Raw genomic sequence first — 72089 nt, 5'->3', positions numbered from 1 at the left:
ACATAGATCAGTGGAACAGAATAGAGAACCCAGAAATGGGCCTTCAACTCTATCATCAACTAATAATCAACAAAGCAGGAAAGACAATCCATTGGAAAAAGGACAGTCTCTTCAATAAATGGTGCTGGGAAAATTAGACAGTCACATACAGAAGAATGAAACTAAACAATTCTCTTACACCATACACAAAGAGACACTCAAAATGGATGAAAGATCTAAACGCGAAACAAGAATCCATCAAAATCCTAGAGGAGAACACAGCAGCTTCTTGCAATATACCTCTATGAAGGCAAGGGAAACAAAAGCAAAAATATTTGAAAATGGCCTATCAGATATTTTCAAATGACCTATATGATAAAGGGCTAGTATCCAAGATCTATAAAGAACTTATTAAACTGAACAGCAAAGAAACAAACAATCCAATAATGAAATGGGCAAAAGACATGAACAGAAATTTTATAGAGGAAGGCATACACATGTCCAACAAGCACATGAGAAAATGCTCTGCATCACTGGCCATCAGGGAAATACAAATCAAAACCACAAGGAGATACCACCTCACACCAGTGAGAATGAGGAAAACTAACAAGACGGGAAGCCACCAATGTTGGAGAGGATGCGGAGAAAGGGGAACACTCTTGCACTGTTAGTGGGAATGTGAACTGGTGCAGCCACTCTGGAAAACTGTGTGGAAGTTCCTCAGGGAGTTAAAAATGGAGCTACCCTATGACCCAGCATTTGCTCTACTCGGGATTTACCCCAAAGATACAGATGCACTGAAAGACTGAGACACCTGCACCTCAATGCCAAGCTGTGTCCATTGAAAGATGTGGATAAAGAAGATGTGGTATATGCATACAATGGAATATTACTCAGCCATTATAAATGACAAATACCCACTATTTGCTTCATGTGGATGGAACTTGAGGGTATTATCCTGAGTGAAGTAAGTCAATTGAAGAACAACAAACACTATATGGGCTTCACTCATACGGAGAATATAAAAAGTACTGAAAGGGTTTAATTAAAGGGTAAAGGCTAGAAAATGAGTGGGAAATATCAGTGAGGGTAACGGAACATGAGAGACACTTAACTGTGAAAAAGAAAAAGGGGTAGTGGAAGGGTAGGTTGGCGGGGGATGGGTTGACTGGATGACCAGTGGGTATTATACTATATGTTGGCAAATTGAACTCCAATAAAAATATATGCAAAAAATAAAATAAAATAATAAATTACAATAAAATAATAATAAATAAAATAAAATCTGAATCAAAAAATAAAAATCAAAAATCAAAAATCAAAAAATAAAAATATATGTCTGATATAGAAAAATTACTGCATATATTTAATTCTAGGTATTTAATGGCATCTGATCTCACATTTAAGTCCTTTTTTTTAATTTTTATTTATTTATGATAGTCACAGAGAGAGAGAGAGAGAGAGGCAGAGACATAGGCAGAGGGAGAAGCAGGCTCCATGCACCGGGAGCCCGATGTGGGATTCGATCCCGGGTCTCCAGGATCGCGCCCTGGGCCAAAAGCAGGCGCCAAACCGCTGCGCCACCCAGGGATCCCCTCACATTTAAGTCCTTAATCCATTTTGAGCTAATTTTTTTCTTTATTTTTTAAAATCTTAATACCAGTATAGTTAACATATAGTGAGGCATTACTTTCAAATGTAGAATACAATAATTCTACAATTTCTTACACCACTCAGTGCTCATTATGAAAAGTGCACTCCTCAATCCCCATGACCTATTTAACCCGTCCCTCCACCAGACTCCCCTCTAGTAACCATCAGTTTGTTCCCTATAGTTAAGAGTCTATTTCTTAGGATGCCTGGGTGGCTCAGTGGTTGAGCATCTATCTTTGTTTTTTTTTTTTGTTTTGTTTTTTGTTTTTTAATTTTTATTTATTCATGATAGGCACACAGTGAGAGAGAGAGAGGCAGAGACACAGGCAGAGGGAGAAGCAGGCTCCATGCACCGGGAGCCCGACGTGGGATTCGATCCCGGGTCTCCAGGATCGCGCCCTGGGCCAAAGGCAGGCGCCAAACCGCTGCGCCACCCAGGGATCCCGAGCATCTATCTTTGGCTCAGGGCATGATCCTGGGGTTCTGAGATCAAGTCCTGCATCTCCCAGCCCCCTTCTCCCTCTGCCTATGTCTCTGCCTTTCTCTCTGTCTCTCATAAATAAATAAATAAATTAATTAATTAATTAATAGAATCTTTAAAAAAAAAGAAAAGTCTGTTTCATGTTCTGCTTCCCTCTTACCTCTTTTTTTCTCCCTTTGTTCATTAATTCCAAATATGGGTGAAATCACATGATATCTGTCTTACTCTGACTTATTCCATTTAGCATAATACATTCTAGCTCCATCTATATTGTTGCAAATAACCAGATTTTATTCTTTTTATGCCTGAGTTATATATACACACATATATATATATATATATATATATATATATATATATATATATATATATATACATATCTCCTTTATTGACTCATTGGTCATTGGGCATGGGCTATTTCCATAATTTGGATATTTTAGTTAATGCTGCTAAAAACATCAGTGTGCATGTATCACTTTAAATTAGTATTTTAAATTCTTAGAATAAATACCTAGTAGTGAAATTCTTATTTTGTAAGGTACTACTATTTTAACGTTTTGAGAAGCCTCCATGCTGATTTCCAGAGAGACTCACCAGGTTGCACTCCAACCAACATTGCAAATGGGATCACCTTTCTCCACATTCTTGCCAATACCTGTCTCTTGTGTTGTTGATTTTAGTCTTTCTGACAGGTGTGAGTTGATATCTCACTGTAGTATTTTTGTATTTCCCTGATGTAGAGTGATGTTGAGCATCTTTTCATGTGCCTGTTGGCTATCTGTATGTATTCTTTGAAAACATGTCTTCTTCCCATTTTGATTGGATTATTTGTTTTGAGAGTGTAGAGTTTAATAAGTTCTTTATGTATTTTGGATACTAACTCTTTATTTAATAGGTCATTTATAAATATCTTCTCCCATTATATAACCCATTTTGAATTTATTTTTGTATGGTATAAGACAGTGGTCCAATTTCATTCTTTTGTATGTTTATATACAGTTTTCAAACACCATTTGTTGAAGAGACTATCTTTTTTCCTTTTTTAAGATTTTATTTATTCATTCATGAGAGACACAGAGAAAGAGAGGCAGAGACACAGGCAGAGGGAGAAGCAGGCAGCATGCAGGGAGCATGACATGGGACTTGATCCCAGGTCTCCAGGATCACACCCTGGGCTGAAGGTGATGCTAAATCGCTGAGTCACCGGAGCTGCCCAGACTGTTTTTTTTCATGGATATTTCTTTCCTGTTTTGTCTAAGTAGTGGGGTTCATTCTGGGTTTTCTCTTCTGTTTGATTGACCTATATGCCTATATTTGTTTCCAATATATATATATATATATATATATATATGAGACCCCAAAAAAAGAACAAAGGATCTACCAAAAAATTTTAAAAATTAAAATGTAATTGTATGTCCTTATTTACCAATATTTACTCTACCTGTAGATAGCTTGAATTATCCAATCCAAAGACATAGAGTGAATGGGACACCTGGGTGGCTCAGCGGTTGAGCATCTGCCTTTGGCCCAGGGAATAACCCTAGGATCCTGGATAGAGTCTTGCATCAGGCTCTCTGGAGGGAGCCTGCTTCTCCCTCTGCATATGTCTCTGCCTCTCTCTGTGTCTTTCATGAATAAATAAGTAAAATCTTAAAACAAACAACAAACAAACAAACAAAGACATAGAGCACTTGATGGGATGAGCACTGGGTGTTATACTATATGTTGGCAAATTGAACTCCAATAAAAAATAAAAAAAATAAAGATCTATGGAGGTGAGATACCAAAAAAAAAAAAAAAAAAGACAAAGAGTGATTGGATAAAACAAGACCCAGGTAAATGTTGCCTATAATAGACTCACTTTGTGGCCACTCAGGCTGAACATGAAGAAATGGGGGGGGGGGAGGGTTAAGAAAAAAGGAAGTCAAAAGATAACAGAGGAAGCTATTCTTATATAAGTCAAAATAGGTTTCAGGTCAAAAGCTGTAACGAAAGACAAATCTATTACATAATGATAGAGAAATATTTATCAATGTAACATTACAAGTATAAATATACATAAAAACATGATAGCTGGAGATTTCTCAACAGAAACTAGGCAAGACAGAAGATAATGTCATCATATATTCAATGTGTAGAATGAGAAAAATCTGCATCAATAATACTCTATCCAGCAAGGCTATTATTCAGAATAAAAGAAGCAATAAAGAGTTTAGTTTGTCAGACAAACAAAGACATAAACACATTGTTCATTCAGAAAACAACAGATTTTGGTGAGGATGCATAGAATGGGGAATTCTCTTCACTGATGGTGGGAATGCGAACTAGTGCAGCCACGCTGAAAAATAGTGTTGAGTTTCCTCAAAAAGTTAAAAGTGGAGCAACCCAGAATCCAGCAATTGCCCTACTAGGCATTTATCCAAAGCATACAAAAATAGTGATTCAAAGGGGCGCATGCATCCCAATGTTTATAGCAGCAATGTCCACAATAACCAAAATATAAAATGAGCTGAGATGTCCATCATAGATAAATGGATAAAGAAGATGTGAAGAGGAATGCCTGAGTGGCTTAGCAGTTGAGCATCTGCCTTCAGCTCAGGATGTGAACCCAGAGTCCCACATTGGGTTTCCTGCAAGGAGCCTGCTTCTCCCCTTGCCTATATCTCTGCCTCTCTCACTCTTAAAGATTTTTTATTTATTTATTCATGAGAGAAACAGAGAAAGAGAGAGAGAGAGAGAGATACAGAGGCACAGGCAGAGGGAGAAGCAGGCTCCATGCAGGAAGCCCGAGGTGGGACTCCATCCCGGGTCTTCAGGATCACACCCTGGGCTGAAAGCAGCGTTAAACCTATGAGACACCCGGGATGCCCATGACTTTGGTCTTGTAATTTGCAATGACATGAATGGAACTAGAAGGTATTATGCTAAAGGAAGTAGGTCAGTCAGAGAAAGACAAATACCATATGATTTCACTCACACGTGGAATGTAAGAAACAAAATAGATGAATTTAAAGGAAAGGAAGGAAAAATAAAATAAGATAAAAAACATCTCTGGTTTTATCAAGAGGCAAAGATATAAGAGATGCTTAACTCTAGGAAACAAACTGAGGGTTGATGAGGGAGGATGAAGGGGTAATTGAGTGATGGACATTAAGAAGGGCATTTGATGTAATGAGCACTAAATGTTGTACACAACTGATGAATCACTAAATTCTACCACTGAAACTAATAATACAGTATATGTTGACTAAATTGAATTTAAACAAAAAAATTTAAAAATTTAAAGGAGTTTGTGACCACTAAACCATCCCTGAAAGAAATATCTAAGGTGATACTTAATTGCAAAGAAGACACAAACCAGGAAAGGATCAGAAAAAATCTCCAGAAACAATGACAATACATATATTAAATGGAAATAAATGCACATCTATCAATAATTACTTTGAATGTGAATGGACTAAATACTCCAGTAAAAAGCCATACTGGGTGGCTCAGCAGTTGATTCAGAATGTAAAAAACAAAACAAAACAAAAACAAAAACAAAAAGCAAGATCCATCAATATGCTGCTTACAAGATACCCATTATACATTAGGACACATGCATATTGAAAAGTAGGACATGGAATATTTATTATGCAAATAGATGTCAAAAGAAAGCTGGTGTAGCAACAGTTATATCAAACAAAATAGAATTCAGGACTAAGATTGTAAAGGAGAAGAGAAGGGCATTATATAATCATAAAAGGGACAATCCATCAATAGTATCTAACAATTGTAAATATACAGTGAACCAGGAAGCACCCAAAATATAAACCAATAACAAATAAAAATGAACTCTTTCATAATAACACAATAATAGTAGGGGAATTTAACACCCACCCATCTTACACCAATGGACAGATCATTTAAACTGGGAAAAAAAAAGGCTTTGAATGACACACTGGACCAGATGGACCTAACAGATATATTCAGAATATTCCATCCTAAAAGAGTGGAATGCACATTTTTTTCAAGTGCACATGGAACATTCTCTAAAATAGATCACATACTAGGTCATAAATCAGTCCTCAATAAATACAAAACGACTTAAATCATACAATGTGTCTATTCCGACCACTGCACTATTAAACTAGATTTCAACCAAAAAAAATTTGGAGCAATCACAAATAAATGGAAGTTAAACATGCTACTAAAACATTGAATGGGCCAGTGAGGAAATCAAAGAAGAAATAAAAATTACATGGAAACAAATGAAAATGAAAATACAACAGCCCAAACACTTTAGCATGCAGTAAAATCAGTCCTAAGAGGGAAGTGTATAGCAATACAGGTCTTCTCCAAGAAGGAAGAAAAACCCAAATAAACAACCTAATCTTATACCTAAAGGAGCAGGAAAAAGAATACCATATGAAATTTAAAGCCAGGAAAATTAAGGAAATGATAAAGATGAGAACAGAAATAAATGATAGGAACTAAACAAAACAAAGCAAAACAAAGAATAGAACATATTACTGAAACCAGGACATTCATCTTTCAAAAAATTTGAAAAATTGCTAAGTGTCCAACCAAACTTATCAGAAAGAAGAATGGGCCAAATAAATAAAATCACAAAAGAGAGAAGAGAAACAACAAACACCAAGACTTATCATACTAATGGATATCAAAAGAAAGCTAGTTTAGCAATATGCATATCAGAAAAACTAGATTTTTAGCCAAAGAATGTAATAAGAGGTGATGAATAATACTATATCATAATAAAAGGGTCTATTTAACAAGAAGATTTAAAAATTATAACTATTCATCCTCCTAAAATGGGAGCAACCAATTATATAAACCAATTGATGAGAAAATTAAGGAAACACACTTTAACACCCCACCATTGCAATGGACAACCCTTCCAAGCAGAATATCAAAAAGGAAACAAGGGCTTTGAATGACACACTGGACCAGATGGACTTCACAGATTTATTCAGAGCTTTCCATCCTAAAGCAATAGAATACACATTCTTCTCAACTGCACATGGAACATTCTTCACAATAGATCACATACTGAGTCACAAATCAGGTCTCAACCAGTACCAAAAGACTGAGATTATGTCATTCATATTTTCATTCCTCAATATTTTGAAACTTGAACTCAGTCACAAGAGGAAATTTGAAAAGGACACAAATACACACAGGTTAAAGAGCATCCTACTAAAGAATGAATAGGCAATCCAAGAAATTACAGAAGAATTTAAAAATACATGGAAAAAATGAAAATGAAAATATAACAGTTCAGAAAGTTTGGGATGCCTAAAAGTAGTCCTAAGAGGGAACTATATAGCAATAGGCCTATAGGCCTTTCTTAAGAAACAAGAAAACTCTGAAATACACAGATGAAGTTTACACATAAAGGAACTGGAAAAAGAATAGTAAATAAAGCCTAAATCCAATAGGAGAAAAGAAATAATAAAGAATTAGAGCAGAAAGCAATGGAATAGAAATTAAAAACAACAATAGAACAGATCAACAAAGCTAGGAGCTGCTTCTTTCAAAGACTTAATACGATCAATAAACCCTAGCTGGCCTTATCAAAAAGAAAAAAGACCAAAATAAATAAAGTCATAAATGAAAGAGGAGTGATCATAACCAATACTGAAGAAATACAATTATAAAAGAATGTTTTGAGCAATTATATACCAAATACTTAAGCAATTTGGAAGAGATTGATGCATTCCTAGAAACTTGTAAACTACCAAAACTGAAACAAAAAGAAATAGAAAACTTGAACAGACCATAACCAGCAAGGAAATTGAAGCAGTAATCACAATCTTCCAGCAAACCACAGCCAAGGGCCAGATGGGCTACGAGTGGAATTCTACCTAACATTTAAGAAGAATTAATACCTATACTTCTGAAGCTGTCTCAAAAAAATGATAATGGATCAAAAAAAGCACCCTTTCTTGATAAAAACTCTCTGCAGTGTAGGGACAGAGGGAAATCTCGGTGTCAAATATGCCATGTACAAAAAACACACAAGGAATATCATCCTCAATGGAAAAAAACTGTGAGCTTTTCTGCTAAGGTCAGGAACATGACGGGGATATGCACTCTCACCACTGTTGTTCAACATACTACTGGATGTCCTAGCCTCAGCAATCAGGCAACAAAAATAAATAAAAGGCATCTAAATGAGAAAAGAAGAAGTCAAATTTTCACTCCTTGCAGATGACATGATACTGTATGTTGAAAATCCAAAAAACTCTTCCCCAAAATTGTCCCAACTCATACAGGAATTCAGCAGTGACAGGATATAAAATAGAGCCATGGAAGTCTTTTCCATTTCTATGAGACAGAAGACAGAGAAATCAAGAAATCAACCCCATTTACAATTTAACCAAAATCTGTAAAATACCTAGGAATAAACCTAACCAAAGAGGTAATATATCTGCACTCTGAAAACTATAAAACACTTACAAAAGAAATTGAGGAAAAACATTCCACACTCATGGATTGGAAGAACAAATATTCATAAAATGTCTATGCTGCCCAAAGCAATATACACATTCAATGCAATCCTATCAAAGTACCATCAAGATCATTCACAGAGCTGGAACAAACAATCCTAAAATTTGTATGGGACCAGAAAAGTTGCCAAATAGCATAGAGGGAGAAAAACAATGAGAGACTCTTAACTCCGAGCAACAAACTGAAGGCTGCTGGGGGTGAGATACTTAGAGAGATAGGTACTTGGGTGATGAGCATTAAGGAGGGTGCATGATGTGATGAGCACTGAGTGTTATATGCAACTAGTGAATTATTGAACACTACATCTGAAACTATTGATATACTATATGTTGGCTAATTGAACTTAAATTAAAAAAACACAACAATTTCTATAAGGAACTTGTCAAACTCAACACCCCAAAAAAAACAAAGAATCCAGTCAAGATATGGGCAGAATACATGAACAGACATTTCTCCAAAGTAGACATAAAGATGATCATCAGACACATGGAAAAATACTCAACATCACTTATCATCAGGGAAATACAAATCAAAACCACAATGAGATATCACCTCACACGTTTCAGAATAGCTACAATTAAAATTACAAGAAATAAAAGGTGTTGGCCAGGATGTGGAGAAAGGGGAACCCTCCTGTACTGTGAGTGGGGATGCAAACTGGTGCAGCCACTCTGGAAAAAGTATGTAGGTCCCTTAAAAAGTTAAAAATAGAGATACCCTATGATCCAGCAATTGCACAACTAGATATTTACCCAAAGGATACAAAAATACAAATTTAAAGATTCATATGCCCCGCAGTGTTTGTAGCAGCATTATCAACAATAGCCAAACTTTAGAAAGAGCCCATATGTCTATGACTGAAGAATGGATAAAGATATGAATATATATATGATATAGATATTCTGTATGATATGTTAATATAAAAATATGAATAAATATATATATTTCAAAGAGAATGAAGTCTTGTTATTTGCAAGGACATGGATGGAGCTAGAGTGTGTTATAAGTGAAATAAGTTAGAGAAAGACAAATGCCATAAGATTTCACTTATATGTGGAATTTAAAAACAAATAGAAGTTCATATGGAAGGGGAAAAATAGGACAGAGGGCAACAAACCTTAAGGGACACTTAAAGATAGGAAACAATCTAAAGGCTGTTTTATGGAGGCTGGTGGGGAATGGGCTAGATGGATGGTGGTTATTAGAGGGCATTTGTTATGACGAGCGCTGTGTGTTGTATGTAAATGATTAATCACTGAATTCTACTCTTGAAATCAATTTTGCCATGTATATTAACTAACTAGAATTTAAGTTTAAAATTTGAAACTAAAAATAGAATAAAATACGTGGTCTTTAACATAATCAATTAAAACATTGATTACACAATAAAAATTACAATTTTATTTTATTTTTGTAATTAAGAAATTACAAAAATTTCTGAAAGAAATTAAGAAAGACATAGTGAAATAAAACATCCTTTTCATGGATTGCTAGACTTATTCTTAAGATGGTGATACCAACCAAAGTAATCTGCAAATTCAATGCTATCTCTATCAAAATGTTAATGCATTTTTTAGAAATAGGAGACCCACTCTAAAATTCTCATGAAATCTCAAGTGATCCCACATAGACTAAACAATATCAAAAAGGAACAAATCAGGAAAACCCACACTTCCTGATTTCAAACTTACTACATAGCTACTTCAATAAATAACAGTTTGATACTGACATAAAATCAGGTACATAAGCCAATAGAATGGAATGGAAAGCCTAGAAATAAACTCTTATATATTTAGTAAAATTATTTTTCAAGGAATCAAAGATCATTAAATGGGGAAAAGAAAATATTTTCAACAAATGTTGTTGGGAAAACTGACCTGGCCATCCACAAGGAAAATAATGAGGTTGGAACCTTAGGTAATATCATATGTCATAAATAATGCAAAATTAAGAAAAAATAGATAAAAACATAGGTAAAAAGACTTTGGATTTGATCATGTTTCTTGAAAATAACACCATAGACACAGACAACAAAAGAAAACTAGAAAAATTGGATTAAAAATATGTGCATTAATAGTGAATAACAGAGTAAATGACAACCCACAGAATTGGATAAAACATTCTCAAGTCACATACCTGATTAAGAGACTAATGTCCAGAATTTACATGTGAATGTTAAAATACAAAACAGAAACAAACAACATGATTTTTAAAAATAAGCAAGGACTTGCATGAATATTTCCCAAAGATATGTAAAAGGACAAGAGCACCTTAAAAGATGCTCAACCTCATGGTCATTGGGAAAAACACACTAAAATTAAATTAGAACCATAACCCCAAATACATTAGGATAGCTACTATCAATGACACAAAAATAACAGGTGTTGATGAGGATGTGGAGAAATTGGAACCCTGTGCACCATTGATGGAAATGCAAAATGGTACAGTTGTTGTGGAAAAGCATTCCCCAAAAATTAAACAGGGAATTACAATATGATACTACATTCCACTTTTAGCTAAATCCCATAAAATATTGAAAGCAGATTCTTGAAGATATATTTGCATACTTACATGTACTTACATGTATAGCAGCATTATATATAATAGCTAAAACATGCATACAAGTGTCCTTCTATAGACAAATGGATAAGCAGAATGTTGTGTATGCATACAATGGAATATTAGCTTCAAAATGCAGGAATTCCTGTAATATGCTGAAGCATGGATGAACTTGGACAACATAATGGTAAGTGAAATGAGCTAGTCATAAAAATACAAATTCTGTATGATTTTGCTTATGACATATATATATGATTATACATGTATATATATATATATATATAATCAACATAAAAGAAAATGGAAAAATTAAATGCACATTAAAGTAGTACAGTTGCAAGTTAATGATAGAAGAAAGTACAATCAAAACACTCATGAAGGGCAGCCCGGGTAGCTCGGTGGTTTAGCACCACCTTCAGCCCAGGGCCGATCCTGGAGACCCGGGACCAATCCCACATCGGGCTCCTTGCATGGAGCCTGCTTCTCCCTCTGCCTGTGTCTCTGCCTCTCTTTCTCCTTCTCTGTGTGTCTGTCATGAATAAATAAATAAAATCTTAAAAAAAAAAACCACTCATGGAGAGTGATGGGGAAAAAGGTATGAAGGAAAACAATCTCAATTTTAATCTCCACAATGGTAACTTCAGATTCCATATCTGAAAGATGAAAAAATAAAAGAATATTTCACCAATTTTGGTAGATAAAAAGAATATATATATATGTATATATATGTATATATATATATACAACATACATACACATATAACATATAAAAATGCATTTTGTAAAATGGGAAGACTACAAAAATTAACATATTTCACAGAAAATAACAATGGAGAGATTTGAGATTATTTTAAATATTGGTTAAGATTTTAATGCATACTACATTTAATAATAAAAGGATATTTCCTTTAAAGGCATGAGAAGAAAACCAGAATAGTGAAACTAAAATATTGATTAGCTTTTTTAGCTGTTTTAGCTGCATGCTTCTTAAAGTCTCAAGGGGATTTATCAACAGACATACCTTATCCTTGCCTCTAAGAGGCATATTAAAACTAGGAAATGATGTCATTTTTCTGCCTCTCTTATAAACTTTACATGGCCACAGTTCATTTGTCCATCTGATGAACCTTACCATATCATCTGATGGTGGATTCAACCAGACAAGTAGATGAAATTGGAGGAACAAAAGGGTAATTATTGTTCTTGACTTGTTCTGCTTCTGACCATGTTATTAGTTCTTGACAGTATTTCTGCAATTATTTTGCCTATCATCTACTTTTTTTTTAGAATCACAAAATGAAGATATTTATTTTGTTCTTTTACATATGACACTGTTAAAACATTTCTACTACAGCGATACTGCTCTCCAGGAGCTTACAATCTAAAACGGTCAACATTAATTGTAGACTCAGTGATTAAGGCATTATATCAAATGCAGACTTTGTATCTTTAGATTATCTTCAGAAAGAAGCAGCTGTAGAGAGCAGGATCAAAATTAAATGACATGAACATGTAACCCCTATCCCCTCCCCTTGCAGCTCCTTAAAAGAAACCCCTTGTGGCTAGAGCCCAAGCCCAAAGCCTCACAGTCTGAAACAGAATTTCAGACAGCCATACCAAAGAAGTAGTGAAGAAACTGAAACTTCTAATTCTCTGGTGGACACACAGGGTTCTCTATTTGTTGGCAACAAGGGGCTGAGTGTTCCTCCAACAGGGACAACCCCTAGATTCTGTAATTCTGTGGATGGTACTAGTAGGCAGCCCTTTACTCAGCTTTACAGTAATTGCATCAAGACAGTTTCTCTTCTAGCAATGTTCTATGAAGGACTCAAGATAGTCCAAGAGAGCCTGTTCAAGTCACAAGTCAGCATCCACTATAATTCCATGCCCGTCCCAGCACCAAATGGAACCTTCCTCATGGAGACACACAAAACTGTTGGGCAACAGATGCTGATCTTTCCTCACCTCTTGGAGATGGTGCTGCATATCATCCAGGTGGTCATCAGCTACTTCCTCACACTCATCTTTATGACCTACAATGGGTACCTCTGCATTGCCATAGCAGCTGGGGCTGGCACAGGATACTTCTTGTTCAGCTGGAAGAAAGCAGTGGTGGTGGTCATCTACTTTTATTGAGAAAAGAAATGTACTATTCCTTTTGAAATTATTTATATAATGCACACTTACTCTAACATATTTGAAAATGGAATCTCAATTGCCAATTACTGATGAAATAATATAATGAAAAAAAAGAAATAATATAATGAATATTATTTCTATACAATTGAATAATGTGTATTTGTAAGGCTGTGATTTTGCATAAGACAAGGGACTATATTTAACTTGAGGAAGATTATTTAGGGTAGTTAGAACACTGAAACAAATATCTTAATCATACTTATGTTTCTTTGTTTAAACTTACAATCTGTGACCTAAAATCCAAATTGTAAACTATTGAGAGAGGACAATACCCCAATATAAGGCAGAGTTAGAGAATGTTGGTCCCACTCCTGCTGAGGTAGAGCTCATCCTCAGGTTAGTTTGTTATATTAGCAATTACCATAAGAACTTGAATTTCTTTAATCTGTAAAAGGAAAAAATACATCATACTCTCTGTGATGCAGCATTCAATGTTTGCTTTAATGCTTCAAATACAGATTCAATATTATTCTGTCATCACTGTTAATGATTTTCCAAGTTAAACATGCACAAAGCTGTTTGCATTCATCTCATGCAATTGGATAGAGAAAGGCAAGAATAAACATGGAGGCTGTATGTCTCCCCATATGGTACTGACAGCATCCTCTTGTCTGTCAGGTGTCTTGGTCAGGCTATTCAGTGTGGTTTGATCATAGTCATCCTTATTCATCAAAATGCATCAGTGATTTGCGGAGCCCTCTCAAGCACCCTCATCTCCCTGCATCCTCTCAGCAAAGAACTTCAAGGTCATAATATCTTACTCACCATGCTGGTCCTTGCTTTGCTCTGATCACAAATATAGACTAGGTCAGTGGGTGCTTTTTTCACTCCAATGGACTGTTCTTAAAAGATACACAGAGCTGAGCTTTCATCTGCCAATAACGGTAGGATTTAATAGAAAGATTATTAATTGTTGCATTGTGTTCTAGACTTATTAGATATTTTTAAGGCTTCAGAATCATTTGCAATGTTGCCCACAGTTTCAGGACCCCAGAACATGTGATTGTAATAAGTTAAGTATTATAATTAGGCTTTGAATTAACACAAAAGTATAAAATGCATTTGAAACTTGAAAATTCTCCTTGAAATATTCTTGCATTGTAAGGACTTGTAAGATTTTCCCAGAAAGGGGATCTAATCCTCTTTTCCTATTTTCAAGGGCTCTTTAAATGTAACATTTACTATGTCAGAAATTTTAGAAAGTTACAAAGGTTTAAATCTCCGTTTTTAAATTGTAGTTCAAATCACATTTATATACATTTGTTCCAGAGTAGGTAACTGTTACTTCTTTAAGTGTAACCAATTTAATTTAACTTTATTTATTTTCAGAGTCTAATGGAAACTCAGCCTCTCAGCAGCAAGATACAGGACTCAACAGTGAGTTTCAGTCAGGGACATCTCAGTGATGTGTAATTTTTCTTTATACATTTTAGTTTCCATGAAAAATTAATTTCTATGTGCATAAAGCAGATGATATTTGGGCAAATAATGAAAACCTTGTCTGCTGAATAGCAGTGACCATCTAATTCCAGGTTTCTCCTTCACACTTCACACTTATTATTACAAGAGTAATTGCAACTTGGAGAGGTATGTACTGGAGAGAAACAAGATGAGATTCTCCAGAGAGATCTGAACCAGAGTTAAAATAATAAATATTTATATTTATGTTTCTACTTATTTATGCATGCATCACATATTTATCAATATTTTATTTATTAATTATATATTTTATTTATTATATATGTTTATTCATGTAAAATTAGCATATATACACACATAAATCTGTATTTACAAGTGTTCAGACCTTCAGAGATTATCAAATTCAAATGCTTAAATATATAGATAGATACTGAAACTGGAAAACTGAGGTATCTCACATAGTAAGACAATAGTGATAGCCATCTCTTACATAGATTCTACAAAAAATAATACTGTAAGTATTAACTCTTTAAACTAACACTATGTGTTTATTCTTCTCTAACTGGTAATGTTCAAAGCACTTTCATTATTTTATATTACTTAATCATAACCACACCTGTTGTCAAAATTATTATTTTATCTTGTTTTTATGTATAGTGGACAGTGGAATAGTGGGTAGAGGAAAATCTAGATCTATAACTGTGGTTAGCTGAGATTCTGAGATCCCTACCCCATGCCACTCAGGTTTCTAAAGGGTCAGTCATGTGTGAGAACTCTGACATATCCTGTGGAATGTATGGCTCACTCCACACAGTTTAGCCTCACTGGGTAGTCCTATTCTATGGGAATGGGAGGAATTTAAAAAAAAATGGTATAGACTTTCTGCAAATTGTGTTTGTTACTTTTTAAATCCCTCTTACATAAAATATACATTCTATAATTTTGTAGGATTCCATTTGGGTTCTAAAAGCAGAGAGAGAAATTAGATTTGTATGACAAAATCCCTAAACATGGAGTTTTATTTATCTTTTCTTTCAATAATTCACTTTTTGTGTTTAAGTTATCATCTTTGCAAATTCCCAATATATGTTGATAAATGCCAATATCATATCACCTGATCTGCAGCCTGAGTTACCAAATATATTTACTCAAAGTACTTAATTCTTCATTTCCTACTAAATTCTAAACATTAGGTAATTAATCATCCCCATGTCTACACTCCATGAAACTTCCTCTGATTAGCACAATGAGTTTGGGATAAACAAACACATACTCACATACACAGTCTCAGTAAATATATATTTATTTGTTTCAGATGGAAGAATCCCATGACTGACCATTAATCCCAAAGCTCTTCTCAGTGGTATAAGTGAAACCTTATGAAAAACATGAACTGGATGGCCAATTACACTGGAGAGTCTGATTTCATCCTGGTGGGAATCTTCAGTCAATCAAATCACCCAGCTCTCCTGTGTGTGGTCATTTTTGTAGTTTTCTTGATGGCTTTAACTGGGAATGCTGTCCTGATTCTTCTGATACATTTTGATGCTCACCTCCACACTCCTATGTACTTTTTCATCAGCCAGTTGTCTCTCATGGATGTAATGTACATTTCTATCACTGTGCCCAAGATGCTCATAGACCAGATCATGGGTATAAGTAATATATCAGCCCCTGAGTGTGGAATGCAAATGTTTCTCTATGTGACACTGGCGGGTTCAGAATGTTTTCTTCTAGCCACCATGGCCTATGATCGCTATATGGCCATCTGCCATCCTCTTCATTACCCTGTCCTCATGAACCACAGATTGTGTCTTCTACTGGCATCTGGCTGCTGGTTTCTGGGATCTGTGGATGGATTTATGCTCACGCCCATCACTATGACGTTCCCTTTCTGCAGATCCCGGGAGATCCATCATTTCTTCTGTGAAGTCCCTGCTGTAATGAAGCTCTCCTGCTCAGATACCTCCCTTTATGAGACAGTCATGTACCTGTGCTGTGTCCTCATGCTCCTCATCCCTGTGACAGTCATTTCAAGCTCCTATTATTTCATCCTCCTCACCATCCACAGGATGAATTTAGCAGAGGGTCAGAAGAAGGCCTTTGCCACTTGTTCTTCCCATATGACTGTGGTCATTCTCTTCTATGGGGCTGCTGTCTATACCTACATGCTCCCCACCTCCTATCACACCTCTGAGAAGGACATGATTGTATCTGTCTTTTATACCATCCTCACTCCTGGATTAAATCCTTTAATCTACAGTCTCAGGAATAAGAATGTCATGGGAGCACTGAAGAAAATGTTGAATGTGGGACCTGTTTTTCAAGAAACTATAAAATAGAAACTTTTTATATTAATTATTTCATTCTTTTTTTCCAAACATTATAACTCCAGAATCTTTTGCCAGTGATATTTCTTAAACTTTCATCTCATAATGCCTCATATAATTTGCATACCTCTTTTAGGAATTGCTTCTGTGTACTACAAAGCTCTTTGATTAGATACCATTTCCCCATTTAAAATGAATTTTACTATCATATTGTCCTGACATTACACTTACTGACATTGATTATTACATATTCTGTAGGAGAATATACATACTTATAGAAAATACATTATGAGAATATGGAGTGGTAAAGGTTATGAGGTGGTATTAAATTGTTCTTATTTTTTAAAGTTATCTTTGATAAGATATAAAGAGAGAAACAGAGAGATTTATGGAATTATGAATCAATTTGAGAGAGAAATAAAGATTGACAGAAATTATGAAGCAAATGAGCAAAATGTTAACAGTAGACAGAGAGTATATAGGTGTTCTTTGTACTTTCTTATTTCTACTACATTTATATAAATCTGACATTAACTTCAAATAAAGAGTCAAAATATCTTTCTCCCCCAACTTTTACAAATTTTGAATTATCTGTTTGGTGGTTGTGTAAGTAACAATATCCTAAAAAACACACACTTTGGCTTTCCATCTCTAAGGTGATCCAATTATTGAATCATATTTATTGGAGCCTATCTTGTTCTACATGATCCATTCCTAAAGACATATAGTGGAAGGTAATAGTCATCACCATGTGGTAAATTTAGAATCCAGAATTGCATAGGGGACTGTGGGGAAAATGGTAATGCAGAGCAGAATGAAGACTTAGGGAAGGTTCTTTGCATGAGGTAACATCTGAGTTGGGTTTAACTACATAATTTACTAAACAAATAGGGCACCAAATAGTCTATCCTTCATTTATTCAATAAATATTTTATGATATATTATAATAAAGATATTAGCTAAGGACTGTTAAAATATAAATAATATTTGGATGCTATTTTGAATAAATTTGAATAGTTGTAGTTGTATATTTCAATAAGTGGTAAAAAGTATGATATGCTTTGATGTTGATTTGGAAAGGCCACAGCTCATATGAACACATCAATTATACTGAGATATGTGAGTGCATTCAAGCCAAGAGGACTGAAAGAAGACCTTGGAGCTCATTTTTAAATGGTGACTAGATGTTACCCTCAGATAAGTACTGAAGTCTGAGTTGAAGGAATTTTCTCAGGGACAAGATGTCTTATACGAGGCACAACATGAGCAGAGGAGATGGTTGACCAAATGGGAACAGTACATATTCCAATGGAACCTCCTTGTTATCCTCACTTTAGATACTAATTTCTTGCCTTTCCTTAACGAGGCTAGGACTTCTAGTACTATGTTGAACAACAGTGGTGACAGTGAACATCTCTGTCCAATTCCTGACCTTATGGGAAAACCTCTCAGTTTTTCCTCATTGAGAATGATATTCACTGTGGGTTTTTCATGGATGGATTTTATGTTCCCTCTATCCCTACACTGTGGAGAGCTTTAATCAAAAAGGATGCTATATTTTATTAAATGCTTTTTCTGCATCAGTTGAGAGGATCATAGGGTGTCTGATCTTTCTTTTGCTAATGTGATGTATCACATAGATTCATTTGCAAATGTTGAACCATTTTTGCATCCCAGAAATAAATCTCATCTTGTTGTGGTGAACAATCCTTTTAATATGCTGTTGTATCCTATTGGCTAGTATCTTGGTGAGAATTTTGACACCTGTGTTCATCAGGGATATTGGCTTTTAATTCTCCTTTTTGGTGTGGTCTTTGTCTGTCTTGGGGATCAAAGTAATGGTGACCTCATAAAACAAATTTGGGAATTTTCCTTGTATTTCTAGTTGTCTTTTGAAATAACTTCAGAAATATAGGTATTAGGTCTTTAAATGTTTGGTAGAAATTTGCTGGGAAGCAATCTGGCCCTGAACTCTTGTTTGTTGGGAAATTTTTGATTACTGATTCAATTTATTCCGGATTATGGGTCTATTCAGGTTTTCTTTTTTTTTTTTTTCTATTCAGGTTTTCTATTTCTTATTGTTAGTTTCCAGGAAGGCAACCATTTCTTCTAGAATGCCTAATTTGTTGCCATATAGTTCCTCATAATATGTTCTTTTTTTAATAATAAATTTTTTTCTTGGTGTTCAATTTACCAACATACAGAATAACACCCAGTGCTCATCCCATCAAGTGCCCCCCTCATTGCCCATCACCCATTCGCCCCACCCTCGCCCTCCTCCCCTTCCACCACGCCTAGTTCGTTTCCCAGAGTTAGAAGTCTTCATGTTGTGTCTCCCTTTCTGATATTTCCTACCCATTTCTTCTCTCTTCCCTTCTATTCGCTTTCACTATTATTTATATTCCCCAAATGAATGAGACCATATAATGTTTGTACTTCTCTGATTGACTTATTTCACTCAGCATAATACCCTCCAGTTCCATCCAGGTTGAGGCAAATGGTGGGTATTTGTCATTTCTAATGGCTGAGTAATATTCCATTGTATACATAAACCACAACTTCTTTATCCATTCATCTTTCAATGGACACCGAGGCTGTTCCAAAGTTTGGCTATTGTGGACATTGCTGCTAGAAACATCGGGGTGCAGGTGTCCCGGCATTTCATTGCATCTGAATCATTGGGGTAAATCCCCAACAGTGCAATTCCTGGGTCGTAGGGCAGGTCTATTTTTAACTCTTCGAGGAACCTCCACACAGTTTTCCAGAGTGGCTGCACCAGTTCACATTCCCACCAACAGTGTAAGAGGGATCCCTTTTCTCCACATCCTCTCCAACATTTGTTGTTTCCTGCCTTGTTAATTGTCGCCATTCTCACTGGTGTGAGGTGGTATCTCATTGTGGTTTTGATTTGTATTTCCCTGATGGCAAGTGATGCAGAGCATTTCCTCATGTGCTTGTTGGCCATGTCTAGGTCTTCCTCTGTGAGATTTCTGTTCATGTATTTTGCCCATTTCATGATTGGATTGTTTGTTTCTTTGCTGTTGAGTTTAAGAAGTTCTTTATAGATCTTGGAAACTAGCCCTTTATCTGATACATCATTTGCAAATATCTTCTCCCATTCTGTAGGCTGTCTTTGAGTTTTGTTGACTGTATCCTTTGCTGTGCAAAAGCTTCTTTCTTCATGAAGTCCCAAAAGTTCATTTTTGCTTTTGTTTCTTTTCCCTTCGTGGATGTATCCTGCAAGCAGTTACTGTGGCCAAGTTCAAAAAGGGTGTTGCCTGTGCTCTCCTCTAGGATTTTGATGGAATCTCGTCTCACGTTTAGATCTTTCATCCATTTTGAGTTTATCTTTGTGTATGGTGAAAGAGAGTGGTCTAGTTTCATTCTTCTGCATGTGGATGTCCAATTTTCCCAGCACCATTTATTGACATTTATTTATTTATTTACTGTCCCTTTTCCAGTGGATAGTCTTTCCTCCTTTATCGAATATTAGTTGACCATGAAGTTGAGAGTCCACTTCTGGGTTCTCCAGTCTGTTCCATTGATCTATGTGTCTGTTGTTGTGCCAGTACCACACTGTCTTGATAACCGCAGCTTTGGAGTACAATGTGACATCTGACATTGTGACGCTCCAAGCTATGGTTTTCTTTTATAAACTTCCCCTGGCTATTCGGAGTCTTCTCTGATTCCACACAAATCTTAAATTACTTTGTTCCAACTCTCTCAGGAAGGTCGATGGCATTTTGATAGGGATTTCATTATATGTGTAAGTTGCCCTGGGTAGCATCGACATTTTCACAATATTAATTCTTCCATCCATGAACATGGAATATTTTTCCATCTCTTTGTGTCTTCCTCAATTTCTTTCAGAAGTGTTCTATAGTTCTTAGGGTATAGATCCTTTACCTCTTTGGTTTGGTTTATTCCTAGGTATCTTATCCTTTTGGGTGCAATTGTAAATGGGATTGAATCCTTAATTTCTCTTTCTTCAGTCTCATTGTTAGTGTATAGAAATGCCACTGACTTCTGGGCATTGATTTTGTATCCTGCCACGCTGCCAAATTGCTGTATGAGTTCTAGCAATCTTGGGGTGGAGGCTTTTGGGTTTTCTATGTAGAGTATCATGTCTACAGCGAAGTGGGAGAGTTTGACTTCTTTTTTGCCAATTTGAATGGCTTTAATGTATTTTGTTGTCTGATTGTTGAGACTAGGACTTCCAATACTATGTTGAAGAGCAGTGGTGAGAGTGGACATCCCTTTCTTGTTCCTGATCTTAGGGGAAAGTCTCCCAGTGCTTCCCCATTGAGAATTATATTTGCTGTGGGCTTTTTGTAGATGGCTTTTAAGATGTTGAGGAATGTTCCCTCTATCCCTACACTCTCAAGAGTTTTGATCAGGAATGGATGCTGTATTTTGCCAAATGCTTTCTCTGCATCTAATGAGAGGATCATATGGTTCTTGGTTTTTTTCTTGTTGATATGGTGAATCACATTGATTGTTTTACGAGTGTTGAAACAGCCTTGCATCCCGGGAATAAATCCTACTAGGTCAAGGTTAATAATCTTCTTAATGTACTGCTGGATCCTATTAGCTAGTATCCTGTTGAGAATTTTTGCATCCATGTTCATCAGGGATACTGGTCTATAATTCTCCTTTTTGGTGGGGTCTTTGTCTGGATTTGGAATTAAGGTGATGCTGGCCTCATATAACAAATTTGGAATATTCCATCTCTTTCTATCTTTCCAAACAGCTTTAGTAGAATAGGTATGGTTTCCACTTTAAACGTTTGATAGAATTCTCCTGGGAAGCCATCCGGCCCTGGACTTTTGTGTCTTGGGAGATTTTTGATGACTGCTTCAATTTCCTCCCTGGTTATTGGCCTGTTCAGGTTATCTATTTCTTCCTGTTCCAGTTTTGGTAGTTTGTGGCTTTCCAGAAATCCGTCCATTTCTTCTAGATTGCCTAATTTATTGGTGTATAGCTCTTCATAATATGTTTTTAAAATCGTTTGTATTGCCTTGTTGTTGGTCATGGTCTCTACTTTCTCATTCATGATTTTATTAATTTGAGTCTTCTCTCCTTTTTTTAAAAAGATTTACTCATTTATTTATGATAGACCCAGAGAGAGAGAGAGAGGCAGAGACACAGGAGGAGGGAAAAGCAGGCTCCAAACTGGGAGCCCGGCGCAGGACTCAATCCCGGGACTCCAGGATCGCACCCCGGGCCAAAGGCAAGCACCAAACCACTGAGCCACCCAGTGATCCCCTCTCTCTTCTTTTTAATAAGGCTGGCTAATGGTTTATCTATCTTATTAATTCTTTCAAAGAACCAACTCCTGGTTCTGTTGTTCTGTTCCACAGGTCTTCTGGTCTCGATTTCGTTGAGTTCTGCTCGAACTTTAATTAACTCTCTTCTTCTGCTGGGTGTAGGATCTATTTGCTGTTTTTTCTCTAGCTGCTTTACGTGTAAGGTTAGCCTTTGTATTTGAGTTCTTTCCAGTTTTGGATGGATGCTTGTATTGCGATGTATTTCCCCCTCAAGACTGCTTTTGCTGCATCCCAAAGATTTTGAATGGTTGTATCTTCATTCTCATTAGTTTTCACGAATCTTTTTAGTTCTTCCTTAATTTCCTGGTTGACCCTTTCATCTTTTAGCAGGATGGTCCTTAACCTCCACATGTTTGAGGTCCTTCCAAACTTCTTGTTGTGATTTAGTTCTAATTTCAAGGCATTATGGTCTGAGAATATGCAGGGGATGATCCGCATTTTTGGTATTGGTTCAGACCTGATTTGTGACCCAGTATGTGGTATATTCTGGAGAAAGTTCCATGTGCTCTTGAGAAGAATTTATTTTCCGTTACGTTTGGACATAAAGTTCTGTAGATATCTGTGAAATCCATCTGGTCCAGTGTTTCAATTAAAGCTCTTGTTTCTTTGGATATGTTGTGCTTAGAATACCTGTCGATTGTAGAAAGTGTTAGATTGAAGTCACCAAGTATAAGTGTATTATTATCTAAGTATGTCTTAACTATGGTTATTAATTGATTGATATATTTGGCAGCTCCCACATTCGGGGCATATATATTGAGGATTGTTAAGTCCTCTTGTTGGATAGATCCTTTAAATATGATATAGTGTCCCTCTTCATCTCTCACTACAGTCTTCGGGGTAAATTTTAGTTTATTTGATATAAGGATGTCTACTGCTTTCTTTTGAGGACCATTTGAATGGTAAATGATTGTCCAACCTTTTATTTTCAGGCTGTAGCTGTCCTTATGTCTAAAATGAGTCGTTTGTAGACAGCAAATACATGGGTCCTGCTTTTTATCCAGTCTGAAACTCTGCGCTTTTTGACGGGGTCTTTAAGCCCGTTCATGTTCAGAGTTACTATTGAAAGATATGAGTTTAGTGTCATCATGATGTCTATTCAGTCCTTGTTTTTGTGGGTTGTTCCACTGGACTTCTTCTTAAAGGGGAATCTTAAGAGTCTCCCCTAAAATTTCTTGCAGAGCTGGTTTGGTGGTCACATATTCTTTCATTTCCTGCCTGTCCTGGAAGCTCTTTATGTCTCCTTCTAATCTGAATGAGAGCCTTGCTGGATAAAGTATTCTTGGCTGCATGTTTTTCTCATTTAGGACCCTGAATATATCCTGCCAGCCCTTTCTCGCCTGCCAGGTCTCTGTGGAGAGGTCTGGTGTTAATCTGATATTTCTCCCCGTATAAGTTAGGGATCTCTTGTCTCCTGCTGCTTTAAGGATCTTCTCTTTATCTTTGGAATTTGCAAGCTTAACTATTAAATGCGGAGGTGTTGAACGGTTTTTATTGATTTTAGGGGGGGGATCTCTCTATTTCCTGGATCTGAATGCCTGTTTCCCTTCCCAGATTAGAAAAGTTTTCAGCTATGATTTGTTCAAATACATCCTCTGGATCTCTGTCCCTTTTGGTGCCCTCGGGAACCCTAATTAAATGTAGATTTTTTTCTTCAGGCTGTCACTTATTTCCTTTAATCTATTCTCATGATCTTTTAATTTTCTCCTTTTTCCTCAGTTTCCCTCTTTGCCATCAACTTGTCTTTTATGTCACTCACTCGGTCTTCCACCTCGTTAACCCTCATTGTTAGGACCTCTACTTTGGATTGCATCTCATTTAATTGATTTTTAATTTCTGCCTGATTAGATCTAAATTCTGCAGTCATGAAGCCTTTTGAATCCTTTATGTTTTTTTCTAGAGCCACCAGTAGCTGTATAATAGTGCTTCTAAATTGGCTTTCTTTTTTTTTTTTTTTTTAAAGATTTTATTTATTTATTCATGATAGTCACACAGAGAGAGAGAGAGAGGCAGAGACACAGGCAGAGGGAGAAGCAGGCTCCATGCACCGGGAGCCCGATGTGGGATTCGATCCGGGGTCTCCAGGATCAGCCCCGGGCCAAAGGCAGGCGCCAAACCGCTGCGCCACCCAGGGATCCCCTAAATTGGCTTTCTGACATTGAATTGTAATCCAAAGTTTGTAACTCTGTGGGAGATAGGAGTGTTTCTGATTTTTTCTTTTGAGGTGAGGTTTTCCTTTTAGTCATTTTGCTGAGTGCAGAGTGGCCAAAAACACGTTGTATTGGGAAAAGGAGAAGAAGAGAGAACAGAAAGAAGAAAATAAAAAGAAAAAAAGAAAAAAGAAAAATGAAGAAGAAAGAAAATAAAGAGAAGAAAAGAAAAAAAGACGAAAAAAGGGCGGGGAAGCAAACAGAAATCAAAAAACAAACAAACAAAAGAAAAAACGAGGTGGAGTATCCTCTGATGGTGTATACTGTAAATCTCTGGAGTTCCCCTGGAACTTTCCAGTGCTGCTTGGTCAATAATTTGTTTTTCCCCTGTCCGTCTAGCTGGTCTTCTGGGGGAGGGACCTGCTGTGCTGATTTTCAGGTGTTAGCACTTGGGGGAGCTGCTCTGCCCCCTGCCTGGTGCAGGGCTCAGTGGGGGTTGTTTACCCCATGAGGCCACAGGAGGAACAAACCCCAGTGGCAGCGCCAGCTCTGGAGCCCTGGAGTCAGCTCCCGCAGTAACTAAGGAGCTCTCCGTCTGCAGGGCCTGGAGGCTCCGGGCTGGGCCGCTGATCTGCTCAGCTCCAGGCAGGAGCGTCCTTGGGGTCCTAGGCCCTCCCGGTCTTTGCCTGTCCCGGGGGAGGCCGGATCCTGGGCTGTGTCCCGGCGCCCTGTGCTCCGGAGCCTGCTCTGTTTGTTCGATTTGCGCTCCCGCCCCCGCAGCCCCCTCCTCGGAGCCGCCCCCGAGCCCCCCGAGCTGCTCCCGCCCCGCAGCCCCCTCCGCGGAGCCGCCCCCGAGCCCCCCCAGCTGCTCCCGCCCCGCAGCCCCCTCCGCGGAGCTGCCCCCGAGTCCCCGAGCTCCTCCCGCCCCGCAGCCCCCTCCGCGGAGCCGCCCCCGAGCCCCCCGAGCTGCTCCGGGTCCCGCCGTGCGCGCTGCAGCCCTTAGGGAGCTCGGCGCACTCTCCCGGGGCGCAGGTGTCTGTTAGTGTCCCCGGGAGCCCGAGGGCATCCCCGCCCTCCTGGGTCCTGCTCCAACTCCCTGCGAGCCCCTTTCCGCCCGGGAAGGTCGGTGCAGCTCCTGCTCCTCCTGGTCGGGGCTCTCCTGTCCTGGGGACACTGGCCCTGGCCTCAGCCCGGCTCCTCGCGGGGCCCCTCCCTCTCGGAGGGCTTTTGTGTCTTTATTTCTTTTTCCCCGTCTTCCTACCTGATAGAAGCGCGAACTCTTCTCACTGTAGCATTCCAGCTGGTCTCTCTTTAAATCTCAGGCCGAATTCGTAGATTTTCAGGATGATTTGAAGGTTATCTAGGTAATTTGGTGGGGACAGGTGACTTGGGGACCCTACTCTTCAGCCATCTTGCCCCGCCTCTGACCAAATGGAATCATTTAAAAAAATAAAATAATAAAATAAAATAAAATAAAATAAAATAAAATAAAAATAAAATGATACACCATCTTAAATTTATTAATATATCTTCAATAATCACCACAGAAAATAGCAAGTGTTGTTGAGGAAGTGGAGAATTTGGAACTCTTGCCTATCATTGGTAGGAATGTAAACTGGCATAACCATTCGGGAAAACAGTATGAAACTTCATCAAAAATTTAAACATAGCTTTGTCATATAAATTTGAATTCTAATTCTGGATAAATGTCCAAAAGTTTTGACAGTATGCTTTATATATAAATTTTATATTATATATGTATATATATTGGAGTTCGATTTGTCAACATATAACACCCAGTGCTCATCCCGTCAATGCCCCCCCTCAGTGCCCATTACCCAGTCAACCCATCCCCCACACCCACCTGCCCTTATACTACCCCTTGACAGTATGCTTTCAAAGAGGTATTTGTACATCCATGTTCATAATAGCATTATTCAGTTACTGAAAAATATATGAAACATATGTGTCCATTGAATGGACTTATAAGCAAAACTATAATGTATACAATGGAATATTAGTCTTAAAAATGAACAACTGAAATATGTTACAACATGGATGAACATTGAGGACATTATGCAAAATGTAAAAAGCCAGTCACACAAATCATGCAGACTAGTATGGTTCCAGTTGTATAAGGTACTTAAGGAAGTCAAAATCAAGAAGTAAAGTAGAATGGTGGTTTCCCGGATGTGTAGGGCATGGTGGAATAATGAGTTGTTTAATGGGTATGGAATTTCTGTTTTTCAAGTTGAAAGAAGTTTTGGAGATTGATGGTGGTGATGATTGCACAATATGAATGCACTTAATACCATTGAACTGTACACTGAAAAATGGCTGAGATGGCAAATTTTATATTATGCGTGTTTTTGCACAAAAAGGGAAAATTGGAAAAATTAAATTGAACATTAAAGCAATTTATTTTGCCAGTTAACTATAGGAGAAAAGGTATAATCGATAATCTAAGAAACAAAGCAAATAAACAAAGGGGGAAAAAGAGACAGAGGCAAACAAAGAAACAGACACTTAACTACAGAGAACAAATTGATAGTCACCAAAGAGGAAGTGAATGTGGGGATGGGTAAAATAGGTGATGAGAATTAAGTGAATAAGGGGTGCATTTGCTATGATGAGCACCAGGTATTGTATGGAAGTATTGAATCACTATATTGTCCACTTGAAACTACTATTGCAATGTAGATTAACTAACTGGAATTTAAATAGAAACTTAAAAATATTTTTAAAAAGATTAAGAAATGAGTCAATGGGAGAAGGACAAACATTATATGTTCTCATTCATTTGGAGAATATAAATAATAGTGAAAAGGAATAGAAGGGAAGGGAGAAGAAATGGGTAGGAAATATCAGAAAGGGAGACACAGCATGAAGACTTCTAACTCTGGGAAACGAACTAGGGGTGGTGGAAGGGGAGGAGGGCGGGGGGTGGGGGTGAATGGGTGACGGGCACTGAGAGGGGCACTTGACGGGATGAGCACTGGGTGTTATTCTGTATGTTGGCAAATTGAACACCAATAAAAAATAAATTTATTATTAAAAAAATATTGAGAAGAGATGTGAAAAACTCCAACTTATTCTCTACTGCAGTACTGATTAGTGTTGTTATTACATAAATTGAACCTAGTTTCATACTTTATACTCATGAAGATATAATGAAAAATTTTACAAATTTTATTGAAGACTAAAAGTTTAGTGAAGATATATATATATACAAATATGTGAAAATATATTTTGTAGTCTATATTTTGTAGACTAATATATTTCACAGATAGAAATTTATTAGCAATGATGAAATCTGAAGCCATTGTTAATATTGGTAAAGACTTTGATGCACATTACATTTAATAATTTTAAGGGCATAAAAAATGCCACTGCAATATCTATTAGCATATTTAGATGTATTAATTGCATGATTCTTCAAAGTCCCAAGCGGATTTATCAACAGAATCTTTTATCCACTCCTCTAAGCAGCAGAGTAAAACCGAGGATGATGTCACTTTGCCACTTTTCTTTATACACTTTATACACTTAACCCAGTGTATTGGTAACTTCATTTACCAATATAGAAGAGGTGCGTAGTGTCTTCTGATGATGGATTCAACCTGAAAGGTGGGCAGAACTGCAGGAGAAAAACAGTGGCTATGGTCCTTGACTTGTTCTGTTCTAGTCTTTCTATTAGTTCTTGACAATATTTTCTCTGTTTTCTCTATTATTCTTAATGAGAACATAGATGCAGATTTCCTTCTGAAATTTAAAACACTTGTGTACTCAATTGCATTCTATTACACTAGAAAGTGGGTTTGAGATTTCCAATTATTGATAGAAGAAAACAGAATACATTTTTCCTATATTGTTGGATTATTTTTTTCCCAGAAAGTTAAATTTTGCAGAAGAATAACTGGTTTCAATTTGAAGAGAATTAATTCTGGTAGTTAGAACACTAAAACAAATACCTTGACTATATTTATGTTTTTCTGCTTAAACTTATAACAGGTTGTCTAAAACTCAAATTATAAATTGTTTTTTTTATTTTTATTTTTATTTTTTTATTTTTATTTATTTTTTTATTTTTTTAATAATAAATTTGTTTTTTATTGGTGTTCAATTTGCCAACATACAGAATAACACCCAGTGCTCATCCCGTCAAGTGCCCTCCTCAGTGCCCGTCACCCATTCACGCCCACCCCCCGCCCTCCTCCCCTTCCACCACCCCTAGTTCATTTCCCAGAGTTAGAAGGCTTTATGTTCTGTCTCCCTTTCTGATATTTCCCACACATTTCTTCTCCTTTCCCTTCTATTCCCTTTCACTATTATTTATATTCCCCAAATGAATGAGAACATATAATGTTTGTCCTTCTCCAATTGACTTATTTCACTCAGCATAATTGCATGACTTTATTTATCTATTTATCTATTTATTTATTTATTTATTTGTTTATTTATTTGTTTGTTTATCTTATTTCATCTTTTTACAGTTTTTTTTTAAATCAGGCTCCTAGGGAATATAGCTAATATCACACAACTAAGCTGAAGATGACTTTGTCTCAGACCAGTAGTGGGATCTACAGCTTGTAACTCTTAGACACGATACTCCCTTAACAATTTATATATCTTCAAATTATAAATCTTCAAATTATAAATCTTCAAATTATAAATTAGTCATCCCCCAACTTAAATAGTAAACTGTTTTCATGAAACTCAACAAATTGGATACAAAGGAGTAAGAACCAATAATCAGGAAAGCTCCCTTGATGGTACAGACTGCACTTCCTCTGTCAGATGCTCTGAGTAGACTGTTCAGTGTGGCTTGATCACAATCACCGCCACTTATTAAAGTACATCAATGACTTTACCAGCAAACCCAGACACCCTCCTGCTTTTCATTTATTCATTCAGCAAACTGTGAATCTTTAGTGTGATTCACTAATTGAAATTAATCTCTTAAAATCTAAATAACAGAAGAAAAACTTTGAATTTACATGTCTCTATTATTTACCAGATAAGACTTTGTTTTGTTTTCCCAAATATAATCACTTTAATTCATAGCAATTAATTTCTCATTTAAACTGATATGCTGAGAAGAAAATGAGGCAACACTGGGATGTTTGTAACTCCAATCCATTTTTTATTCTCTATCTTGCTTTTCAGTGGTTATGCCTAAGTTACATGTTGAAAAATATAAAGAAGAATTAAACTTGGCTACTTGTAAGGAGGAGGTAGTCATTCTATTAAGAAAAATATATATAAATCTCATTTAAAGTATAATTGTATTTATTTTATTTATTTTTTTAAAGTATAATTTTAAAACAGCTACAAAGTACTACAAAAAGCAATACACACAGAATACATATGGCCTTTATTAAGACAAACAATAAAAATTTCTTCTATATTTTCTCTTACAGACATTATGATCTTTGTAACTTTTTAATTTTCTGACATTAAATATTTTTATTTTATTTTAAAAAATATTTTATGTATTTATTTGAGAGAGAAACAGTGAGCAAAAAGAGAAAGCACAAGCCATGGGGAGAGGGAGAGGGAGAAGCAGATTCCCCACTGAGCAGGGAGCCCGGGGTGAGGTTCAATCCCATGACCCTGAGATCATGAACTGAGCCAAAGATATATGCTTAACAAACTGAGTCACAAAGATGGTCCTGTTTTATTTTTTAAAGATTTCATTTATTTATTTTAAGAAAGAAGGAGTGTGAGTAGGGAGAGGGACAGAAAGAATCTCAAGCAGATTTCATGCTAAGTGCAGAGCCCCATGTGGGGTTCAATCTCATGATCCTGAAATCATGACCTGAGTTGAAATCAAGAGTCAAACGCTCAACTGACTGAACTACCCAGGCATCCCTTATTTTTTTAATGCTAAAATTTAAAAGCCCTTGCCAATAATCCTATACTCTAGAATGCTGAAGGAGTAGGTAACACTGCAAACGATTTAGACATCTTAATATAAATATTCAGTACTTAATACAAATATCCAACAAATGTGGATCTCACTGCAACATAAAATTATCTTTTTATCAAATACTACTTTCATTAGCAGATGGAAGCTGATCTTAGTGAACCATTTAAAAACAGTAAAATAAACTAAAACACACCTACTGACATAGTCTATAAGTATGAGCATAGTCTATAGTCTTCTCAGCATATCAGTTTCCATGAGAAATTAATTGCTATATATGTAATATATATGCTTACATATATTACAACAGATACATATATATTACAACTGATATATTTATTTATATATACATATATGTATATCACCTATTCACTTATGTATTTATTTAATTATATATATATTTGTATGGAATAAGCATAAATAAAAATAAACATACACACTTATTCAAGTTGTTTGGGACTACAGAAATTGTGAAGTCTAAATTTTAAATATATGAATATATAAATATATGAATAGATGCTAAACCATATGAAGTAATGCATCTTGCACCATAAGACAATAATGGTCACAGCTATTTTTACATAGATCCTACCCAATAACTAAACATTGGTATGAACACTTTAGACTAAAGTATACATGTTTATCAGTAACTAGTCATGTTCTAATCACTTTTGTTATTTTCCCTCAATCCTTACTACAGCTGAGCTAAAAAATTGTTTATCTTGGTTTTACATAGAGTGGACAGAGAAACAGTGAGTAAAGAGCAGGGGGGTTGGGTCTATGGTTGCATTTGGGCTGAGATTCTAAACATCTCACCTAAAGTCCCATAGGTCTCCAAAAGTTCATTCATGTGTGAGAAACCTGACTTTTTCTTGGTTGGGTGCATTCCTCACTCTACAAAACCACAAAAACTTCACAGGAAAGCTTGCTTCTCTGGGTAAAAGAATCTCTAATATTTGATATTATGTATAATTTAGTTTCAAAATCTTTCTTACCTGGAATAAACCTCTAAGAATTTTAAAAATATTCTTGTTGGTAAACAAAGCATTGATGTTAAATCAATTTAGACTTGTATAATGAAAACTGTAGAATTATATTGTTTATCTATTTTTCAATAATTCAATGATTTGACTTGTTGGCTTAAGTTTGTCAGGTTTAATCCGATTGGTAGTGAAATGAAAAGAGAGGCCAGGCAAAAGTTGGAAGAAACAGGCTTTTAATGGGACGCGCTCTTGGGCAAGGTTCCGAGGCCCTGCAAAGGAGTGAAGCTGGGAAAGTCTCAGGGCCAGGAAGTCACGTGCAGGGGAGTACAAGTGGGCTTTTTTAAGGGGGAGGGGTAAGGGTTGTGTGTCTGTATGGGGTGATAGGTATTAAGGCATGTTACTGGCGGAATTGGTATGGGGCGATAACTGCTTATGCCCTATATGGGGTCTGATACGGTTCAGATTTCCTGCATAGGTCCTGTCTTCCCCTGATAATATGTCCTTGGGAAGTCTGCTGGTGGTGGGAAAGTTCTGAGGCAGGGATAACAAGATAGAGGATCCACTGCCATTTTGTTGGTGCCTCCTGATCCCCCTTGATCCCGCTAGCCCAACAAAGTTTACCTTTTGTAAATTCCCAATATATGTTTATGTATGACACTGTCTGTTATGAGGAAATGTCATGACCTGAATTGTGTCAACTTCAATATTAATAACCAATTATTCTGACCCACAGTTGTAATTTTTTAGTTTTATGATAGATTCACAATAAGTTCTGATTAATAATCCTCAATCTATAGGCCCATAGGACTTTCTCTTTTTTACACAAGTAGGTGTGCACAAACACAAAATTCTCAGTATTTCTTAAATCATTTCAGGTATTTGTATTCCATGAGTGATCCATTGCCTGCAAAGCTTTCACTGGTGAACTTGAGGTCTAGATGAACTGGGCTTAGATGAACCCTCATGGACAACAAAACTTGGATGATCAGTGACAGTGGACAATCTGATTTCATCCTGGTGGGAATTTTCAGTCAGTCAAAACACCCAACTTTTCTCTGTGTGATCATTTTTATTGTTTTCTTGTTGGTATTGTCTGGAAACTCTCTCCTGATATTTCTGATATACTCTGATGCTCACCTCCACACTCCCATGTATTTTTTCATCAGCCAGTTGTCTCTCATGGATGTAATGTACATTTCCATCACTGTACCCAAAATGCTTATGAACCAGGTTTTGAGTATGAATAAGATCTCAACCCTAGAATGTGGGATGCAAATGTTTCTCTATGTAACACTAGGAGGTTCAGAATGTTTTCTTCTAGCCACCATGGCTTATGATCGCTATGTAGCCATCTGCCATCCTCTTCATTACCCTGTCCTCATGAACCATAGATTGTGTCTTCTACTGGCATCTGGCTGCTGGTTTCTGGGATCTGTGGATGGATTCATGCTCACGTCCATCACCATGACCTTCCCCTTCTGCAGAACTCGAGAGATCCATCATTTCTTCTGTGAAGTCCCTGCCATAGTGAAGCTTTCTTGCTCAGATACTTCCCTCTATGAGACAGTCATGTACCTGTGCTGTGTCCTCATGCTTCTTATCCCTGTAGCAGTCATTTCAAGCTCTTATTCTTTCATCCTTTTCACCATTCACAGGATAAACTCAGCAAAAAGCCAGAAATCCTTTGCCACGTGTTCCTCCCATATGACGGTGGTCATTCTCTTTTATGGGGCTGGAGTCTACAACTATATGCTTCCCAGTTTTTACCACACCCCTGAAAAAGACATAATGGTGTCTGTCTTTTATACCATACTTACTCCATTGCTAAACCCTTTAATCTATAGTCTGAGGAATAAAGATGTCACAGAAGCTTTAAAGAAAATGGTGAATGTAGGACCTGTCTTTCAAGAAATTATAAAATAGAAAATTAATATTTTATTCTGTTTTTTCTTCTCTCTACACATTGGAACTTAGGAATCTTATGCCAATGATTCTTTAGGGAATACCTTAGTACATAAATAAATTTCTTGGGACCTCATACCATGGTATCTTATATCATATTCACAACTACTTAACGAATTTCTCTAATGTACTACAATTATCTTTGATTCTAAATCTCCATTCAAAATGTATTGTACTATGCTAATATTTTGAGGTAAAATTAAAGTTTATAACTGTACTCTTATTATATAGAAGAATACTTACATTAAATATATAATGAATTATTTACAGGATAAAGATCATTTGGAGGTAAGAAATTTTCTCAAATAAAAGAGAGAAAAGGAGATAGAGACGGAGAGAGAAAGGGAGGGAAGGCAGAAGGGAGAGAGAGAGAAATTCAGATTGACAGAAAAGTGATAAAGCAGAGTAGGTACAGTGTTAACAACAAAGAGTCTAGGTAAAGGGTATAGGATGTTCTTTGTACCACTCTTATTCATGCTTCATTTCCACAAATTAAATTAAGTCCAAGTAAATAGATAAGATAGTCTTTCTGTCACACATGCTTTTTTTAGGATTTTTAGTCTTAGTTTTTTTTTTTTTTCATACTCTAAAGTGATGCAAAAAGCCTTCAGAGAACAAAAGCTACATAGAGTAACCTGAAGCAGCTTACACTGAGCTTGGCCCCCTGACAGTATGCCTAGGTAAAGACAGCTTACAATCAGTGGAACCAGCTCCTCCCACAGACAGACAGCAACATCTGTTGAACCAAGTTTATGGATCACTAAAAAGCTTATGCACTATGGGAAAATAGTGTATAGAATTTGAGGGGTTTTTTATGAGGTTTTAGTTTGTCATTTAAAATTTTTCTTTTTCTTTTTTGCTTTTCAACTAGTTTCTCATTTTATCAATTCTTTGTTTTTAAATCTTTTTAAATTTTCATTCTTACGTTTATATTTATAGGCATTCTTCATTTTTGGCTTCTTTTCATTGAGATATATCTGTATCCATCTATATATAGATATATATCTATATCTATCTATATATATCTATATATTTATATCTATCTATCTATCTATCTATATTTCATTTCATTTCCTTTCTTTACAATTTTGGGATTTAATGTCTTCTACCAAACAAACCAAAATACATCTAGCACCAAATGACTCCCCTGTTTTATCCATGTGTAAGAATAAATTATATCTTTTTTCCCTTTTTAAAATTTTTCTTTTTTGGTTTCTGATCCCTTTGGATTTGTCTAGTGTGTATTTTGCTGAGGTCATGGATGATATTTTTTTATTTTGTTCTCTCATTCATCTATTCTTTGGAGAAAAAGACTAGAATAAGACATTCAGAGCAAAAGAAAGAACAAGAGGTAATATGGTATATTATGTATCTAATCAATATAGATATAAGTAAAATGACAGAAATTGAATTCAGAATAATGATTACAAACCCTGATTTTAAAAAAAGGAAAAAAAAGACACTAGGGAATACCTTAGTACATAAATAAAATCTTGGGATCTCTGGGTGGCTCAGCAGTTTGATGCCTGCCTTTAGCTCAGGTTGTGATCCTGGAGACCCAGGATCGAGTCCTACATCGGGTTCCCTGCATGGAGCCTGCTTCTCCCTCTGCCTGTCTCTCTCTCTCTCTGCGTCTGTCATGAATAAATAAAATCTTTTAAAAAAACAAATAAAATCTAATCAAGTCAAAATTAAAAATACTTTAAATGAGGTGCAATCTAAAATGGATATTCTAACAGATTGAGTAAATGAGGCAGAAGAGAGAGTCAGTGACATAGAAGACAAAATTATGGATAGGAAAGAAGCTGATGAAAAGAGAGGAAAACAACCGATGGACCATGAGGGGTCAAGAGATCAGGGATGCCATAAAGCAAAACAATATTAGAATTATTGGAATCCTAGAGGAAGAAGAAAGAGATAGAGGGATAGAAGGTATATTTGAGCAAATCGTAGTTGAGAACTTCCCTAATCTGGGAAGGAAACAGGCATTCAAGTCCAGGAAGCACAGAGAACTCCCCTCAAAATCAAGAAAAATAATCAATGCACTGAAATATAATAGTGAAGCTAAGAAATGTCAAAGATAAAGAGAAAATCCTGAAAGTGGTTTGAGGTAAGAGGTCCTTAATGTACAAGGGTAGAAACATTAGTTTGGCATCACAACTATCCACAGAGACCTGAAGGCCAGAATGGATTGGTATGATATAATCAGGGTGGTAAATGAAGAACATGCAGCCAAGAATACTTTATCTTCAAGATGGTCATTCAGAATAGAAGGAGAGCTAAAGAGCTTCCAGAACAGACAGAAACTGAAAGAATATGTGATCACCAAGCTAGCCCTCCAAGAAATATTAAAGAGGATGTTCTAAGCAAAGAGTCCAAAAATAACAAGCCAGGAAGAAACAGACACACTATAAAGAAAAGTGATGCTACCAGCAATGCAATGGCACTAAATTCATATCTTTTAGTAGTGACTCTGAGTGTAAAAGGCTAAATGCTCCAGTCAAAAGACAGGGATGTCAGATTGGATAAAAAAGAAAGACCTATCCATATGCTGTCTACAAGAGACTCATTTAAGACACCTCCAAAATGAAAATGAGGAGGTGAAGGACCATTTATCATGCTATTGGACATTATAAGAAAGCTGAGGTAACAATTCTCATATCAGACAAATTAAATTTTAAATCAAAGACTGTAGTAAGGAATGAAGATGGACACTATATCATACTTAAAGGATCTATCCAACAAGATCTAACATTATAAATATTTATGCTTCCAATATGAGAACAGCCAATTATACAAACCAAATAATAACCAAATAAAACACATTGATAATAATATAATAATAGTAGGGGACTATAACACCCAACTCACAACAATAAAAAGATCATTTAAGCAGAAAATCAACAAGGAAAGAGGCCTTTGAATGACACACTGGACCAGATGGACTTGACTTATATATACAAAACAATCCATCTTAAAGCAATACACATTCTTCTCGAGTGCACATGGAACATTCTCCAGAATACATCCATTTCTTCCAGATTGCCTAATTTGTTGGCACATAGTTGCTCATAATACATTCTTAAAATTGTTCGTATTTCCTTGGTGTTGGTTATGATTTGTCTTCATTCATTCATGATTTTATTAGCTTGGTTCTCTTTTCTTCTTTTCTTTTCTTTTCTTTTCTTTTCTTTTCTTTTCTTTTCTTTTCTTTTCTTTTCTTCTTTTCTTTTCTTTTCTTTTCTTTTCTTCTTAATAAGGCTGGCTAAGGACTTATCTATGTTATTCTTTCAAAGAACAAGCTCCTAGGTTCATTGATCTGTTCCACTGTCCTTCTGGTGTCTATATCATTGAGTTCTGCTCCAATCCTTATTATGTATCTTCTCCTGCTTGGCTTAGGCTTCATTTGCTTTTCTTTCTCCATCTCCTTTAGGTGTAAGGTTAGCTTGTATATCTGAGATTTCTCTGATATTTTGAGAGAGGCTTGTATGAAATGTACTTCCCTCATAGGACCACCTTTTGCTGTATCCCAAAGGTTTTGAACAGTTGTACTTTCATTTTCATTAGTTTGCATGAATCTTTTAAATTCTTCTCTAATTTGCTGATTGAACCATTCATCTTTTAGTAGGATGCCCTTTAACCTCCAAGTGTTTGAGTTATTTCCAAATTTTCTCTTATTATTGAATTCAAGTTTCAAAGCAATTGTGGTCTGAAAATATGCAGGGAATAATCCCAATTTTTTGGTATCAGTTGAAATCTGATTTGAGACCCAGTATGTGGTCTATTCTGAAGAAAACTCAATGTTCACTTGAGAAGAATGTGTATTCTGTTGCATTAGGATGGAATGGTCTATATATATCTGTGAAGTCCCTCTAGTCCAGTGTGTCATTCAAAGCCCTTTTTCTTTGTTGATCTGTTTGGATGATCTGTCCATTGCTGTGAATGGGGTATTGAAGTATCCTACTATTATTTTATTAGTATCAATGTATTTCTTTACTTTGGTTATTAATTGGTTGATATAATTAGCTGCTTCCAGATTGGAAGCATAATATGTATAATGGCTAGGTATTTCTGTTGGACTGATCCTTTCTGCATGATATAGTGCCCCTCTTCATCTCTTATTAGAGTCTTTGGTTTAGAATCTAATTTGTCTGATATGAGGATTGCTACCCTAGCTTTCTTCGGGGGTCCATTTACATGGTAAATTATTCTACATGCTCTCATTTTCAGTCTGAAAGTATCTTTCTGTCAAAAATGAGTCTTTTATACACAGCATATGGATGGGTTTTGCTTTTATATCTGGTTTGATACCCTGTGTCTTTGGAGCATTTAGCCCATTTATATTCAGAATAACTATTGAAAGATATGAATTTCGTGACCTTGTATTACCCATATGGTCCCTGTTACTGCAGATTCTCTCTATTCCTTTGGGCTCCCTCTTCACTTACAGGGCTCCCCTCCTTAATATTTCTTGCAGGACTGGATTTGTGCTCACATACTGTTTCAGTTTCTGTCTCTCCTAGAAGCTCTTTATCTCTCCTTCTATTCTTAATGACAGCCTTGTTGGATAAAGTATTTGTGGCTTCATATTTTTCTCATTGAATGCCCTAAATATATCATGCCAATCCTTTATGTCCTGCCTGGTATCTGTGAATAAGTCTGCTGTTAATATGGTATTTCACCCTCTGTATGTTAGGAATCTCTTGTCTCAAGTTACCTTCAGGATTTTCTCTTTATCTCTGAAATTTGTAAATTTTGCTATTATACATCAGGATGTTGATCTATTTTTATTTATTTTGAGAGGGGTCCTCTCTACCTCTTGGGTATGCATACCTGTTTCCTTCCTCAAATTATGGAAGTTCTCAGCTATGATTTGCTCAAATATACCTTCTGCACCCCCCATGCACCCTCAGGAATTTCAATAATATGGATTTTTTTAAATTTTTATTTATTTATGATAGTCACAGAGAGAGAGAGAGAGAGGCAGAGACACAGGCAGAGGGAGAAGCAGGCTCCATGCACCGAGAGCCCGACGTGGGATTCGATACCGGGTCTCCAGGATCGCGCCCTGGGCCAAAGGCAGGCGCCAAACCGCTGCGCCACCCAGGGATCCCTAATATGGATTTTTTTTTTCAAACTATTGCTTATCTCTCAGAGCCTCTCCTTATGGGCTCTTAGTTGTTTTTCTCTCTTTTCCTCCACTTTCTTTCCATCAACTTGCCTTCTATGTTACTTACTCTCTCTTCCGCCTCATTTACCCTAGGAGTTAGAGCATCCAATTTAGATTTGACTTCTGTTGGAGTGCTTTTAATCTCAGCCTGATTTGACCTCATTTCTGCACTGGGATTCTCTAGTGATGCTCTATGTTTTTTTAAAAATCCAATTAGTAACTTTATAATTGCTATCCTGAACTACATCTACATCTCTGACATCTTACTTAAATCCATATCCATTATATCTGTGGCAGAAAGTATTACCTCTCATTCCTTCTTTTGTTGTGAATTCCTCCTACTAGTCATTTTTTCCCATGTAAAATGGCTGTTAGAGTGAGCAGAGTCAAAAATATAAACCATGACCCAAAAAAAGTACACACAGGAAAATTCCAAAGAAATGAAGAACCAGAAAATAAAAGGTAAAAGATGAAGATAAAGAAAAGCAAGAGAGAGAGAAAAAAAATGGGAGGATGAAGAAAGGAGAGAGAATATAATCTCACACAGCGTAAAAAAGGTGATCCACGTGGTCCTGATTGTATTTTGGTCTGTTTTTTAAAAGACTCTAAATTCCAAAATTGATTCATTTAAAAGAAGCCAAAACTGAAGACTATATCTATAGTATGTAATTGCAAAATATGAACTTTAAAGAAAAAAGACATTAAACCATAGAGTTAATAAAGTAAGAAACTATTTGAAATGAGAAAAAAAGAAAAAAGTGGAAAATTTTGAACTGAAAGATGAATCATAAGAAAATTAAACCTCAAGTTCTATATTCTATTTTCCCCAACCCTGGAGCTTTCCAGAGCGGTTTGGTCAATCAGCTTGCTGTCCCCCTGTTCTTCCAGCTGGTCTTGGGGAGAGGCCTGCTGCTCTGATTCTCAGGTGTCTGTGCCTGGGTGGAGTTGCACTGCCCCTTGCCAGGGGGCCAGGCTCAGTGTAATCTGTTTGCTCTGTGAGGTTTTTGTTCTCTAGAGGCTTTCTGCCCCTCTTTAGAGGGTGAAAACAAAAATGTCCACACCCAGATCTCCAGCCCTGGGGCTGAGAAGTTGTGGTGTTTGCTAAGTTCTGCAGACTCCTGTGGAACCTGCACACTCACATGCTGCCTCAGGGCAGGAAGAGGGACACTGATTTGTGCAACTTGTAGGGTTCCAGCAGGGGTAGCTTTCACCCACTCATGGGCACACCCATCTCACCCTTCCCAACAGAAACAGAGGATTGTCCCATTTATGTTCCTTGCAGGGCCCTGGCATGGAGATCATTCATCTGGTCAAGTGTACACCCACTTCACCTGTACCAAAGGAAGATGGAGGGTTGCTGAGTTCCAGCCCTTTGCAGGGACCTACACAGAGAATGGTCAACTGATCAGGCCTTGGTTTGAGGTTTACAGCAAAACAAGGTGAGACTTTTCCTGGGCTTGCTGACCTAAACCCGTTTCCTCACTCCAGTGCTTGGGAACTCTGCCAGGTTAGACACCCTTGTTCTTTCTGTACCTCTGGGAATATTGAGACCCCACTATCCTACTCATGATTCTGCCCTGCTTTACCACTGAGGACCTTTCAGGCAGGGAAGTTTCTCCAGGTCCTAATTTTGAGCTCTAGAACTGTATCACTTTCCCATAGCCACATTACAAAGTCTTCCTCCACCTGCCATTTTTCTTCTGATATATTCCTTGCATTTTTCTTCTCACTCCTACCTTATGAAATAGTCATTTTTCTATTTGTGGAGTTCCAACCATTCTTTCCTTACATCTCCGGTTGAATTGAAAGATGTTTAGTTTGGTTTGAATAGCTATTCTGTTAAATTAAGGGGACTGGATCAAACAAGTACCCTTACTTTTACTTCATTTTGCCTAACTCTTAAATATTTTCCTAGATAATATAAACCTGAAAAAAAGATTTAGTTCCTATCTTTCTGGATAGAAAGAGGCCAGTTCAGTAGGCCAATTCATTTTTTTTTTATTGGAGGGGGAAGAAAAATTCTAAAATTTATTCTCCAACAAGACAGATAGCATCAACAGTTAAAACTACAGGGCTTTCTTCTTCTCAGATCATATGTTCACATGAGCATTATTTGCCTAACAGTGAGAAAGCCTCCAGTGTGCTCTCTGTAACAATATCCACTTCACAGTGTAAACAGGTACTAGCATTGTGTTTAACTTACAATTCAGGACAAAACGCACAATGTGGAAAAAAAAAAAAGGGCGGGGGAGCCTAAAGCAGGTTCAATAATATAGATAAACTCTTGATCTACTTTTCCACAATGAAGGGTCCACTCAGATAATAAATTTTCTTTCTCCTTCCCTGTTCAACCGTTACAACATGTTTCATCATTATATATACAAAAAGAGAGGTGTTAAAAAAAGAATCACAAAAATATCTTAAATGTCCCGTTGCCCCCACCACATATCAATTCAGGCTTAAGACAGGGTGTAGAATGGACAATTCTTATAAGCACTTGCCTTTAAACCAATTACATAGAGCTCTTATACAAATTAATTTCAGCAATGCCATCTGGAGATAAATATAAATATATATATAATATATATATATATATATATATATATATATATATATATATATAATTTTAAAATATTTTAAAATATTTTTGCTTTTTTTCCCCACCATCAGTATTAGGTGATTGTGGTCTGTGTGTACGTATCAACAACATGATAATATATGTAACTTTAAGGGACAGAGAAAGAATACAAATTTCTCCAAGAAAAATCTTGTTTTCCTAAGGTCAATAATTTACAAGCCATTTGAGACAGACAGGGAAGGTTTGTGGATTGGTAAAGAAACAGGTACATTTTGAATTGTCTTGAGAGCTGCATTCCTATTTTTGTAAAGATTTGTAAGATAAGGACATTTCCTTTCAGTTCTTCAAATTGTGTTTTAACTTAAATGGTTTCAAAATTTATTTACCCAACTACATTATCTTCTATTTGCTTATTTCCTTCTGACTATGTAGTTTTAATTCTAAATATTTTGGAAGTATTTAAAAAATCCTTTGGGTGTAAGAGATGTCCCCTGAAAGGGCGCGAGGTCCAGAGCCACTTTCAATAATAGCCATTATAGCCATATATATATATAATCTGTATATATATATATATATAAAATCTCCAAACAAAAACCAATCTTCATGCCTCAGACAGGAAGAAAGCTAAGCCCAGCTACACAAAATAAGATAATGTAGGAGACAATAGTTATTGCTGAGAGAGAAAGTTTCAAATAGCAATAGGTCTGGACTTTAAAAGAGAACATAAATTTTTATTTTCCTGTCTAGAAATATAGATGGAGATTTAAAAGGATTTTAAAATATGTAAAAGTTGAAAAGGAATGTTCACCTTTTCCTGGCTTCCACCAGTTTTTCTGAGATACCTTTGTCAGGTTCTACTATCCACAGTGTTTACCCTGAGCTGTTTAAAAGAATAATGTAGGACTTTATCAGAATATCCTTGCTTTATCAGATCTCAGAGGGGCCCATCAAAGGACCTTCTTCTGAAGATAGATACAGAAATGTGTCTATAAGGCCCATAACATGGTGGGCTCCTGTTTATAGTTATGTTGTCCTTTCAGCATGGAAAAACAATTCTTTTTATTTAAGATTTTTTAAATTTATTCATGAGAGAAAGAGAGAGGCAGAGACATAGGCAGAGGGAGAAGCAGGCTCCATGCAGGGAGTCTGATGTGGGACTGGATCCTAGGACTCCAAGATTATGCCCCGGGCTGAAGGTAGGTGCCAAACCGCTGAGCCACCCAGAGATCCATGGAAAAACAATTCAATCTAGACTGAGTACTCAGAGGAGGATAGAGGGGAGCAGTAGGAGTTAAACTGTCTCCAGCTAGACTTGACCTTTACTGCTCACTTGTTTGTACTCACCAATATTTACCCCACATTTTTTTCTTAAGCTCTGTTCTTTCTAGGATATCTCTTAACACAAGAAATGGAAAGTGGAGCTACCCCTGGCATGATAACCATTGTCTTGACAAGCTCCCCCGCCAGCCCAGACCAACCTAGACCAGTTTGAGTTGAACTCCTAACTCCTGCCTGTGCATATGGACTGTGAATGCCTTCTATAATGACCTACAACTACCTTTACCTCATTATAATACTAAAATGTCCACCCAAGAAAGAACACCAATATACATAATGTACAATGTGTGTATAGTCCTGTTTATTTAGGAAGTGTGGGTGACCTTAGGGCTACTTCTGTATAATACAGGGCTTCCCTATCTAATTATTCATCTTAACACTAAATAAAAGGAACCCAATCACCCTTGCTCAGAGAGTTATGGCTTTGGAAATTATTTTCTGTCATCTCCTTATTTGCTGCAAATAAAATTTTCTTTGTACAACAACTCAACCTGATGTAGATTCTAACTCATCAAGAAGGAAATCCATGGGCAGCCCCGGTGGCGCAGCGGTTTAGTGCCGCCTGCAGCCCGGGGCCTGATCCTGGAGACCTGGATCTTTAAAAACTAAGGAAATCCATGTTGGTTTAGTTACAGCATCAGTCTTATAATCACTTGTTTTAGGTACCTCTTGCATCTTTAATTTTTCATTAACGTTTTCCAATGAATTTGACAAAATTGCTTTGGAATTTTGAAATCTTTTGGAGTAATCTGTTTGCCAATTGAAACAGGCATCTCATTCTGTTTAATTTAGGAACTATTGCTTTCAAATGCACCTCTTAAATGATCTTAGCTATTCAGAACATTCCCTATAATCACCATTATAATTATAACTTGCTTTTAGTAAGATTTTTGCAATTTTACTAGATAATCTGCAACTTCTGGGACTAGTTCTTAGACATAAAATAATCAGGTGTGCCAGAAGTTGGCATGCTCAGTTCTTGAGAATTTAAAGAATTACTTTAGCCAAATTTTTTGTTTTCTTGAGGCTAAACTAATACCTAAAGGAATGTACCCCTGGATTGGAGTTTGAAATTTTTTTTAATGATTTTATTTATTTATTCATGAGAGACACACACAGAGAGAGGCAGAGACACAGGCAGAGGGAGAAGCAGGCTCCATGCAGGTAGCCTGAAAATGTTTTATAGTACATTATTTCACAAAAGATTTCTGACATTGGCAAGTAACTTAGGGTCAGTCTAACCCATTTCATGGCCAACTTATTCATCACAGTAGTATTCCTGAGGTAGTGAGCACACTAACAGCCATTAAATACTTGGCCTATGCCTAACCAATTTTTGTAGCTTTCTGACCTGTGACTTCCCCATTAGCAATAATCTTCACCTACACAAATCAAGACTAACAAATATGTGCATCGTAATGTATCATCAGTAACCAACAAATGTTAATGTGTCCTGGCCACAAGAAGGCCTTCTATACACCATCGATAATTCCTATTGAACCTTGAGTTAGGCAAGCAGTTGGACCAGCAAACCACAAGGAATGGGGACTGTGGACTAATCCCAAACACAATGGAGAACTACAGTTACCACTAATAGTTCTCAGCATTCAAGCCAAGATATAACTAAAGTGTGGTGTTTTTCACCAGAAGAATTGTCATCTGGGGAACCTGGGTGGCTCAGTGGTTGTGTGTCTCCCTTCAGCTCACGTCATGATCCCAGGATCCTGGGATCGAGTCCCACATCAGACTTTGCACAGGGACCCTGCTTCTCCCTCTGCCTAAGTCTTTGCCTCTCTCTGTATGTAAATAAATAAATAAATAAATAAATAAATAAATATCTGAAAGGCTAGGGGCTTGGCCTGCAACCAACACTTCTGCAAGCTCAGCTGGGCTCAGAGCAAATCTGCCAGCTCAATTTAGTTCTGGGTAAGTGTGCCAGCTCAATTAGGTCTAGGCATAACCATCCAACAGCTTCAGCTTCTCTGCCCTGTAAAGAAAAGCAAATTAGATCAGGAGCTCAAATGCAAAAAAAGTGGAGCTTAGCACTGAAAATAGCTTACAGCCCTTATAAATATTGAGAAAGATTTTAAGTTCAAAGAGTTTACAGGGAACCACATCTGTGGTTTCTTGGTGTACCTGAATGGCATTGAAAGTTCCCTCCAGATTCTTTTGCTATGACAAAATCTTTTAAAAAATAAAATTGAGCAAACCTAAAAAACTAAATAAATCTGAAGACCCTATATGATTTAAAGATTCAGGAATCAGTCATCATCCTATCTAGCAAGCAAAGTGGAGTTCCAAAGGGCTAAGTGAACAAAAATGGTTTTTAAAGGAAGGACAAGGAAGTCATAAAAATAAAACAAATATTATTTCAGGTGAGGTCAACTTCCTGTGGGTGCAAGAGTTTGGTAACTTGGCCTAAGTTTGGGCCTGTGGTTTCTTTTTAACAGCATAATATTCTTGATTTTATTCCATATACCAAAGAACAGGATGTTATTTTTTTATGACTAAATACTATTCTTTTGTATATACCAACTTTTCTTCACTCATGTATCCATAGATGTACATGCAGGTTATTATACTTAGAATAAATTTAACCAAGAATAAAATAACCATGAAACAAAGACATTGATGAAATAAATTGAAGACACAAATGAGTACAAAGACAACATTTTCATGAATTAGAAAAGCTATCATTGTTAAAATATTCGTACTACCCAAAGCCATTTTTGCAATTAGAGCAATCCCTATTAAATTTCCCATGAGAATTTCTGCAGATATGGAAAAATCAATCCTAAAATGTGAATGGAACTACAAAAGTCCCTGAATAGTCAAACATTTGGAAACACAAAGCTAAACATAATATCTCTTGATTTGAAAATGTTACAAAGCCACAGTAATCAAAACAGCATGGTATTGACATATAATAGAGGTATAGAAGGAAGAGAAGGTGGCAGCTGAGTAGCAGGACCGTAGGTACAGCCCACAAATACAACTAGATAATTATCAAAACGTTATAAGTTCCCCAGAAATCAACCTGAAAACTGACAGAACAAATTTCACAACCAAGGAGAGAGAAAAGGTCACATCAAAGAAGGTAGGAAGTGTTGAGATGTGATTTAGGAGAAAAGTGGACTATGGCTGCTGCAGGTGGAGGGAACTACAGTCACAGAGAAGGGAGAGAGAATGGAGTCCAGAGTCCACAGGGAAACTCACAAGGAGAATATTTCATCAAAGTAATTGGCTGGGAAGACAAGAGGGGCTGATTTTCCTGAGTCCTTGCAACTGGAAGAGCTTAAAAAATGGAGTTTTAAAGGTCAGCAGGGTTGTCTGGGATAGAGCCCTGAAGATGCTGTGCTGCTCTTGGAGAGAAGGCAAGCAGACAACCCCAGGGAGATGGCAAAAAACAGGGATCTGTGAAGGAGGAAAAGTTTATAAAATGGAAAATCTCTTAGCCAGACTTATCAAGAAGAAAAGAGATATATCCAAATAAAATCACAAGTGCAAGAGGATAAATAACAACCAAACCCACAGAAATACAATAGATTATAAGAGAGCATTATGAAAAACTATGTGCAAACAAACTGGACCACCTGGAAGAAATGGGCAAATTCCTAGAAAGATACAAACTACCAAAACTGAAACAGAAAGAAATATAAAACTTGAACAGACCAATAACCAGCAAAGAAATTGAATCAATAATCAAAAATCTCCCAATGAACAAAAATCCAGGGCCAGACAACTTCCCAGGGCAATTGTACCAAACATTTAAAGAAGAGTTAATATCTATTCTTCTCAAACCATTCCAAAAAAAAAAAAAAAAAAGAAAGAAAGAAATGGCAAGAAAACTTCCAGACTCATTCTATGAGGACAGCATGACCCTGATCCCAAAACCAGATAAAGACTCCAGTAAAAAAAATGAAAACTACAGGCCAATATCTCTGATGAACATGAATTAAAAAAATTCTCAATAAAATACTAGTAAATTGAATCCAATAATACATTAAAAGAAGTATCCACTATAATTAAGTGGAATTTATTCCTGGGCTGAAAGGATGGTTCAATATTACCAAATCAATCAATATGATACACCACATTAATAAAAGAAAAGAAAGAAAAAAAAAGAAAAGGTAAGAACCATATTATTCTTTCAATAGATATAGAAAAAGCATTTGACTAAATACATCCTTTCATGATATAAATCCTCAACAAAGTAGGTTTTGAAGGAACATACCTCAACAAAATAAAGACCATGTATGAAAAACAAATATCTAATATCATCCTCAAGAGTGAAAGATATTGAAGATGGCACAAAGAAATGAAAAAAAATCCCATGCTCATGGATTAGAGGAATAAATATTGTTAACTACCCAATGCAATATACATTTAATGCAATCCCTATAAATATACCAACAGCATTTTTTTACAGAGCTAGAATAAACAACTTTGTCTATTCTACCACAAATAGACAAAGTAATCTTGAAAAAGAAAACTAAAGTTGGAATCATCCGGATTCTGGACTTCAAGTTATATTATGAAGCTATAGTGATCCAAACAGCATGGTATTGGCACAAAAATTGACACATAGATCAGAACAGGGTAGAAAATCCAGAAATGAACCTACAACTATATGGTCAATTAATCTGTGGCAAAGCAGAAAAGACTATCCCAATGGGGAAAATACAGTCTCTTCAATACACAGTGTTGTGAAAACTAGACAGTGACATGCAAAAGAATGAAACTAGATCACCTTCTTATACCATACACAAAAATAAACATAGGGGAAACAGAAGAGATAAGGAGGCAACCCAAGAAACAGGCTTTTAACTATGGAGTTCAAACTGATGGTTACCAGAGAAGAAGTGGGTGGGAGGATTGGTAAAACACATGACTGGAATTTAGGAGTACACTTGAATGATGAGCACTGGGTATTGTATGGCAGTGTTGAATCAGTATATTCTACACCTGAAACTAATATTACACTGTATGTTAACTGGAATTTAACAATCTAAAACAAAAACTTAAAAAAATAAAGGAAAAATAATAATTTAAAGAATTTGTTATTTTAACATAAAGTAAGATGAGGTCCTTCATTTTTCCCTATCTTGTCCTCCCAATTTATATCTTTATAATGATATATTATCTTCAAGAGCTTTATTCAAAAAAAGAAAGCCAAATCCCTCAGTTCATGTATAACAGTCCTGACAGAGTGCTGTAACAAGCTAGGCCAGGAGAAGATAGGTTTCACCTAAAGTTCTGTCTCCACCAATATAAAATATAAAGCTAAGGATAGAGAAAGTCTTATGAAAACCCTAAAGTGGGCCATTGTTTGATTCAGGAATCGAGACTAGAAGACAAAGTCATCAGATCTCAACATAGAGCTGATGCAGAAGTAGACTTGCTCCATGGGAAGGAGCCTTTCATAGGCTGAGCAGGATGACTTCTCCCAGAGACTGGCCTGCCTGTAGGATCAGGTGCAAAAACAGAACTCTGAGGTTTCCTGGCCCAAGCAACCTTCTGAAATACTCTGTATATTTTGAGATACTACACACTAGAAACTCTGGACATATGAGAATACTAAACTGCTCTCAAGATGCTTCTACCTTTGAGTTTACAGTGCTGTCCAGATACACTAAGAGATTCAAGGCCTCTTCCATCTTAACTGGATTTTAAAGTCATGGATAGCTTGGGATGATGCTTAGTTTTACAGTTGCCTTTTAACAAAACTAGTTATTTTGGTGTATAGGAATGTTTCTCAAAACTTTGGTCCAAATTCCTGTTCCCTGTATATATCAATATTTTCTATTGATTTTAATAAACAAAAAATAGACATAAAATTAGAGCAACACTTTAAGTTCTAATTATTTGCTTTTATTTTTTTAATATTTTATTTATTTATTCATGAGAGACACACAGAGAGAAGAGACACAGGTAGAGGGAGAAGCAGGCTCCCTGCAGGAAGCCCAATGCGGGACTGGATCCTGGGACTCCAGGATCACCCCCTGGGCCAAAGGCAGACGCTCAACCACTGGGCCACTCAGGTGTCCTGGTTTTATTATTTTTATTAAAGCAACAACTTCCACAGTTTGGTTATTGTGGACATCGCTGCTAGAAACATCGGGGTGCAGGTGTCCCGGCGTTTCATTGCATCTGTATCTTTGGGGTAAATCCCCAACAGTGCTATTGCTGGGTCATAGGGCAGGTCTATTTTTAACTCTTTGAGGAACCTCCACAAGGTTTTCCAGCGTGGCTGCACCAGTTCACATTCCCAACAGTGTAAGAGGGTTCCCTTTTCTCCACATCCTCTCCAACATTTGTGGTTTCCTTCCTTGTTAATTTTCCCCATTCTCACTGGTGTGAGGTGATATCTCATTGTAGTTTTGATTTGTATTTCCATGATGGCAAGTGATGCAGAGCATTTTCTCATGTGCATGTTGGCCATGTCTATGTCATCCTCTGTGAGATTTCTGTTCATATCTTTTGCCCATTTCATGATTGGATTGTTTGTTTCTTTGGTGTTGAGTTTAATAAGTTCTTTATAGATCATGGAAACTAGCCCTTTATCTGATACGTCATTTGCCTCGGTGTCCATCGAAAGATGAATGGATAAAGAAGATATGGTTTATGTATACAATGGAATATTACTCAGCCATTAGAAATGACAAATACCCACCATTTGCTTCAACGTGGATGGAACTGGAGGGTATTATGCTGAGTGAAGTAAGTCAATTGGAGAAGGACAAACAGTGTATGTTCTCATTCATTTGGGGAATATAAATAATAGTGAAAGGGAATAGAAGGGAAGGGAGAAGAAATGTGTGGGAAATATCAGAAAGGGAGACACAGCATGAAGACTTCTAACTCTGGGAAATGAACTAGGGGTGGTGGAAGGGGTGGAGGGCGGGGGGTGGGGGTGAATGGGTGACGGGCACTGAGGGGGGCACTTGATGGGATGAGCACTGGGTATTATTCTGTATGTTGGCAAATTGAACACCAATAAAAATAAATTTATTAAAAATAAAATAAAATAAAATAAATAAAATAAAATAAAATAAAATGCTGAATGCCTGCCCTTTCCGTAAAAGCTAACATGTATGCCATCATTACTATTTTTTCTATGTATATTTAATACTGTTGGCAATCACAAAATAATTTGTCTCCTCACAGTATCTTTTAAAAACAATTATTTTCTGATGGGATTTTAAGATCTTTATAGAAATCATTTAAATGGCTACATAATGCATTGTGTGGCCATCATCATTCAAAATCCATTTTCCTATTGTTGGACCTATAGCTCTGATTTTTCACTACCATATTTAATCCTATGATGAGCTTTTAAAATAAAGTTTCTTCTTTCTTTGTAGCAGAAAAAAAATAAAGCAACAACTTGCTGAAAAACCTTGGAAATATAAATTGTAATGTTTTATTTAACCATGAAATAAATATACATGCAGTCAGCTGGAAGTCTGGGAAGAAGGAAAGATTCAGGATTCAACAGCCGGCTTAACCCTCTAAAGGCTAGAGCCCATCCTTGCTGCCTTTCATCTTTCTGGAACAGCAGTGTGTATTCTCTGGCTCTGAAATAAAGGCTGTAGCCACCACTTTCTCACAGTCTGCAAACATGGAGAACAGAAACTTGTTTTTTCCTTGGCAAGTATATTAACCTAAGTTAAATGCTTAAGAATATTTGAAATTTCCCCTTCCCTTCACTGGTAGATTTCTCCATGAGAGAATTCCAGTGTTTCAGAGAATGCTTATAGGGACTCGCCCAAGCCCTTTGAAAAACACATGACCAAACAGTCACCATTATGTTTTCCAATATAAATGAGTGTGTTAAAGGAAAAAATATAACAAATATATGCATATGAGTACTGACCTTCATATTTAAGTGTCTTTATATCTGCCTGGATGTTGTCTTAAGTCTTCTATAAGGGACACCTGTCGATTGTCCAGCATGTTCTTCCTATAACTCTTCCTTTTTGTGCCTCTTCTCATCCACGTGGTTGCAAAGAGGCAGCTATGTGAGTATAACATGATTTGTAACATCTCTACAGATTGGAAGATGTAATTATAACTTGAAACATAGCTTCATGTTGAATATTTTGGTAATAAAGACGCTTTTATAGAGCAAATAGTCTAAACAAAATTAATATATATTGTAAGGTTAAACAATGCTTGTATTTGCTTGAACTTTCTTAAAATTTGTTCATTTCAAACTATACGAATGTATGTTTTTTTATGAATAATAAATATCTTCAAAAGTATGCCAGGGCCATAATTTATTTCCTTACTTTTGCAGCTGTTGAAACGCTGAAATGTTAGCCACAGAAGTTTGTCAAATAATTTAAAACTGCAAAAATAAACAAAAAACAAATTTAAAAGATGGGATATCCATATATACAATGGAATATAACTCAGCCATAAAAAAGAAAGGAATCTTACCTTTTACAATGATGTGATTGGAGCTGGAGTATATTATGTTAAATGAAATAAGTCAGCCAGAGATAGACAAATACCATGTCATTTCACTCATATGTGGAGTTTAAGAAATGAAACAGAGGAGAATAGAAAAAAAGAGAGAGAAAGGCAAATAAGAAACACATGCTTAAATTTGTAGAACAAACTGATGGTTATCAGAGGGGAAGTCGGTGGAAAGATGAGTTAAATAGTTAATGGTGACTAAGAAGTGCACTTGTGATCAGCACTGGGTGTTGTATGGAAGTGTGAAATCACTATATTGTACACCTGAAACTAATATTATGCTGTATGTTAACTGTATATTAAATAAAAGCATAAAAAATAGACATACACACCAATGGTATATAATATAGAATCCAGAAATAAACGAGATATATATAAGGTCACCTAGTGTCTCAAAAGGCAAGCAAGAATGTTAATTAAGAAAGGATAATTTTGGGAGGGGCAAGATGGTGGAAGAGTGGGGTCCCCAAATCACCTGTCTCCACCAAATTACCTAGATAACCTTCAAATCATCCTGAAAACATACGAATTCGGCCTGAGATTTGAAGAGAGACCAGCTGGAATGCTACAGAGAGAAGAGTTCACGCTTCTATCAAAGTAGGAAGACGGGGAAAAAGAAATAAAGAAACAAAAGGCATCTAGGGGGGAGGGGCCCCGCGAGGAGCCCGGCTGAGGCCAGGGCGAGTGTCCCCAGGACAGAAAAACCCCCTCCCGGAGAAGCAGGAGCTGCACCAAACTTCCCGGGTGGAAAGGTGCTGGCAGGGAGTTGGAGCAGGACCCCAGGAGGGCGGGGATGCCCTCGGGCTCCCTGGGACACTAACAGACACCTGAGCCCCGGGGAGAGTGTGCCGAGCTCCCTAAAGGGCTGCAGCTCAGGCACGGCTGGACCCGGGAGCAGCTCGTTGGGGCTCGGGCGGCGGCTCCGCGGAGGGGGCTGCGGGGCGGGAGCCCGAAACCAACAGCGCAGGCCCCGGAGCTCAGGGCGCCAGACACAGCCCAGGATCCGGCCTCCCCTGGGACAGGCAGAGGCCGGGAGGGCCCAGGACAGCAAGGGAGCTCCTGTCCCGAGCTGAGCAGATCAGCGGCCCCGCCCCGGAGCCTCCAGGCCCTGCAGATGGAGAGCTCTGGGGTTACTGCAGGGGCTGACTCCAGGGCTCCAGAGCTGGCAGCCGCCACTGCGGTTGTTCCTCCTGGGGCCTCACGGGGTAAACAGCGCCCACTGAGCCCTGCGCCAGGCAGGGGCCAGAGCAGCTCCCCCAAGTGCTTACACCTGAAAATCAGCACAACAGGCCCCTCCCCCAGAAGGCCAGCTAGACAGACAAGTTCCAGGGGGAAGTCAATGGACTTAAAGTATACAGAATCAGAAGATACGCCCTCGTGTTTTTTTTGTTTGTTTGTTTGTTTTGTTTTGTTTTGTTTGCTTTTTGATTTGTTTCCTCCGCCCACCCTTTTTTTTCTTTCTTTTTCTTTCTCTTTTTCTTCTTTTTTTCTTTTTATTCTTCCTTTTTTTCTTTCTCTTTTCTTTCCTTCTTTCTCTCCTCTCTTTTTCTCCTTTTCCCAATACAACTTGCTTTTGACCACTCTGCACTGAGCAAAATGACTAGAAGGAAAACCTCACCTCAAAAGAAAGAATCAGAAACAGTCCTCTCTCCCACAGAGTTACAAAATCTGGATTACAATTCAATGTCAGAAAGCCAATTCAGAAGCACTATTATACAGCTACTGGTGGCTCTAGAAAAAAGCATAAAGGACTAAAAAGACTTCATGACTGCAGAATTTAGATCCAATCAGGCAGAAATTAAAAATCAATTGAATGAGATGCAATCCAAACTAGAAGTCCTAACAACAAGGCTTAACGAGGTGGAAGAACTAGTGAGTGACATAGAAGACAAGTTGATGGCAAAGAGGGAAACTGAGGAAAAAAGAGACAGACAATTAAAAGACCATGAAGACAGATTAAAGGAAGTAAAAAACGGCCTGAGGAAGAAAAACCTATGTGTAATTGGGGTTCCCGAGGGCGCCGAAAGGGACAGAGGTCCAGAATATGTATTTGAACAAATCCTAGCTGAAAACTTTCCTAATCTGCGAAGGGAAACAGGCATTCAGAACCAGGAAATAGAGAGATCCACCCCTAAAATTAATAAAAACCGTTCAACACCTCGACATTTAATAGTTAAACTTGCAAATTCCAAAGATAAAGAGAAGATCCTTAAAGCAGCAAGAGACAAGAAATCCCTGACTTTAATGGGGAGGAATATTAGGGTAATAGCAGACCTCTCCACAGAGACCTGGCAGGCCAGAAAGGGCTGGCAGGATATATTCAGGGTCCTAAATGAGAAGAACATGCAACCAAGAATACTTTACCAGCAAGGCTCTCATTCAAAATGGAAGGAGAGATAAAAAGCTTCCAAGACAGGCAGGAACTGAAAGAATATGTGACCTCCAAACCAGCTGTGCAAGAAATTTTAAGGGGAACTATTAAAATTCCCCTTTAAGAAGAAGTTCAGTGCAACGATCCACAAAAACAAGGACTGAATAGATATCATGATGACACTAAACTCATATCTGTCAATAGTAACTCTGAACGTGAATGGGCTTAATGACCCCATCAAAAGGCGCAGGGTTTCAGACTTGGATAAAAAAGCAGGACCCATCTATTTGCTGTCTAAAAGAGACTCATTTTAGACAGAAGGACACCTACAGCCTGAAAATAAAAGGTTGGAGAACCATGTAACATTCCAGTGGTCCTCAAAAGAAACCAGGTGTAGGCATCCTTATATCAGATAAACTAAAATTTACCCGAAGACTGTAGTGAGAGATGAAGAGGGACACTATCTCATACTTAAAGGATCTATCGAACAAGAGGACTTAACAATCCTCAATATATATGCCCCGAATGTAGGAGCTGCCAAATATATAAACCAATTAATAACCAAAGTGAAGAAATACTTAGATAATAATACACTTATACTTGGTGACTTCAATCTAGCTCTTTCTACCCTCGATAGGTCTTCTAAGCACAACATCTTCAAAGAAACAAGAACTTTAAATGATATACTGGACCTGATGGATTTCATATATATCTACAGAACTTTATATCCAAACTCAACTGAATACACATTCTTCTCAAGTGCACATGGAACTTTCTCCAGAATAGACCACATACTGGGTCACAAATCAGGTTTGAACCGATACCAAAAGATTGGGATAGTCCCCTGCATATTCTCAGACCATAATGCCTTGAAATTAGAACTAAATCACAACAAGAAGTTTGGAAGGACTTCAAACACGTGGAGGTTAAGGACCATCCTGCTAAAAGATGAAAGGGTCAACCAGGAAATTAAGGAAGAATTAAAAAGACTCATGGAAAATAATGAGAATGAAGGTACAACTGTTCAAAATCTTTGGGATGGAGCAAAAGCAGTCCTAAGGGGGAAATACATCGCAATACAAGCATCCATTCAAAAACTGGAAAGAACTCAAATACAAAAGCTAAACTTACACATAAAGAGCTAGAGAAAAAACAGCAGATGGACCCCACGACCAGCAGAAGAGTTAATTAAAGTTCGAGCAGAACTCAATGAAATCGACACCAGAAGACCTGTGGAACAGAACAACAGAACCAGGAATTGGTTCTTTGAAAGAATTAATGAGATAGATAAACCATTAGCCAACCTTATTGAAAAGAAGAGAGAGGAGACTCAAATTAATAAAATCATGAATGAGAAAGGAGAGATCACTACCAACACCAAGGAAATATAAACGATTTTAAAAACATATTATGAAAAGCTCTACGCCAATAAATTAAGCAATCTAGAAGAAATGGACGCATTCCTGGAAAGCCACTAACTACCAAAACTGGAACAGGAAGAAATACAAAACCTGAACAGGCCAATAACCAGGGAGGAAATTGAAGCAGTCATCAAAAACCTCCCAAGACACAAGAGTCCAGGGCTAGATGGCTTCCCAGGGGAATTCTATCAAACGTTTAAAGAACATATCATACCTATTCTACTAAAGCTGTTTGGAAAGATAGAAAGAGATGGGAGTACTTCCAAATCCGTTCTATGAGGCCAGCATCACCTTAATTCCAAAACCAGACAAAGACCCCACCAAAAAGGAGAATTGCAGACCAATATCCCTGATGAATATGGATGCAAAAATTCTCAACAAGATACTAGCCAATAGGATCCTAGAGCACATTAAGAAAATTATTCGCCACGACCAAGTAGGATTTATCCCCGGGACACAAGGCTAGTTCAACACTCGTAAAACAATCAATGTGATTCATCACATCAGCAAGAGAAAAACCAAAAAACCATATGATCCTCTCATTAGATGCAGAGAAAGCATTTGACAAAATACAGCATCCATTCCTGATCAAACTCTTCAGAGTGTAGGGATAGAGGGAACTTTCCTCAACATCTTAAAAGCCATATACGAAATGCCCACAGCAAATATCATTCTCAATGGGGAAACATTGAGAGCCTTTCCCCTAAGATCAGGAACAAGACAGGGATGTCCACTCTCACCACCGCTATTCAACATAGTATTGGAAGTCCAAGCCTCAGCAATCAGACAACAAAAAGACATTAAAGGCATTCGAATTGGCAATGAAGAAGTCAAACTCTCCCTCTTCGCCAATGACATGATACTCTACGTAGAAAACCCAAAAGCCTCCACCCCAAGATTGCAAGAACTCATACAGCAATTTGGCAGCGTGGCAGGATACAAAATCAATGCCCAGAAGTCAGTGGCATTTCTATACACTAACAATGAGACTGAAGAAAGAGAAATTAAGGAGTCAATCCCATTTACAATTGCACCCAAATCATAAGATAACTAGGGATAAACCTAACCAAAGAGGTAAAGGATCTATACCCTAAAAACAATAGAACACTTCTGAAAGAAACTGAGGAAGACACAAAGAGATGGAAAAATATTCCATGCTCATGGATTGGCAGAATTAATATTGTGAAAATATCAATGATACCCAGGGCAATTTACACGTTTAATGCAATCCCTATCAAAATACCAGGGACTTTCTTCAGAGAGTTAGAACAAATTATTTTAAGGTTTGTGTGGAATCAGAAAAGACCTCAAATAGCCAGGGGAATTTTAAAAAAGAAAACCATATGTGGGGGCATCACAATGACAGAGTTCAGGTTGTACTACAAAGCTGTGGTCATCAAGACAGTGTGGTAGTGGCACAAAAACAGACACATAGATCAATGGAACAGAATAGAGAACCCAGAAGTGGACCCTCAACTTTTAGGTCAACTAATATTTGATAAAGGAGGAAAGACTATCCATTGGAAGAAAGACAGTCTCTTCAATAAATGTTGCTGGGAAAATTGGACATCCACATACAGAAGAATGAAACTAGACCACTCTCTTTCACCATACACAAAGATAAACTCAAAATGGATGAAAGATCTAAATGTGAGATAAGATTCCATCAAAATCCCAGAGGAGAACACAGGCAACACCCTTTCTGAACTCAGCCACAGTAACTTTTTGCAAGATATATCCATGAAGGGAAGAGAAACAAAAGCAAAGATGAACTATTTGGACTTCATCAAGATAAGAAGCTTTTGCACAGCAAAAGATACAGTCAACAAAATAAAATACAACCTACAGAATGGGAGAAGATATTTGCAAATGACGTATCACATAAAGGGCTAGTTTCCAAGATTTATAAAGAACTTATTCAACTCAACAGCAAAGAGACAAACAATCCAATCATGAAATGGGCAAAAGACATGAAGAGAAATCTCACAGAGGAAGACATGGACATGTCAAGAAGCACATGAGGAAATGCTCAGCATCACTTGCCATCAAGGAAATACAAATCAAAACCACAATGAGATACCATCTCACACCAGTGAGAATGGGGAAAATTAACAAGGCAGGAAACCACAAATGTTGGAGAAGATGTGGAGAAAGGGGAAACCTCTTGCACTGTTGGTGGGAATGTGAACTGGTGCAGCCACTCTGGAAAACTGTGTGGAGGTTCCTCAAAGAGTTAAAAACAGACCTGCCCTACGACCCAGCAATTGCACTGTTGGGGATTTAACCCAAAGATACAGATGCAGTGAAACGCCGGGACACCTGCACCCCGATGTTTCTAGCAGCAATGTCCACAGTAGCTAAACTGTGGAAGGAGCCTTGGTGTCCATCGAAAGATGAATGGATAAAGAAGATGTGGTCTATGTATACAATGGAATATTACTCAGCCATAAGAAACGACAAATACCCACCTTTTGCTTCACTGTGGATGGAACTGGATTGTATTATGCTGTTTGAAATAAGTCAATTGGAGAGGGAGAAACATTATATGGTCTCATTCTTTTGGGGAATATAAAATATAGTGAAAGGGAATAAAGGCGAAAGGAGAAAAAATGAGTGGGAAATATCAGAAAGGGAGACAGAACATGAGACACTCCTAACTCTGGGAAACTAACTAGGGGTGGTGGAAGGGGAGGTGGGCAGGGGATGGAGGTGACTGAGTGACGGGCACTGAGGGGGGCACTTGATGGGATGAGAACTGGTTCTTATTCTATATGTTGGCAAATTGAACACCAATAAAAAATAAATTTATATAAAAAAGAAGATGTGGTCTATATATACAATCGAATATTACTCAGCCATTAGAATCTACAAATACACACTATTTGCCTCGATGTGGAGGGACCTGGAGAGTATTATGCTGAGTGAAATAAGTGAATTGTAAAATGAAAAACCTTATATTTTCTCATTCATTTGAGTAGGTATGTTTTGCAGATATATATCTCAGTATATCTATATAAGTATACCTGGATATAGGTATAGATATGGGTATAAGTGTAGATATACATGTAGCTTATGGAATATTATTCAGTTGTGAGAAAGAAGAAATCCTCCCAATTGCAACAACTTGAATGAAACTTGGGGATATAAAATGTCTAGTGTAGTTAGTCTGAGAGAGACAGACAAATATGCTATGATATCACTTGTATATGGAATCTTGAAAAGCCAAATTCATGGAAACAGAGTACATTGATGGCTACTAGGAGTTGTAGGTGAGAGAAATGGGAAAATTTTGGTCAAAGCATACGAACTTCTAGTTAGAAGATGATAAAAACCCCAAAGTTTAAAGCACCAAAAACTATATTTGGTTATGATTTATAGGAATGTGCTATGGACTTGAAAATTGTTGACAGAATAGAATTTTTTTAAAAAATAAATTTTATTCATTTATTCATGAGAGACAGAGAGAGAGAGAGAAAGAGTCAAAGACATAGGTAGAAGGAATAGCAGGTGTCTTACAGGGAAACTACTGAGGGACTTGATCCTGGACCCCAGGATCATGCCCTGGGCCAAAGGCAGATGCTCAAACCACTGCGCCACCCAGGCCTCCCAACAGAATAGATCTTAAATGTTCTCACCACAAACAAGGAATGTTAAGATAATTGTAGTTGCAAAATGTGATGAAGATGTGTTTTGCATTATGAATATATGTCAGATCAAATGTTATATACCTTAACCATATAAATGTTATAATATGGTGACTATAAGTTAAAATATTGTGCTGTATACTTGAAAGTTGCTATGAAAGTAGTTTAATGTTCTCAGTACAACAACAACCAAATGGCAATTGTGTGAATTGAATGGTATATTAACTAACCTTATTGTGGAAAAGAATTTCACAATATATGTCCATATCAAATTATCACATACATCTTAAAGTCATGCAGTGTTATATGTCAATTACATCTCAATAAAACTGGAAGGTTCTTCAAAAATTTGAGTATAGCTGACAAACAATGTTGTTTTATCAGTTTCATTATGCCGTTTTTCCACAAGTATCTCTTTACATCATTATTACAGTATCAGTGACTGTAATTCCTTATGCTCTACTTTTAATTCCTGTGACTCATTCCACTTATAGATTTTTGTTAAAATTTTAAAAAATAATTAGAAAATTTTGAAAAAAATAAATGTAACATTAATGTAGATTTCATGTGAATAACAGCAATAATTATACAATTAGCAACCTAATGAAGAGGGGTCTAGATAAAAAATGTGAAGGAGGTTATCTAAATTTCAGACATCAGCAAAAAAATAGGATAGTGCAATAGGGATATCTATTAGCTTCTTTAGCTCTTGTAATTACATTCTTCTTTATAGTCTCAGAGGGGATTTATTGAAAACCTTCATCCACTCAGTGGGTATAGTCAAGCTCTCCTATTTCTTTCTGTACACTTAACCTAGTCACACTCCTTAGCCCATCTGGATGAGACTAGCTATATCATCTGATGGTGGATCCAACTAGACAAGCAGACAGAACTGCAAGAACAAAACGGTGATTATTTTTTAACTTTCTTGACTTATTCTGCTTCTGATATTTCACATTATACTTGTTAAAAGTATGTCTTTAATTTTCTTTTTACCTATTTGTAAGTGGAAAAACAAATTTACCTTTTCTCTTGAATCTCTCTGTATAGCACATTAAAAATGGATTTATGGTTTCTAATTACTTCTGGACAGAAAAATATATACATTTCCTATACAATTGGATAATGTATTTGTTTTCCTGAGGTTAAAGTTTTCCAGAAGAGCTACTGATTTTGAGTGGGGATAAAGTCTGAGGGTTAAAAACTAATGGAAACAAATATCTCAATCACATTTATATTCTCTAATAAAACTGATAATGAGTGACCTTATACCCAGATTATCTAACATGGAGAGAAGGCTCATCACTTGGGTTGAGAATGTATAATACTTGTGGAATGTTAAACAGACCATAACAATTTGAATTTTTTATTTTATTTTTATTTTTTTTTAATTTTTTTATTTATTTATGATAGTCACAGAGAGAGAGAGGCAGAGACATAGGCAGAGGGAGAAGCAGGCTCCATGCACCGGGAGCCTGATGTGGGATTCGATCCCGGGTCTCCAGGATCGCGCCCTGGGCCAAAGGCAGGCGCCAAACCACTGCGCCACCCAGGGATCCCAATTTGAATTTTTTAAATGTGTATAAGTAGAAAATGAGATGAATATGTACCTCACAGGGTCTTGGGTAAGATAAAATATGATAAAGCATTAGAACAATTCCTAGAATACTATCAACTTCAGATAAAGGTTTGACATTAACCCACCACTGCTATCAATGAATTTCCACGTTAAATACCCACCAAGTAGTTTACATGAAACTCAAGGAATTATATTAGACAAGGGTAACATGAATAGAGGGGCCAGTTGCTGTGCATGCAACAGCATTCCCTTTTGTGTCTGGTATCCCAGGTGGGCTGTTCAGTGTGGCTTGATGGTAGTGACCCACATTTACAAAAGTGCAGCAAAGATTTCCCAGTGGACCTCAAGTACTCTTATGATCCCCATTCACTCAGCAAGCAGCTTCAAGGTTTTGCATTTACTGCTCACTGTGCTGATCCTTACTTTATTTTTACCACAGAATTTGTCAGCAGATGTGTTTTGTAACTTATCAGACTATTGTTTTTATTTTTCACAGCGCTCAGTTTTCATCTGTAACTGAGGGTAAGATGTAATAGAAAATATATAGTTTTTTATACAATGTGTCAAAATTTTGTTGTATATCTATACTAAGCAATCAAAAGGTTTGCAGTGTTCTCCACTGCTTTAGCAACTTGAGAATCTTAATAAGTTGATATTTTAATTAGTCTTATAATTACTACAAAAGTATAAAATATATTTAAGTTCAGCCCATGTGGCTTAGCAGTTTAGCACCACCTTCAGCCCAGGGCATGATCCTGGAGACTTGGGATCCAGTCCCACGTCGGGCTCCCTGCTTGGAGGGAGCCTGCTTCTCCCTCTCCCTGTGTCTCTGCCTCGCTCTCTCTCTCTGAATCTCAGTAATAAATAAATAAAACCTATAATCTCTGTGTGTGTGTGTGTGTGTGTGTGTGTATTTGAAACGTGGAAATTCTTCCCAAAATGTCCAGATATAACTACCTCTAAACTCTTCCCAGAAAGAGAAATCAATACTTCCTTGCTCTTGGTAAGGATTTCTGAATTTTGACATTTAACGTGTCAGAATTGAAAGGTTGCAAATGTTTAAACTTCAGAACAAAAATGTAGAAGGTGCTATGCTTTTAAGAAAGGTAAAATGTATTTTGTGTTTATTGTTTTAATTTATTTTGTAGCTATTTTAGAATCCTGATTTAAATGACATTTCTCTTTTTATCTCTGAATTTCATTAATTGTAATTAGGTTAGATTTGGTTTTGATTCATCTTCATTACCTGATAGGAAGGCTGGTGATGAACAGCAAGATAAAGGAGTAAATAGTAACTTAGAGTCAGAAATATCTTAGTGTTGTTCAGCTGTCCTCACTGCATCTCGGTTCCATTAACAATTAATTGCTATGTGAATTAAAGCAGGTAACATATGGGAAAATTACTAAAGCTTTATCTGATAAATGTCAATGACCCTCTAAACACTACTTCCTGTCCTCTGAAATTTAAAGTAGGTGGTAGAAACTTTAAGAGGATGAATTTCAACTTGAAAGACATGTACTAGACACGAATTAGATGGATTTCTACATAAAGCTCCTTAATCTGTTAAAATAAGAAATATATGTATTATTTATTTTCTTAAATTTGTTATTGTTCAATTTGTCAACATATAGCATAACACCCAGTGCTCCTCCTCCAAGTGACCCCATCATTGCCCATCACCCAGTCACCCGAAACCTCACCCCCTTCCCCTTCCACTACCCCTTGTTCATTTCTCAGAGTTAGGTGTCTCTCATGTTTTGTCACCCTCATTGATATTTTCACTCATTTTATCTCCTTTCCCTTTATGCTCTTTCACTAATTTTTACATTTCCCAAATGAATGAGACCATATAATGTTTGTCCTTTTACGATTCACTTATTTCACTCAGCATAATACCCTCCAGGTCCCTCCACATCGAGGCAAATAGTGCGTATTTGTAGTTTCTAATGGCTGAGTAAAATTGCATTGTATACATAGACCACATCTTCTTTATCCATTCATCTTTCCATGGACACCGAGGCTCCTTCCACAGTTTGGCTATTGTGGACATTGCTGCTAGAAACATTGGGGTGCAGGTGTCCTGGAGTTTCACTGCATCTGTATCTTTGGGGTAAATCCTCACCAGTGCAATTGCTAGGTCATAGGGCAGATCTATTTTTAACTCTATGAGGAACCTCCACACAGTTTTCCAGAGTGGCTGCACCAGTTCACATTCCCACCAACAGTGCAAGAGGGTTTCCCTTTCTCCACATCCTCCCCAACATTTGCTGTCTCCTGTCTTAAATTTCCCCATTCTCACTGGTGTGAGGTTATATCTCATTCTGGTTTTAATTTGTATTTCCCTGATGGCCAGTGATGCAGAGCATTTTCTCATGTGCGTGTTGGCCATGTCTATGTCTTCCTCTGTGAGATTTCTGTTCATGTCTTTTGCCCATTTCATGATTCGATTGTTTGTTTCTTTGCTGTTGAGTTTAAGAAGTTCTTTCTAGATCTTGGATACTAGCTCTTTATCTGATACATCATTTGCAAATATCTTCTCCCATTCTGTTGGTTGTCTTTGAGTTTTGTTGACGTTTTCCTTTGCTGCACAGAAGCTTCTTATCTTGATGAAGTCCCAATAATTCATTTTTGCTTTTGTTTCTCTGGCATTCATGGATGTATCTTGCAAGAAGTTACTGTGGACAAGTTAAAAAAAACTGTTGCCTGTGTTCTCCTCTAGGATTTTGATGGAATCTTGTCTCACATTTAGATCTTTCATCCATTTTGAGTTTATCTTTGAGTATGGTGTAAGAGAATGGTCTAGTTTCATTCTTTTGCATGTGGATGTCCAATTTTCCCAGCACTATTTATTGAAGAGACTGTCTTTTTTCCATTGGATAGTCGTTCCTCCTTTGTCGAATATTAGTTGACCATAAAGTTGAGGGTCCACTTCTGGATTCTCTATTCTGTTCCATTGATCTGTGTGTCTGTTTTTGTGCCAGTACCACACTGTCTTGATGACCACAGCTTTGTAGTACAACGTGACATCTGGCATTGTGATGCCCCCAGCTATGGTTTTCTTTTTTAATATTCCCCTGGCTATTCGGGGTCTTTTCTGAGCCACAGAAATCTTAAGATGATTTGTTCCAACTCTCTGAGGAAGGTAGATGGCATTTTGATAGGGATTGCATTAAATGTGTAAGTTGCCCTGGGTACGTAGCATCGACATTTTCACAATATTAATTCTTCCAATCCATGACCATGGAATATTTTTCCATCTCTTTGCGTCTTCCTCAATTTCTTTCAGAAGTGTTCTATAATTTTTAGGGTATAGATCCTTGACTTCTTTGGTTAAGTTTATTCCTAGGTATCTTATGCTTTTGGATGCAATTGTAAATGGGATTGACTCTTTAATTTCTCTTTCTTCAGTTTCATTGTTAGTGTCTGGAAATGCCACTGACTTCTGGGCATTGATTTTGTATCCTGCCACACTGCCGAATTGCCGTTTGAGTTCTAGCAATCTTGGGGTAGAGTCTTTTGGGTTTTTTAGGTACAGTATCATTTCATCTGCAAAGAGGGAGAGTTTGACTTCTTCTTTGCCAATTTGAATGCATTTATTTCTTTTTGTTTTCTGATTGCTGAGGCTAGGACTTCTAGTACTATGTTGAATAGCATTGGTGAGAGTGGACATCCCTGTCTTGTTCCTGATCTTAGCAGAAAGGCTCCCAGTCCCTCCCCATTGAGAATGATATTTGCTGTGGCCTTTTCGTAGATGGCTTTTAAGATGCTGAGGAATGTTCCCTCTATCCCTACACTCTCAAGAGTTTTGATCAGGAATGGATGGATGCTGTATTTTGTCAAATGCTTTCTCTGAATCTATTGAGAGGATCATATTGTTCTTGGTTTTTCTCTTGCTGATATGATGAATCACATTGATATTTGTATAAGCGTTGAACGAGCCTTGCATCCTGGGAATCAATCCCACTTAGTCATGATGAAAAATCTTAATGTATTGTTGGATCCTATTGCCTAGTATCTTGTTGAGAATGTTTGCATCTGTGTACATCAGGGATATTGGACTATAATTCTCCTTTTTGGTGGGGTCTTTGTCTGGTTTTGGAATTAAGGTGATGCTGGCCTCATAGAACGAGTTTGGAAGTATTCCATGACTTTCTATCTTTCTGAACACTTTAGTAGAATAGGTATGGTTTTTTCTTTAAACGTTTGATTGAATTCTCCAGGGAAGCCATCTGGCCCTGGACTTTTGTGTCTTAGAAGGTTTTAGATGACTGCTTCAATTTCCTCCCTGGTCATCAGCTTGTTTGGGTTTCCTATTTCCTCCTGTTCCATTTTTGGTACTTTGTGATTTTCCAGAATTGCGTCCATCTCCTCCAGATTTCCTAATTTATTGGGTTGGATGCTCATAATAATTTTTAATATCGTTTGTATTTCCTTGGTATTAGAGGTGATCTCTCCTTTCTCATTCATGGTTGTATTAATCAGTCTTTTCTCTCATTTTAAAAAGACTGGCTAATGGTTTTTCTATCTTATTAATTCTTTCAAAGAACCAACTCCTGGTTTTGTTAATCTGCTTCACAGTTCTTCTAGTCTCTATTTCATTGAGTTCTGCTCGAATCGTTATTAATTCTTTTCTTATGCTGGGTGTAGCATCTATTTGCTGTTTTTTTCTTCAGCTCCTTTATGTGCAAGGTTAGCTTTTGTGTTTGAGTTGTTTCCAGTTTTTGGATGGATGCTTGTATTGTGATGTATTTCCCCCTCAGGACTGCTTTGCTGCATCCCAAAGATTTTGAATGGTTGTATCTTCATTCTCAGTAGTTTCCATGAATCTTTTTAATTCTTCCTTAATTTCCTGGTTGACCCTTTCATCTTTTAACAGGATGGTCCTTAACGTCCACGTGTTTGAAATCCTTCCAAACTTCTTGTAATTTAGTTCTAGTTTCAAAGCATTATGGTTTGAAAATATGCACGGGATGATCCCAATCTTTTGGTATCAGTTAAGACGTGATTTGTGACCCAGTATGCGGTCTATTCTGGAGAAAGGTCCATGTGCACTTGAGAAGAATGTGTATTCAGTTGCGTTCGGATGAAAAGTTCTGTAAATATCGGTGAAATCCATCTGGTCCAGTGTATCATTTAAAGTTCTTGTTTCTTTGGAGATGTTGTGCTTAGAATATTTGTCGATTGTAGAAAGGGCTACATTCAAGTCACCAATTATAAGTGTATTATTATCTAAGTATGTCTTAACTTTGGTTATTGATTGATCGATATACTTGGCAGCTCCCACATTAGGGGCATAAATATTCATGATTGTTAGGTGCTCTTGTTGGATGGATCCTGTAAGTATGATAGTGTCCCTCTTCATCTCTCACTAAGTCTTTCGGATAAACTTTAATTTATCTGATATGAGGATGGCTACCCCTGCTTTCTTTTGAGGACCATTTGAATGGTACATGGTTCTCCAGCCTTTTATTTTCAGGCTGTAGGTGTCCTTATGTCTAAAATGAGTCTCTTGTAAATAGCAAATAGAAGGGTCTTGCTTTTTATTCAGTCTGAAACCCTGCGCCTTTTGATGGGGTCATTAAGTCCATTCACATTCAGAGTTACTATTGAAAGATTAATTTAATGTCATCCTGATACCTATTCAGTCCATGTTTTTTTGGGGGTTGTTTCCTTGGACTTCCTCTTTCTTTTACAGAGTCCCCCTTAATATTTCTTGCAGAGCTGTTTGATGGTCACATATTCTTTCAGTTTATGCCTATCTTGGAATGACTCTCTACTTTATCTCTACTTCTATTCTGAATGACGACCTTATTGGCTAAAGTGTTCTTTGGTGCATGTTCTTCTCATTTTGGACCCTGAATATATCTTGCCAGCCCTTTCTGGCCTGCCAGGTCTCTGTGGAGACATCTGCTGTTATCCTAATACTGCTCCCATAAAGGTTATGGATTTCTTGTCTCTTGCTGCTTCAAGGATCTTCTTTTTATCTTTGTCATTTTCAAGTTTTACTATTAAATGTCGAGGTGTTGAGTGGTTTTTATTGAATTTACGGGGGGATCTTTCTGTCTCCTGGATCTGAGTGCTTGTTTCTCTTCCCAAGTTAGGGAAGTTCTCAGCTATGGTTTGTTCAAAACACATTCTGGACCTCGGTCCCTTTCAGCGCCCTCAGGAATGCCAATTAAACGTGGATTTTTCCTTCTGATGCTGTCATTTATTTCCCTTAACCTATCCTCATGATCTTTTCATTGTTTTTCTCTCTTTTCCTCAGTTTCCTTCCTTGTCACCAACTTGTCTTCTATGTCACTCACTCGTTCTTCTACCTCGTTAACCCTCGTCGTTAGGACCTCCAGTTTTGATTGCGTCTGACTTCATTGATTTTTAATTTCGGGTTGATTAGATCTATTTTCTGCAGTCATGAAGTCTCTTGAATTCTTTATGCTTTTTTCTAGAGCCACCAGTAGCTTTATAATTGTGCTTCTGAGTTGGCTTTCTGACATTGAATTGTAATCCAAATTCTGTAACTCTGTGGGAGAGAGGACTGTTTCTGATTCTTTCTTTTGAGGTGGGTTTTCCTGCTACTCATTTTGCTCAGTGCAGAGTGGCCAAAAATAAGTTGTACTGGAAAAAGCAGAAAAAGAGAAAAAAAAGAAAAAAAGTGGGGGGAATCAAATAGAAAACAAAAAACAAGGGGGAGTATCCTCTGATTCTATATACTGTAAATCCCTCAGCTTCCCCTGGAACTTTCCAGGGGTACTTGGTCAATAACTTGCTTTTCCCCTGTCCTTCTAGCTGGTCTTTTGGGGGAGGGTTCTGCTGATTCCCAGGAGGGTGCTGATTCTCAGTTGTGTGCACCTGGGGAAGCTGCCCACCCCCCTGCCAAGTGCATGACTCAGTAGGAGCAGTTTATCCTGTGAGGCTCCTGCTCAGTCCCAGGTACAAGGTGACACCAGGAGGAACAAAAACAGTGGTGGCTGCCAGCTCTCCACCTTGGAGTCAGCTCCAGCAGTAACTACCACAGCTCCCAGTCCGCAGAGGCCTGGTTGCTCCGGGGGCAGAGAGCATGGATCTGCACAGTTTGGGGCTGCCTGGTGCCAGGGGCGTCCTTGCTGTCCTGTGTCCTTCTGGCCTCTGCCTGTCCCCAGGGGAGCACCGAATGTTGGGCTGTGTCCCCCAGCGCCCTGGGCTCCAGGGCCTGCACTGCTGCAAACGTGCTCCTGCAGCCGTGCAGCCCCCTCCGAGTGCAGTCGCTGCCTGAGCAGCCTGGGGAGCTGCTCCCGGGGCCCTCCAGGCAAGGGCTGCAGCCCTTTAGGTAGCTCTGTCTGCAGTGTGTGGCGCCCTCTCCCCAGGGCGCAGTTCCTCTTTTAGTGCCCCTGGGAGCATGAGGACATCCCTGCCCCTTCTGGGATCCTGCCCGAGCTCCCTGCGAGCGGCTTTCTGACTGGGAAGGTTGGTAAAGCTCCTGCTTCTTTGGGACTGTGCTTTCCTGTCCTGGGGGCACTTGCAGCGGGCCTGATTCCGGCTCCTTGTGGGGGCCCCTCCCCCTTGGATGCTTGCTTTTTTTTTATTTATTTATTTATTTATTTATTTATTTATTTATTTATTTATTTTTCTGTCTTCCCACCTTGATAGAAGCGCAAACTCTTCTCACTGCAGCATTCCAGCTGTTCTCTCTTTAAATCTCTGGCCGAATTCGTAGGTTTTCAGGATGATTTGAAAGTTATCTAGGTAAGTTGGTGGGGACAGGTGACTTGGAGACCCTACTCTTCCGCCATCTCCCCCCGCCTCTTCTTCCTATATTTATTATTTAAATTTTATATATAGAATAATTATATATCTATTAATAAGTATATGCATAAGACATATATACATAAATGCACTCAAGTTATCTAGGCCTACAGAAATGGTCAAATCAAATGCTTAAATATATAAGTGGATATTAAACTGGTGAACAGACATAATGCATCTTATATTATCAAATGATAATAGTAATAGTCATCTCTTCAGAGATCCTACATTATTATTACTGTAGCTATTAAATATTTAAACTAGCTCTATATGCTGTATGTTTATTTATCTGTAACCAGTAATGTTACAAGCACTTTCCTCATTTAATCCTAACCATATGTCAGATAAAAACATTATTCTTATCCTCTTTTTATGTATGTAGAGTGGATGGAGGAATAGTGTGTAAATGATAAGGTAGTCCTACATTTACAGTCTGGCCTCTGGGCTATCCAAGAGTTTGGTCATTGGTAAAGACCATGATCTGGTTTTGGGAGTTTGTGGCTTACTCCATACAACAACAGTGTCTCACAGAGTGGCTCAATCTTATGGGAAAAAGAGGGCTCAAGAATTTCATATAGATTTTCCCCAAATTGTTTTGAAATTACTTTCTAGATCATTTTCTTTTGAGGGGGTATTACTAATATATAACATTCTACAGTTCCAGTTGTACAAGGTAATGATTTAATATTTCTATGCCCTGTGAAATTAAATTTGCCTTATATAGAATACACCTTGAAGATATTTTAAGATCTCAGTTGTATTCTTAGAGCAGACAGGTTAATGATATTTTGAGATCTACAATAAAAATTCTATAAGAATATATACATATATAATTTTTTTTACATTTTGATTCATCTTTTGTGTTTGCATAGGGCAACAGCTAAACTAAACAAATTTACATGCCTATTGGAAAAAGATACAATATCAAGAGATAAATCCACAATCTAATGAACACCACAACCTCACTATATGGTAAATTTATAGTTACAGGTAATTTATTTCTGTTACTATAATTAGGTTCTCTCTCTCTCTCACACACACACACGAACACACATACATACACACACACACACACTTTCTCTCACCAAATATTCATTTCAGTTGGTGATGTTTCATGATTGATTCATTCATTAATCCCAAAGTTTTCCTAGCTTTTCCAGGTGAAATCTCATGGAGAACATCAACTGGCTGGCTAACCACACTGGGAGGTCAGATTTCATCCTAGTGGGACTCTTCAATAAATCCAAACACCCAGCTCTCCTTTGTTTGGTCATTTTTGTGGTTTTCCTAATGGCCTTGTCTGGAAACACCATCCTGATTCTACTGATACATTCTGATTCCCACCTCCACACCCCTATGTACTTTTTTATCAGCCAACTATCTCTCATGGACATGATGTATATTTCCGTTACTGTGCCCAAGATGCTCATGGACCAAGTCATGGGTATGAATAAGATCTCAGCCACGGAATGTGGGATACAGATGTTTCTCTATGTGACACTAGCAGGTTCAGAATTTTTTCTTCTAGCCTCCATGGCCTATGACCGTTATGTGGCCATCTGCCATCCTCTCCGTTACCCTATCCTCATGAACCATCAGGTGTTGCTCATCCTAGCATCTGGCTGCTGGTTCCTGGGCTCAGTGGATAGCTTCTTGTTCACTCCCATCACCATGACCTTCCCCTTTTGCAGATCTCGGGAGATTCATCATTTCTTCTGTGAAGTCCCTGCTGTATTGAAACTCTCTTGTTCAGACACTTCCATCTATGAGGTTTTCATGTATCTGTGCTGTGTGCTCATGCTTCTCATTCCTGTGACAGTCATTTCAGGCTCTTACTACTTTATCCTCATCACCATCCACAGGATGAACTCAGCAGAAGGCCAGAAGAAGGCCTTTGCCACTTGTTCTTCCCACATGACTGTGGTCATCCTCTTCTATGGGGCTGCCATTTATACTTACATGCTCCCCAATTCCTACCATACACCTGAGAAGGACATGATGGTATCTGTCTTTTACACCATACTCACTCCTGTGCTAAACCCTTTGATCTATAGCTTAAGAAATAAGGATGTTATGGGAGCGCTGAAGAAAATGCTGAATGTGGGACCTGGTTTTCAAGAAACTATAAAGTAGGGTCCCTGGGTGGCTCAGTAGGTTAAGCATATGTCTTTGGCTTAGGTCATGATACCAGGATCCTGGGATCTAGGACTGCATCAGACTCCCTGCTCGGGGGGGGGGAGTCTGCTTCTCTTTCTCCCTCCGTTCCTCCCACCCACTCATATTCTCTCTCTCTCTCTCAAATAAATTAAATCCTTAAAAAAGAAATTATAAAGTAGGAAAATTTGATATTACTGTGATTTTCCTTCTCTTTAACACATTGTAAGTTTAGAATTTTATGTCAACCTTATTCCTGCAACTTTTTATGCCATTGTGTTCATCTCACTTTTGCATCTTCGTTTTTTAAAAATATTGCCTCCCTGTACTATAAAACTCTTTAATTTTCTAATTCTTATCCTTTCAAAATGTATTATACAATTATATAGTGATGTTATATTTACTGAAGTTGATAACTGCCCTCTGATTCTTAGGAAATGCATAATTAAAATATTTAAAGGAAGAAAGTTTGATTCTATAAAATTGATTCAAGTGAGGGATAAGGAAAAGGGTGATAACGAAAAAGAGGTAAAAATGTTAACAGCTGTTGAATCTCGGTAAAAGGTATGTGGCTGTGGTTTGTACTATTCTTATTTATGCTACTTTTCTGTAATAATAGAATTATTCCATATAAACAGCTAAAATATAAGCCTTTTTTAAGGGCAGTGTAAGTGACATTATATCTTATAAAATATATTCATTTCAATATGACTAATTATTAGTGGGACAATCTTGTCATCTACCTACCATTAATCATCCCTTAATTTGCTAGACCTTAATGATGTACACTATGTGGATATGGTCCAAAAATGAAAGCACCAAGTGGTTTAAAGCCCTACCAAATGATAGGTTTAATATCCATATTTGCATTAAAAAAACGGGGAAAAATATGAATCCAGATAGGAAGGAAGATTTAGAGAAGGTTCCTTGCCTGAGGTGATATCTGAGCTGAGTTTGAAGTATGTAATTTATTAGATGAAAAAGAGAAGCAGAATATCAAATATTCAAACTTATTTATTCAATTATTTAATAAGTATTTTATACTCTATTATAATCCAAAATAACAGCTAAATGAGATTAAAATATGAACACTATGTGATTGCTGTTTTCAAAGAATTTGAAACTCTATAGTTTTATATGCAAATAGGATACACCTTGATACCCATGTGCAAAGTACACAGCTCATAAGGACACTTATTTCCTACTGTGACACACAAATTTGGTCACAAAGGGGAACTCAGATCAGACTCTAGAACTCTGTGTTGAATGTTGACTAGATGTACCCTCAGATGAGTATAGGAGTCTGTGGCAGAGGGAGTTTTCTCAGGAACATTATGCCACAGAAAAGGTGCAACACGAGTAAAGGTCAGAAGGTTGGCAAAGTATAAAAGGTAAGTGTTTCTATTGTTCTTCCTTTCCTACTTTACTTTATAGACGTGTTTCTTGCTCTTCTGTGCCCCAGAGATCTACATACAGTAGTAAAATGATTAGATCTGCATTTTAGAGATGTCAAATTAATGGGCAATTGGGAAAGTGCAGCACTGCAAGTAGAGAGACCAATGAGTGAAGATGGTGAAGTAGATGGTGCTGATCTAAATGAAATGGACCATGCCTTGACACCAGGATGGACTGGATGGAGGAAAGGGATATTTAGAGTATGTGGGGCCTTTTGAATCTGTTGCATAAAACCACTGACGTGATTAAAATAACTACCATTTTATAATGGGCATCCAACTCATGAAGAATCAGTTTCAAAAGTAAAAATTCATTTTTTTCCTCTTGACATACTTGATTAGTTCATGACTGTAAAATAAAGATCTTGCAGTATTTTGGAGAACAATATCAGAAAACTAGTTCCCAATACTTTTTTGTTTCAGTAAAACTGAATTAATACAAAATGCCACTCTAAAGTAATTGAGAAATGTATGTATCTCCCCTCAATTTTCATGACTATCATGATACATTTGATGGTTCCATTTATAACACTCTATACATGGAGAACAAAATGAGACAAAATAAAACAAAATGTGGTGTTGAGACATATTATTTCAAAGATTTTTAAAAATTACTCTGTTTTGAACCAAAAATATCT

The 72089-nt window shown here is 37.2% G+C and overlaps 3 protein-coding genes across 17 annotated transcripts; all 3 read left to right on the top strand.

Moving 5' to 3' along the window:
• Window positions 1-13197: 13197 nt before the first annotated feature.
• Window positions 13198-50175, top strand: LOC140609311 (olfactory receptor 2T29-like). 15 transcript variants are annotated; one of them, XR_012011206.1, is made up of 5 exons: window positions 13198-13328; window positions 14711-14758; window positions 33749-33766; window positions 39931-40087; window positions 49929-50175. XR_012011206.1 is itself a non-coding variant. In XM_072784642.1 (3 exons), the coding sequence occupies exon 3, from the start codon at window positions 16180-16182 to the stop codon at window positions 17140-17142; it is 963 nt and encodes a 320-aa protein (XP_072640743.1). In that variant the 5' UTR covers window positions 13204-13328; window positions 14711-14758; window positions 16116-16179; the 3' UTR covers window positions 17143-17454. The 15 variants fall into 15 exon arrangements, 5 of the variants coding, with proteins under 5 accessions (XP_072640743.1, XP_072640745.1, XP_072640746.1 ...); XR_012011205.1 differs by lacking the exon at window positions 13198-13328 and adding an exon at window positions 13856-14265; XR_012011204.1 differs by lacking the exon at window positions 33749-33766 and having other exon boundaries at window positions 13202-13328; window positions 49932-50175.
• LOC140609581 (olfactory receptor 2T29-like) lies at window positions 32480-33439 on the top strand. The gene has a single exon (XM_072784786.1). The coding sequence runs from the start codon at window positions 32480-32482 to the stop codon at window positions 33437-33439; it is 960 nt and encodes a 319-aa protein (XP_072640887.1).
• An 18838-nt stretch (window positions 50176-69013) lies between the features above and the next one.
• On the top strand, window positions 69014-69976 carry LOC140609579 (olfactory receptor 2T29). Its single transcript, XM_072784785.1, has one exon. The coding sequence runs from the start codon at window positions 69014-69016 to the stop codon at window positions 69974-69976; it is 963 nt and encodes a 320-aa protein (XP_072640886.1).
• Window positions 69977-72089: the final 2113 nt, after the last annotated feature.

Source organism: Canis lupus, chromosome 18, assembly GCF_048164855.1.
Source record: "Canis lupus baileyi chromosome 18, mCanLup2.hap1, whole genome shotgun sequence".
Classification (NCBI taxonomy): Eukaryota; Metazoa; Chordata; class Mammalia; order Carnivora; family Canidae; genus Canis; species Canis lupus.
The sequence above is the reverse complement of the archived record's forward strand: the minus strand, read 5'-3'. Positions and strand labels throughout refer to the sequence as shown.

Bases quoted from the DNA above. Each gene is read 5' to 3' on its own strand.
- LOC140609311 (XM_072784646.1), top strand. From the start codon at position 16,180: ATGAAAAACATGAACTGGATGGCCAATTACACTGGAGAGTCTGATTTC.
- LOC140609581 (XM_072784786.1), top strand. From the start codon at position 32,480: ATGGACAACAAAACTTGGATGATCAGTGACAGTGGACAATCTGATTTC.
- LOC140609579 (XM_072784785.1), top strand. From the start codon at position 69,014: ATGGAGAACATCAACTGGCTGGCTAACCACACTGGGAGGTCAGATTTC.